The 72089-nt window shown below is 39.0% G+C and overlaps 3 protein-coding genes across 4 annotated transcripts; 2 read left to right on the top strand and 1 right to left on the bottom strand.

Moving 5' to 3' along the window:
- Positions 1-26819: 26819 nt before the first annotated feature.
- pou1f1 (POU class 1 homeobox 1) lies at positions 26820-43366 on the top strand. 2 transcript variants are annotated; one of them, XM_005935728.3, is made up of 8 exons: positions 26820-26897; positions 31534-31647; positions 34325-34486; positions 35340-35438; positions 39908-40168; positions 40314-40478; positions 41049-41109; positions 41208-43366. In XM_005935728.3, exons 3-8 carry the CDS (start codon positions 34369-34371, stop codon positions 41446-41448), a joined length of 945 nt encoding a protein of 314 aa, XP_005935790.1. In that variant the 5' UTR covers positions 26820-26897; positions 31534-31647; positions 34325-34368; the 3' UTR covers positions 41449-43366. The 2 variants fall into 2 exon arrangements, with proteins under 2 accessions (XP_005935790.1, XP_005935788.1); XM_005935726.3 differs by lacking the exons at positions 26820-26897; positions 31534-31647 and adding an exon at positions 31704-32555.
- A 315-nt stretch (positions 43367-43681) lies between these two features.
- On the bottom strand, positions 43682-52885 carry chmp2ba (charged multivesicular body protein 2Ba). Its single transcript, XM_005935730.3, has 6 exons — positions 52679-52885; positions 49856-49947; positions 47695-47889; positions 46731-46833; positions 46370-46476; positions 43682-45373 (listed from the first exon to the last, which is right to left on the bottom strand). Exons 1-6 carry the CDS (start codon positions 52710-52712, stop codon positions 45260-45262), a joined length of 645 nt encoding a protein of 214 aa, XP_005935792.1. The 5' UTR covers positions 52713-52885; the 3' UTR covers positions 43682-45259.
- A 12808-nt stretch (positions 52886-65693) lies between these two features.
- Positions 65694-68796, top strand: vgll3 (vestigial-like family member 3). Its single transcript, XM_005935731.2, has 4 exons — positions 65694-66148; positions 67026-67377; positions 67525-68064; positions 68186-68796. Exons 1-4 carry the CDS (start codon positions 66044-66046, stop codon positions 68224-68226), a joined length of 1038 nt encoding a protein of 345 aa, XP_005935793.1. The 5' UTR covers positions 65694-66043; the 3' UTR covers positions 68227-68796.
- The last annotated feature ends 3293 nt before the right edge of the window (positions 68797-72089 follow it).

The raw sequence follows: 72089 nt of genomic DNA, 5'->3' as shown, positions 1-72089 counted from the left end.
GCTGGTGGATTATATAAGCTTTTACAAGTATGCCTTAATGCTACCAACCTAACATACACCTACCATTATGATCAATGAAACAGGACATCTCAAACTATTATATTCTAAATCTGAAGAGGAATATGTCAGAGGCTAGTCTTAACAATCAGTTTGACTCAAATGCCATCTTATTTTAATGAAATTAGTGGAAAATATTCCAGCTACTCCATATATGGAACGCGAGCTGGTAAATAAATAACATCAGCTGGCACTGAATTAATAAACTACGTACTCGGGCAAACCTGGCAGACATCTGGGATCCATCAAAGAGGGTCTGCAGGTCGGAGTGGTTGGCTGAGGAGGAAAACTTTAGTCCTTCAGCATGTCACCAGTAACAAGGTAGCATCTGCTACATCTTTCAGCTTTCTGAGACATTTTAATGTCATTATTTCTTGCATCATGTTCACACAAAATGCACTGCCAACACTAACGTGGTCGAGATATTTCAGTCTGGACTAAAGTAGTCGACCAACTGTCACTGCCATCCGTCATCCCTAGAGGCATGCTGCTTTAGCTGAAAACATTTTTTTAAATACATAAGACTGGGCTCCAAACATAAATAGTGGAAATTCTCCAAGCTAAGCCAGTTTCTCATTGCCAGTTGTGAGAAAGGTTGTTCTGAACATTTTATCCCACAATAGTACCAAAGCTCACTCTGGATGTATGGAACTGTGTGTGCAGCCTCTGGGTCACACTGGTCTTTGAATGCAACTTAACCACTACAAACAAAAGTTTTTCACAATGTGAAATTTTTCACATTGTGTAATATGGACAAATACCAAATCCCCAAATAGTAAACAAAATCTGTCTTTTACTGGCATGTCTAAGTGTCCTGTGATGCTCCAAAAGCTGTTTCACGTCTTGGCCATGAATCCTTGTATTTCAGGAGAGCTTTTGGAGTATAAAAAGTAAAATCCAAGTTTATTGTGTGTCAGCGCAAAAATTCTGGTAGTCGCAGTCTAAAAATTGACATGGGTATCAGACATCTGAAAGCACTTATCAGTCAAACCCTGTAAAGGTCTGTGCCAGTCTACACATTACCGCAGATTGAAGAGGGTTTGGCCTCCGCCCAGTGTTCCCTTGGTCCAGCTGAACAGCGTAAGCGATGGAAAGTGCCATCTGAGGGCGAGCTCACAAACAGGATAATGGAGGATCCTGGCACACGCTAAAAAGATCATACACATGTAAACACGTGCGCACAAGCCCACTTGAACACAAGCAAAAATATGTGTCTGGTTCAACTAATATAGCCAAGGGAAGATGTGTCACTCTCAGAAAAGCAGTCACTCTCACATCTTAGCGACAACTGAGGCGGCGCTAAAAAAGACAAGCAGATACAGATAATACCAGTCCTATCTGATAAACAGCAATGACAATGCACGCTGCTATTAAACACACTCGCATAGGCTAACTCACTGAATGGGAAAATGAGGGCATCTTTGCTGATACGTTATAATGGGCAGAGGAACACACAGTACTGATATGAAACAATAGATCCTGAGAGAGATGGTTGGGGGTTTTTTCTGCTCTGCAGGAGAAATAATTATTGTATAAGCCCAAGTCAAAACCTGGCACTCTTTGTTTCTAAATCTGGTCATTGGCTCAAGTGACTTCTACCTCTCAAGCTTGATGTCCTTGAGGTCTTAGCCAAACTGTCCATCTTGTCATTGAATTAATAGAAGTGAGGTTTCTTTTATTATTATTTTTTTAATTTTGTTTTTACAGTGCCTACATAATTTAGAGCCTGTTTGGCTTTTAGTTCACAGTATGCTTGTCTATGCAACCTCTATGCAATGTTATCTTGAATTAATGCTCTTAAAGAAAGAGGGTCACAGCATTGTGGCATGATTGTTTGCATTTAAAATAGCACATCGCACTAAGTGTACAGCAGTGATTTCTTTTAAAACAATGTGTTATTTCAAGGTGGAATAATATAAAAGAACAAAAAAGTGTGGTGAACTTGCAGTTTCTGGATTGTTTTTCCAGTCTGTGTCTCGCAGCCAAAACTGGTCAGTAAGTTCCCTGACTGGGATTTGTTGTGCCAACAAGCATCAGTTCTGTTTGTGGCAGCTTGGGCAGATTAATTCCCAAACTTGCCAGCAACTCTGTGTTCTCTTATTTTCCTCCAGAAATTCACTTTCCCAGCCTAATCTCTGTTCATTCATAGAGTCTTACAACAGCAGAGCTCTAGTGGAAATTGAAATATTTTGGATGTTCACGGTGTTGTTAGTGTTCTCTTTTTCAGAGCTTTTCAGATTTATTGGTGGGTTTAGATGAATTGCTCTCTAGGCTTGGTTTCAACAGCAGCATTTAGGTCTTATTCATGAAAAAAAAAGCTTTAAAAATCAGCTGTATGCTGCCTGCTCATAGACAAAAATCAGACAAAGATAGCAGCCAGCTGTGGTGACCGTAAGGGTGCAATTAATAGCCAGATATTTTTCTCAGAGTTGGTGGAGATCAACATATAATAAGAACCACGCTGGACTAAGCCAGTCATGTCCTTAGATGCTGAATGATTGCCCTAAAGGTTTTAAAAAAAAAGTGATTGCAGGTGTAAAAGAGATTTGGGGATATTTAAAAAAGACATATTATTAGTTATTATCAATCTCTGGTTCTCTTCTACACAATGTCTTTGTGCATCCTTCCTCTGCTCATCCTTAACTTGTTGCTGCAGATGGCTGCCCCTCTCTGAGCCTGGTTCTGCTGGAGGTTTGCTCCTGTTAAAAGGGAGTTTTTCCTTCCCACAGTCGCCAATGCACTTGCTCACAGGGAGTCATATAATTGCTGGGAATTTCTGTTTTCTCTGTATTATTGTAGGGTCTTTACCTTACAATATAAAGCGCCTTGAGGCAATCTGATTGAATTGAATTGAACTGATTTTTAGATTCTATATTAAAAGAAAACCCCTCAGTATAACATAACAATGTGTAGTTTTAAATCTATCTGTCACCTACCTGTTGTAAATGTACTGCTTGTCCCCGAGAGGTTGCCAGGCTATTCTATCAAACTAACATATGAGGGTGAGCTAATGCTTTAAGGTTCACCTGAATAAAGAAGGAAAAACAACATTTTGTTTGCTTTTTCACAGTCGTGCCACTCATTAAATGCTCAGTTTACAGATGGGATCAAATGCCATTGTCCCACCATGGTTTTAATTCTCTAAATAGGCCTCTGCTTATCTTGTACCCTTGCCTACCTTCTGCCTGCACAGATCTGTAAACAAATATTGGGTCATGCAAGAAGAAAAAAAAACTGCACCAAAATAATTTTCTCTGTCCAGTTTCATTTAGCTCATATGCTATGAAATAATGGAGGCACAGATAATGCCTGGTGAAGAGCAGACAGGATTCTGGCAGGTAATTTGTTTGCTTTGTTCATCTGACACTGGCTTCCTTTTGTCTGATGCAGGGTAAATAATCATTTTCAACTGTAGCAGAAACCTGTATGAAAAATGCAAAGACTACTGTATATGGCACGTTTTTCACGTCACTGACCCCGTGTAAGATTTAACCTACTCGAAACGCTTTGCCACCCATTCAAGTGTTCTCTTTCGGTTTCTACCATGTGGACACTGAATAGCATGGCTCTAATTCTCCTGATCAGGCCAAATCAGGAGTAGCAGCTGCAGTAGGCTTTTATCACAGGCATAATTATTGAGGGATTGCTGCTAGGTTTGTGAAATAATTGGTTTTTGAAGAACACAACAACCTAAGGCCAAGGGAGAGAGTGACTCAAGTTTGGAATGTGAAAATGTGAAAACCTTTTTGAAACCTGGTGAGCTGCCAATGTGTTTTTTACCATCAACCACTTTTTTTTTGTCTCAGCAACATTGAATGAATGTTAGGTGAGTGTCAGTAATGGTAATGCCTCAGTTACTGTTATGAGACAGAGAAGTAACAAAGGTAGGATTCAGGTATGATTTGCAGAATATTGAAACTGGAGAAATTTTACCAATCCAATTTTGCAGTTTTGTGTTACTTTTAAATTCGTATAAGGAAACTGACAACACAAAGACTAAGATGTTGCATGAGACAGACATGTAAATACACTAACAGATATGGTACTATTAGCATTATTTCTTAATGCAAATGTTTATGTGACCACTAAGGGCAAACATGACCAGACAGAATAGCTGCGGCTTCTCATGGTTTTCAAATCTATCGCCCAATTTATGTTCCGCAGAAACAAGATTGAGACGCTTTACTGAGTCCTGTAACACTTATTCAAGGATGTGCATTGTACAGCTGCTGAGTGCGTGGTCAAGGCTTCCTGTATTATTCATTACAAACCCACTGCAGTTCAGAAAATTGCAGGAATATTGTAACTCATTTTGTTCGAGCACAAGTAAGTCTGATTGAGGCTTCAGTATACATGTAGGTGTATGCGTTTGGGCTGTTCATCCCTTAAACTAATGCTATTGTATAACATGTCCTGTTGTCAAAAAAAAAAAAAAAACACAAAACCCTAACTTTAATTACCAACAGATGCAAACATGTCAGACTGAAATGTAATACTTGTTTTACGGTTAATTGAGAATGAAAAATTTAAAATAAGTCCCCATTATTCTTCTCAGCGACATAAAAAAAGAACTCCAGCAAGTATTCACAGTTTTAGTTTCTTACTTTGCTGCCTAGAGCTGTACTTTTGAGAGCAAATAATACCTTTGTAACAATGAGCCATTAATCAATGATGTTCTTGAACCTGTCCCAATTCGATGTGACAGACCTGAAAGCAACCCATCCACTCATCCATCCATCAATTCATCCATGAGGAACATATAGATATATATATGTGAGGGAGCTCCTATGAGATGCCCAGAAGGCATCCTAGTCACATGCCTTGTCAGTGAAAATTTTCCATGGTGCCAGATTCAGCCACCATTTACCGCCATCTAACACTAGCATTAGAGAAAGCCGAACCCTTAATCCTTAAACTTTGACCAAGCAAAGTACTGAGAACCTTAATACTTCTAAAAGACTCCATTCTTATAGCAAAGCACTGTCAGCTCTGTGAACGACTTATATGGTATCCCAACTTTTCAGAAATAGGCAGTCATGCTAGCTTAACCAGTATTATAATCTCCTTGCAAGCATATGTTCATTGCTAAGACAGAAGAAGAGTAATTCTGCAAGTCAGATTGAATAGTTTTGAATAAAATTTAATTTAGACCTATCAAACAGATAAATCACTTTACTGGTTTTCAGAGGTGGGAAGTAACGAAGTACAAATACTTCAGAAAAACTGTGTACTATAGTCAGGGGTTAAGGTGATGTGAAACAAGTGAAACATGCTGCTAAACAAACTGAGGTAGACTTACTGTGTTATTTAAAGGTTGCATGACCATAGTTTGCTGTACTGTGACAGATATAAAGTAAATCACAGTGTGTGGCTGTGGTTTCATGGTCAGAGTTTGGTTACAGAGCCTCATAGCAGAGATTCATGTGCATTTTAACCGATGATGCTTAGCTCCATTGACTGAACTCGGCTTTATGCCATCTAGAAAAAAGACAGCTAAACAGAGTACTGTCAGTGTGGAGGATGGAAATCAGCCAGGACAACTCGTGAAACATCTGCTGACATCTGCTTGAATTCGGTTGTGTAAATCCACAGAGAGTAGCACGTCAGCTGATCACAGCCTGTACACGAAGAAAATCTACTGAAGCACTCAGTGGTGACTGAGTCACACTGAGCCATTACAGCTGATTTTAGGGGTCCCCTACCTGCTGAATTGAAGACCTGCTATTATGTTAATATAGCACAAGGTTCACTTTTACTTTTTCACCTTGAGTACATTTCAGAGCCTGTACTTTTTTACTTTTACTTGAGTAAAGAAGTTGATTTAGAACTTCAACTTTTCCACAATAGTATTTGTACTTCTACTTACGTATAGAATGCCTGTACTTTTGTCAACTCTGCTGGTGTTGAAATGCTTAAATAAAAATCAAAGCAAGTACTGTCAGAATAAGATGTTGCTTCCAGTGTACTGATTAAAAAAAAACTCACAAAAATCCATCCAAGTTGAAATATTTCAATTTGAACGCCAAATGTCAAAAATGCAGTTGCACATGATGAAAAGTCAAGGCATCTCCAAATACTCTAGAGCAGGGGTGTCAAACTCAAATACACAGTGGGCCAAAATTCAAAATGGAACAAAGTCGCGGGCTAACATTAATATTTATTGAAAAAAAAAAATCTTCCTCCAGATATAAGAATGAATCTCTTCTTATGGACTCAAACAAGTTTAGCTGAAAAACTCAATATGGAACAAGCAAAGCTTAATACTAAACAATATATATATTAGCTGTATAATACCAGTAGGCCAGCTCTGATAGTAATTTGGTATGGCTTTGCGGGCCAAATGTAATTAGGCTGCGGGCCAAATTTGGCCCGCGGGCCAGAGTTTGACACCTATGCTCTAGAGCATTAGTGTACGGGCATCTGTAGTTCGAAGGTTCCATTTTTCATTATCTTTAAAGGGAAAGTGTCTACTGGAGTTTTGAGTGAGCAGCTGCACATGAAAGAGGTGTCTTGCCAGAAAAATGAGTCTGTAGATCCTGTTAAATCAGCCAAGGGTGTGAAAGAGTACCTGAAGATGTGATAAAAAAAAAAATGTCCCACATTCTCCCACAAAACATGTCACCAAGTGACAGCATGAACAAGTGAAATTATCCATTGTGGATAAATTAGTCATTAAGACGATAATGATGGCATACAGAAGAGAAAAACATATTCTTCCAGATTTAGGTCCAATTAAAGTTGTTCGCCGAGGTCTCTGTCTGACACTAGTTCGGTGGTGAGGATCTTAAATATTCTTTGTTATTTCTACTGTAATTCACTTAACTGATCTCTCACTCTGTGTGAATTGTAGCAATTTTCCTTGTATTTGATTTATTCTTTCCTCATCCATGATTAATTCATCAAGCACTCGGGTTGTTGTGCATGCAGGGTTGTGTGGATCTGTCAGAATTTATGGCCACGTTGGACAGTGTCTGTCCTTCCTCAGTGGACTATGACTGTGAGCCAAAAACATACTGCCAGATTAACCTCCTCAAAAGAAACAGAAAAGACAGCCTCTTTATGGAAGAGCAGACAAATGCTTTTGTAGAGGAGCTTACAGTGGAAAAGCAACAAATACACACAGGTGAAACGCTAGGATAAAAGAAAACTTGCTGCCTTGGATATTGACATAACACTCTTTTATTGTTGGAGGGTTAGGTAACCAGAAGGGGCAGGTGATGAAAACAATGATCATCCTATACTATAAGATGTCTGGGGATATAGCGAGCCCTGATTATCAGCACACAGAGTGTGTATTTTGTCATTTCCACCAGTACAGGATTATGTCTGCTTGGGTGACTTTCTGCTCCAGTCTCATTCCAAAAGAACCTGTATTAATTTCCACAGTGCCTATTACCCAGAGAAAGGGAATGACACAACCTAGCAATTACAGAAAAAAATCTTCAAAGCCCAGAGGAGTAACTTTCTGAAACTGAACATTTCTTTTAAATTTAATTTATCCATGGCAATCCAGCCCTGGATCATTACTGTTTTTCATCACAAGTGGTTACAGCCTTTCCCTGTGCATTTTTAGTTTTTACAGTGCAACGTTCTGCCCAAAATATTGCCCTATTACCTCAGTACTGATAGTAGTAGTTGTTACAAGGCACTGCTTTTCGCAGAAAGCTAGATGTTGAGAAAGAGCTGAGAAAAAGTGTGTGTGTTTTTGTTTGCTTGTTTGTATGTGAGTCTGTGGGCCAGAGGGAGTTATTAGAGTCAGGCCATCCTTTTTACAATCAGATGCTATCAGCTCTCCAACAACAAAAGCAGACTCACATGTACACTTTCCCACCTTCAGTTGGTCTAAATGTCAACTAAGGGCGCAGACGTAGAATGGTATTTCATGATGTCAGGAAGAGGCTGGAAGGAAATGAGGTGCACATACAAATGTCCATTGCTGGATTAGTCAAGCTACTTTTCCATGCACGGTACGGAAAAATAAACCCCCACCAAACGGTTTATTGCATTATGGCTATGAAAATTGCATTATCTTTAAGTATCTTTAATGTTCAATAATAGGGCAAACTGAAAATATTTGTCTCTCGCTCCCTGTTTTGTCTCAGAGCAGCAACAAGAAACAAAAAGCAGAATGCATTTCATTTCTACACAGAAAACACTCTAATTGGCCGAACATGCTGTGTGTTGTAACATAACAGTGAGCATGAGCTAGAGCTGTGGTAACTCGTTGTTAGTTGCACTGGTCTGCTGTGCTCATTAGAAAGCCCACAGTGAAGAATATGCCAGACAGCCTAAACCATATACCAAGAGTTTCCTCACGGCTGAACATGTCCAGATTCAGTCACCCAAAACCGGCTTCTTTAATCTAAACCTGGCAACGAAAGCAACTTCATGAACTGCAACTAAAAGTATTTGATTTTTAACCCCTTAGCAGTCCTATTAGTCCCCTAAACCATCCAATGTCCCGTGGGCGGTACGTCCGACTGCTAACAGTTTAATTGGTAACATTTAAATAAAGCAAACTTCAATGCATGAACTGACAAACTGCCTGTAGCAGATTCCTGCTTGTAGTTAAAAAGTCTAAATTCCTGTTGTGCACTGCCTGCTCAGCACCATGCAATGGGCAGGCGGTCTCCAGGGGACAATCTTGTGAACATAGCGGAACATTTAACAGCTTAATAGCTAGAGTGAACACAGACAGGTGCTTTAAGGAGCAGAATAAATTCATCGTATCTCCTTTTGTTTGAATTTACTTAAAAAGAAGTTTGTGATGGACACAAAGTCTTTGTAAGTGAGTCCTGACTTCCAGTGGATGACAACATCTCTTGGAAGTCACTGTCGTCTTCACAGAATCAAACGAGGCTTAGCCATCTTATTTAACTTTAAAAGTAGCCCTTTCCTCACTGATGCTTAATTGATTGATCTCAATATTAAACCTTGTGTCTTGATCATTTAATAAATATGTTCATCCACAGAAATATTTGAAACATTTCAGTCTGGTTTACAATCATTGAAGGTATACAACAATCTCCTCCGTGTTGATTCATGGTCTGGTGGCGTTTTAGTCATGCCCCATGTTAGCACAAAGTTTGATAGTGTTGACAATATTTTGTGACTCTGCTTTGTTGGTTGGCAGAGACCAATTTCACACTGGTTTCCTTCCTGTCAGAGAAAGAAGCATCTCTGTCAGAATACAAAACTGTTCTCCATCCCCTGCTTTCATTAAAGGTGGCATCCCTCACGCTTTAATTTTAGCCCCTCTTATTTCCTTTATACATTTTTCCTCTTTGATTCTTTCAGAAACAATGTTCACTGTTGCAGAAGATGCTTGACTTAATCTACTCAATTCACCTAAAGTCTGGACTTACAGTGCTTAACAAATTCATTAGACAACCCGTCATAAAAACAAGAAAACAGAAATATTTAGAAATCTGACAAATATAGTTTTAATGCAAATATAAGATTTTCTGTTGGAAATGCCAGTTTCTAAATGTAAAATGTGCTTTATTTTGTCTGTTTTCTGTAAAACTTCATGAATAACCACAATAATTCGTTTTTAGCATTAAATATTTGATCAAAGGGTTTGCACATGCTGGTGTATTAACCTTTACAGAAATATAAAAATGGATTTTGGTAATATCCAGTACTGTTAATTTAGTGCAGCTGTGGCATAAACCTGAGATTAGGTGCTAGTCAGATGTAGATGTTAAGTACTGTATTTCAACAAAATGAAAACAAAACTTAACCAAATTACTCCGCCTCCATTCTGTCATTAAGCTAAAAAACTGGTCCTCGGTCCCCTGTCCACATATCCACAAATACAGTCATTAAAAATCTTGGAGTTTGCCTGACATTCAATGAGAAAAAGCTATGTTTTTAAAGAGCAGCTTTTCATCAACCTGTAAAAAGGAGACAAATTATAGATATTTTCATCTAATAAGTACTCAGAGACAGTTACCCATATGTTTATCACCTCTCAGCTGGACTCCCACAGTTTCCTCACTGAAAGGTTACTCGATTCTACACTTTCTACAGCCTGGTTCACAATGTAGCCATCAGATTTTTAATCACTCCATGCTTTAGAGCCTGCTGATCTGAGTCAAGGTGTTATTTGCTATAGAAACAGCATGTTCCCAGCAAGTTTTATAATCATGGCACATTCACTAAAGAATCATTACACTATTATGACAAAAACAGATGTGGCATTATTAAGCATCATTTCTGCTGCATCAAACCTGGTGCAGTTTAGAACTTAGCCAACACCGAAGTGATTTAATTTTTTTTAGACCTTTTGAAAGGTCTTAAAGTGTACAAAAAAGAGCACCACTCAGTCTTACTTAGTCATAATTCAAAGGCAGAACTGACTTAAAAATGTTCCCATGCCTTAGCTGCCAGGTCACGTAAGTCATCCTGTTACCTGGGTTAATAAGTCTCTGTTTACTATTGTAACACTTACATGATTTTTTTTTTTAAGGGGGTGATCTGGTCATAATCACCTCTGAACTCTGGAGCAAACAAGCCTAATGAAACTGCTGAAATTTGTCAAAATAAACAAACAAATATAAAATTACAAAATTAAAACTTAAGAATGGATGCTTAAAAAAAGAAATATAAAGCATGGGAAAAAATACTTACCCCTTGCAGTAGAACAACAGACAACTCTTGTGCATCCTTTTTACATCCCACACAGTCTATACTCTGAATTACCTTCACCCAGGTCACCACTAGGATTCCCCTCTGCATACAAGAAAAACAACTGACTGAAACAAACTGTACTAGCAGGTGTAAAAATGTAAATGCAGTATATCTCAAATGCCTGCTTCATTCACAGCCCAGTACACTGGAATCATTGAGGAATAACAGCTAGAGGGAATGTCAGCGTCAATCACCTTCAGCTGCCTCCTTCCTCCACCCATTAGCCTCAAGGTGAAATAGCCTTTAAGGTGAGACACCTCACCAAACTCATCTCAGTCTTCCACTCTTGCCTTCAAGCCAGAGACTCCAGACTCCATATTATCTGAGTCTCCCCTTGTCCTTGGTCATGTCATCCTTCATCCCTCATAGTTGTGTGTCCTCTTGCCAAATGTTTTCCAGACTTCTATTAGTAAAATAATCAATTCTCTGCAGTGAGAAGTCCCACCATAAATACAACCTGGTGTTAACACTAAATCCAATTAAACACTGAATGTGGCTCAAATCCAACAACAAAACAAAAATCTGCCATTACTTTTGCTTTAATTTCTTATTTTTTCACAACTGTTGGAGAAGTGTTCAGCAGAGAGCGTCACCGGCACTCTCGCTAGCACTCTGACCTGATGTGGCGTTCTGATCCAATACTCAGTGAACTGATTACTATTTCTAACTGCACCAAGGGAAGATGCAGTAGATGACATCTGGACAAAAGAAGCACTAAGCAAGCAGTTGTGAACCCTGTGGAAGCTTGTTGCCATGGATTTGTAGCCTCACGCACCATCAGTTTACTCTGTGAGTTTTAGGATTGCAACTTCTAAAGCACCCAGTAAAACTCTGGATTCAAAGAAAAGACACACAGGTTGGAAAACTTGCAAATACACCTAATGGTAAAAAAAAATCCTAAAGTCAGACATTGTGAAACACAAGGGGGAAGTTATCCTATTTACTGTGTATACACAACTGTGCTTTTCACAACTCAAGTTACCACCTGCCATCTGTTGCAGACTCTGTGAAAGTGTCAAATAAACAGAGTCTCCCAGTAGATGAGTGAAGACTCTATTTTAATACTTGGGTAGTTTCCCAACCTTTCCAGGCTCATGACCTATTTTGTGTTCCCCAAATTCTCTTTGCCACAGCAATGAGAGTTTCCAAGCTGTCATGTGAACTAAAAGTATGACCAAAATAGATCAAGAGCAGATTGCATGGATACATTTCATCTGATTTATTCATTTTATAATAAACATAAATCAGTTCTATATTAAATGTCTGTGATAGAACAGATACCATGTGGGCCCTGACTCTGAGTAAGAATATATAAATATATGCATCGCATATGACAAACACAAATCCCAATGCAATAAATACATTTGATGGTCCATATGTTATAAGAGCATGTGTTAAAGACAGACCAGATGCCAGTTATTGCATTTTATATATAAATAATATTTGACTCAAGTGAAAAATTGGCTGTATAATATTTACAATACAACCCCAATAGGAACAAAATATCAGACATTATCCCACTTAAATCACTCATCACACTTTATTAGCAACATTAACTTGATACGGCAAAAGCAGGTAATCATTTTAAAAACATGATTCATTTTTTTTCCCATAGCTGTTGTGGGAGGTTTCTGTTTAGGTGGACCAAAAAAAAACCCTTGCTCTAACACTGGTTAAATAAGGCACCACAATAGGACAGTCACCAGGCAGATGGTTATGTAATTAGCTTTACAAGTGTGTGTGATGTTCATTTTCTAAAAAAAAACGAAAGCCCTCACTGTCACATTAAAGGGGTCTTTTTAAAAGGTTCATAAAGCAAGTATTAAAAAGAAATACTGTTAGTGTTACAACAAGAAGATTAAGCTTATGTCTGAGATGCTGTCACGTAGTTTGAAAAGATTAGGTTTTTTTCCAAGTTAAAATAAAGTTGAGACATATTAGATTGAACTCTGTGGGGCAGAATATGTGCTTTGTTACCCCTGTGTGATTGAGATATATTGCCTTTCTTACATAGACAGATTCATGCTGATGGTGGAAGCTTTCAGTCATGTGAAATAATGAGAAACGGTTGCACGAAACGATCCCACAAGGAGCTGCATTTGAAATTTGTCAGTCATGGTGGAGGAGAGTATAGACGTACTGGAGCGTTCCCATGCTCATTTTCACATTGTGTTTTCTGACAAAGCAGCAAACACCACAGTAACTGTGTGTTTGTGCATGTGTGAGTGACTGTGCATCATCCAGCTGAGCTGGGAATGGAGGCGATTTGCCTAACAGTGTACCTGCACTGTTGGAGCTCAGCCCCAATTGACTTTATTTCTAACACTGACTGTGATCATTTTCTGTGTGTGCCACTTGCAGGAGGTTGAACAACCAGGAAAAGAGATTTTGCTTCTTTCTTTTTTTTCAGTTTCATCCCAATTACTTAATTTGTGGAATTAAAAGTTCCCTGCTGAGTTTTTTGACCACTAGTAGCACAAATGAGCAATACTTTTCTAATTTTGTTTGAATTAAAGATATAAACGGAAACTCCTGCTGCTATTTCACTGCTTTTTTCAAATTGACAGTTGTCTGATGTGACAACAGTGTCAAAGAAGAAGACTTCAAGCTAAAAAGCACAGGAAAAGAAGAACAAACTTTATAAATACTTGTGGGTAAATGATCTAGAACCAGTAATTGGCCCTAAGTATGCTCTTCTATTGCTATAGCACATCTGCTTCAGTGTTTGATGTGTTGTCCCACAAGTCCCACAAACCCAGTGATAACTCTGGAAATTTGAACAGAAAAGGACAAAGGAAATGCATTGTGCATCGGTCTGAGTCTGTTCACAAAGCGCAAGGTATGAAATCAAGCTGGATGAAACAATGCGTATAAAATTCTCAGGGAGGAGTGTTTGGTATTGCCACAGGAAAAGGAAAGAAGAACATCTTTCAGTATATTTCTGTTTTTAACTGAAGGCATTTTGCTCCACCACCAGATAAAGGAAAGTGTTGATTCATCTCAATCCCTGTCAGTCCACCCCCATGCGTCCTTTTTACTTCTTTTTCACCATTGTACCAGGAACACCCCAGGAAATATAACAGTTGTCATGCACATTACTGCAGAGGCTGCTGTGGTGTGAGTCCTAAAGTACTTGATGATTCTCAAGCTTGGCTTTATTTAAATGTTTTCTTCGAGCTGTTAAATTTACTTTCTTGAGGCAGTTATAATGGCTTTTTTTTTTGTGTGTTTTTTTCTGTTTGTTTTACAAAGCTACTTCCAGCATGTTACCTACAGTACCATGCATTACAATATTTCAGTAAGTATATTAAAGTTACAGGTAATACATTAAATGATTCCCATTACCTCAACATGAATGCAAGTTGTCCTTTCACACATGTATGCTTCCAATCCAGAAACATTTAGTTTTACTAGGGTTCTCTTTTGGTTTAGTTGATGGTGTCTCCTGGGTCGAGCATACTCTCTGACTACAGATCACCTTGACAATTACCTCCTCTATCCTTACATGCCTGCAACTGGGCATCATACAGACTTGGTACAAGAAACTTGGGAGCAGCTGGTGGAGACCAAGGACACTGATAATAAGGTGAAAATTAGACTTACATTCACCACACCACCACTATATTACCAGAAGTATTCAGTCCACTCCAAATCACTGCATTCAGGTGTTCCAATTACTTCCATGGCTACAGGTGTATATAATCAAGCACCCTAGGCATGAAGACTGCTTCAAACATTCGCAAAAGAATGTGTTGTTCTCAGGAGCTCTGTGAATTCCAGCGCGGTACCTGTGCAACAACTCCAGCTGTGAAATGTCCTCTCCGCTAAATATCCATCAGTCCATCCATCGATTCTTTCACGGGGGCAGCAGCCTAAGCAGAGGAGCCCAGACCTCCCTCTTCTCAGCCAACTCCTCTACCTTTTCTGGGATACTAACAAAGGCATTATTTCACAGTTATTGGGATTATAACAAAATGGAAGTGATTGGCTCCCATTTTTGTGGAACAATTTGATGATGGCCCCTTCCAGGGCGCACCAGTTCCCAAAGCAAGGTCCATAGTGACAAGGATGAGTAAATTTGGGGTAGAAGCACTAGACTGGCCTGCACAGAGTCCTAATGTCAACCTGATAAAACACCTTCGGGATGAATTAGTGTGAAGACTGCAAGCCAGGCTTTCTTGCCCAAGATCAGTCTTATCTCAGAAATGTGCTTTTGGAAGAATGATCAAAAATTCCCATGAGCACACTCCTAAACTGTGTGGAAAGCCTTCCCCCATATCAAACCCTGTGGATTAAGAATGGGATGTCACTCAAGTTTAAATGTTCAAAAGTTCAAAAAGTTGTAAATGAGACATTGAGTCTCAATGGGACTGGTTGTATAAATAAAGGTTAAATAAAAATAACATGTGGGTTTGAAGACAGACGAGCAAATACTTTTGGCAATAGCGTGTCTAGAAACCAAATTACAATTAGCATTAAGTGGATAACATCATATATCTGCAGCTATGGTAATATGCAGGCATTTCCTTTATTTATTTATTTATTTGCAAATGGATTCATTACAATTAAATATCTTGGGGGAATTGTTTATATAGGAATTGATTTAACAAGGCCCGAATTTATATGCACCGAGGCACTTAGAGGGTGTGACATGCAAAATATTGATGAAAATGTTGTGCATTCATCTTTGTCAGAAGCTATCTCTTTGGCGCATTTTTGATCAGCTCTCTGACGAGGGATGTCTATCATCTGTTCAACACAGTGTTTGCTGTTATTTTCTTTCTCTAGTTTCTTCCAGTTTTTATTAAAAATACAATTGTCACAAAAGAACAGTTCAGCTTGGAAGTTGCCACGTATAGAATAATTAGAAGCATACATGCTTATATGTTCATGTAATGATGCAGGGCATTTGCTGGAAGGACACAGGCAGAAAGTAATCTTGTTAAATACTTTACATTGCTATATTTTCCTTCCGATTGGTTTATAAAAGGTTTTAGTATCGATCAGTTCAGGTCTGTTCCAATCATGATGTTTACACTGTGTGAAGCATTTTTATCTTTTGGTGCTTTTTAACTGATTACACTGCGAATGCAAACATTTGTTCTGCTCACTCTGTGGGAAAAATATCTGTTATCGATTGTGTAAGTAAAAGAAAGTAAATGCATGCTATAAAAACATTAATTGCCAGACATTTTGGTCTATTTGACCTTGACTTGTAATAGAGAAACTCTCCGATGTACAGCAGCTTAGAGAGAGAAACACAGAGAAGGAGAGAGAGAGAGAGATTATTTAGGGGGAAAATGCCTTTTTTATAATTGCATATTACCGTGAAAGATAGAAATGCAGCTGAATGAAAGGGAAGCTTTGCAGCTGGCACAGAAACACAATTAAGTTATATTATTGTAAACATGGAGAGGGAACAATCCAGATTTATTAAATACAGCTGTTTGGTCTGCACCGAGTCTGAATGTGCCATGTTCACCACCTCCATTAGGCTGCAACTGCAGTGGCAACTGCTTAGTCGCATTAGTCGCAGTCACCAGACATTCAGAGTTCTCTCAGGCTTGTTAGATTGTGGGTCTCTGACAGGCAGCTGACAAATAATGATGAACCAAGTGAAGTGGGACTTAGGCAGTTGCTGAAGCACACACGCGCGCACAAAAAACATTGAGCCTCTGAAGCAGGTGGCCTTGAAAAGATTCTTGAATGCTGTCAAATGATCGAGGGAAACTTCGTTCTGCCCAGGCTCTATACATTGAGGAAAATAAGAGACTTACTGACCTCAAATGCAGAAAAAAAGTTGTACACCAAAAGGAATACTTTGAGGATGTCCTGAAATCCAGTGACAGTCTGTCTGTAGATGAAGCAGTGTATGGGAACGAAAGGGGCGACTGGATAAAAACTCCAGAGTTCTTTTATTTGTCATTCTGTGTTTCAGTGGGTGCTTCATTACAGTTCTTTTTCCTGCCACTAAAATATTCCGAAGTATAAGAAAGTTCCTTTTTCTTTCATCCAAAATATATCAACATCAGTTGCAGTCTTCCTGTGACATTTCTTCTTCCACTTTCATCAGTGCATTGTTCTCATTATCTGCTCCTAGATTTGTTTTCTGGCTCACTTCCTCTCGGCGTTACATTTCCAATTTTCCTTCCAACTTCAAAATATGTCTTCCGCTCCTCTCCTATTCCTCTCACAGTCCTCTTTTACACTTCAAAGTCTCCTGTGCTCTTAACTATTCTCATTTTGTAAATCAAGTGCTCTAACAATTTCCTTCGTTGTCATAGCTGCAGATTTGCGAGAAACAATGATGCCTCGACAGGGACCCGTGTCACTTCACATGAATGGACAGGCTAATCAAAGAGACATTTTCTTTGACTTGCGCTCAACGTGTTTATATGCTTAGGATGCAAAATCATTTTATGCAAATTACAGTAAGACCATTCTTTTGTTAGCGGGCAATTCTAATTCTGCTGACACCAATCTCAGAAGAACTGCTGGTGTGAAAACTGTTGCAAGAAAAATGTGAAGATTTTGAAATTATACACAATATATGGTGTTTAAACACAGGCGCAGGTTCGTAATGGAAACGATTTAACAAAAACTTGTAGTTGCAAGAATATCATCAGGATATGTGATTCTATTGATCAAATGCAGAGAGAACAAAACTGCAGGGCCTTTCTTGGTTTTCTCTTAAGAGTTTTATTTTAATGCAAATTGTTTTCCTTGTTGCACTTCCTTAGATGTTTGGCGATCTTACTCCCTCTCTGTTCTTTTTCCTCAAAGATTCTCTTCTAATTTATTCCATTATCTTCCTGAGCTGAATCACCCATATAATTTAAGTACTCAGTAGAAGCAGATACAGATACTTTTACACAAAACTGTTTTTTTTAATCTTTTAATATTTTTTCTAACATGTAAAAATTATGTTCGTGAGTGGAAAACAATCAAAATTACATTTATAGATTGGACAGCCCTATTTTGACAACTTGTAGGCTCTTTCACCACAAAGATGCAGCTTGCTAAGAGAGCAAAGTTGCATGTGGAGGATCATTGATGAGAGCTGCATTTCTGGCTACAACTGAACAGTTCTCAGCAGTTTCCAGTGGAAAAGCCCATATTTTGCAAGCCTGAAGGAAGCAGATGGGGTTCTGCGCTGTGAAATGGTCCCCCAGGGTGAGACTGTCAACGTGGAGCTCTGCTGTAACATTGTGAGGTGTCTGAGGGAGAACATTGAAAGGATACAATCAGAACTGTGGCGCGCTCCAGCTCAGAGAGCATTGAAAATGCAGGAGGTTTGTGGCCAGACAAACAATATTCCCTTACTTCCTCATTCACAAAATATGTCTCCCTGCAATTTCATCCACTTCCTGAAAGTTAAAGAAAAGTAGAGCGATTGCTGCTGAGAGATTGATAGCTGGAGGAGATATTGCTAAAGCACAACTGACATAAGAGGACTTTCACTGAGATCTAAACGCAGCAGCCATTCTGAACACAGTCCAGGGACCAAAGAGACGGTCAACATTTAAATCAGGCCAGTTGTTTTCAGAGCTTTTGATCATATATATCATTACATCCACCCATCCATATATCATCTTGATCTCTTATCAAACCAGATTCTCAATGGAATGGAGGCAACTCATAGCTGACATTGGATGAGGAGAAGGATAAGCCATGCAAGAGTCAATTACAGCGTTAACAGAGAGAGATATACAACCATTTACATCCATAATCACACCTACACTCAATTTAGGACCTCAAATCATCACTACAACCACTAAGGCAAAGGCACTCTAGAAAAGCCAGCCAGCCACGTAAAGTATGCAAACAACACAGAGAGAGGTCAACACTCAAAGGCAGATTTGACCTAAAACCTTCTTATGAGGGATTTATGGTACCACATTTGTGTCTGTTTGCTCAGGTATTTGCCTACGCAGCGCAAAGGATTATGGGTATGCAACCTACACAGATGGGCTCGCACACAGTCCTTTAAAAGACCAACTGAACTGTGAACTGTCTAATGCTGGCTGGTTGAAAACTGTTGACGAAAAAACATTAAAAAAAAACCCATCAAAGAGCAAAAAAAGTGCACAAAAAGTACAGACAGTGGCCGCAGTGCACAGCTTTGAATGGTTTAACATTAGATTTCACTTCAGCTCTTTGTAATTAATTAGAGCACTAGCTGGTTGCTTGTGACACTGCCCCCTGGTGACAGTAAACGGCTACATGTACATGTGAGTCTGCAAAGGTGTGGCAGTCTCTGTGTGGGACCAACACACAGCCATTTTTAAGCCTTTACTGTGAAGTGGCAGAACTAACAGAACTCGCCTCTGTCAGTGCGCCCCAGGGCAGCTGTAGCTACAATGTAGCTTGCCATCGCCAGTGTGTGAATGTGTGTGTGAATGGGTGAATGACTGAATGTAGTGTGAAGCGCTTTGGGGTCCTTAGGGACTAGAAAAGCGCTATACAAATGCAGGCCATTTTACTTTTGTTCTCTGGAAAAAAAGAAAAATGCTGAAATTTCCCACAAAAATGGCTCAAATAGTGGATTAGTGGTTCCCATTTTGGGGCGGATTTAGCCGATATGCAGTAACTTACATTCTCACATGAAAAAACAAGAAAATATGACTTCTGCATATGTAAAGTGAAACAGTAATTCAGTCGGCAGTCTTATCAAGCTACCAGGACCATTAGGATTTCTGCATTTCTTAAAGAGAAGAATTACTTTTGGCAACATTTTGCAATGTCAACAATTCCATCTATTTATTTAATTTATTTCCACAATGTTTTCCAGCTCTTTGATGGAATAGTTTAATACAATTTACCTACTTATTGATTACATCAATAGATAGCTAAAAAAAAAAAAGGGTTATCTGTGGAATATTAACTCATAACCCATCCAAATACTAAGAAGCAATATTAATCTAATTTTAAAACAAATGTTTTATTATGTTTGTTTGTTTGTTTTTAAAAATTGCCTGTTGCTTACAGTTCTTGTTTCCAGAGGACCTGCTGAATTATGCTAGACTGTTCTCTGTCCCCACGCCAGCAGAGTGCAGCTCACACCACACACTGATCTTTGCAGTCCTGGGTCAGGTCTTGACTGCACTGTAACATGATACACTTCCTAAGCCCATTGCTTCAATATTCAACAGGCCTTGGTCAAAGGTGTGGGAGCATTAAAAGCACTGTGAACTGATAGTAAAGGGTCATAACCGTGTTTGAGTTTCTCATTCATCTTGCCCCTTTTTGCAATTTTTATCATTCACACTCTTACAGCTTTCTCCTAGATCGATAAGCTCTTTCTTCATGAGATGGTTTGATTGACAAGCGTTCTGCTACTGCGCTATCTGCTGTTGCCATGGTGACGCCAGCATAGTCCATCGAATCTGTGGTTTTGGTTGCTTCCTTATTTCTCAAGGCCAGCAAGTCGTATTTCACCCTCTTAAAGCATTTCATTTGTAAATCAGGAGATGTTATGAAACTTCATGGGCGCGTGCACAGAGGTGATAGCACAACAGCAGCTGCAACCCCATAGCAACTGGTCAAACTCACATTTTAAACATGGTTTAGCCACGAATACCACGCAGTGTTTCACACACAGTGCAGGTGACTGCTATTCATAAACAAAGCTAAAGATTGCCCTGACCAGAAAATCTATAAAAGTGTTATTGCTCAAAGGCTTAAAACAGCTTATGGTTATGTTTCCCTGACTACTGACCTTTCACTGGAAAACCTTTTAAAGAAGGGGTCTAGATGAATGAGTGTTGAGAGTGTGACCATGGCATGTGGCACTGCTTGCTTCTCTCCTCCTACACACATTTTCTCATTGGTTTCTTTTAAACATGATCACGACCTCTAAATTGGTGGTTTCAGTTTTCTAACATCTCACATTTGAGCACTTATTGCAGGTCAGAACATAACTGTATTCATAATAGTGGCATAATATCAACTTAAAAAAATGATGCTATGTATTCGAAAATGGATTCCCACTTCCAGCCTCCAAAGAGCAAACAACTGCAAAACAAGCATTTAACATAGTCAAACTGCATTTAATTAATAGTATATCTAGAATAAATAATAATATAAAGAAGAATAAAATAAATAATGTTTATTTTATATAAAAAAATATTTTTATATAGTCCTGTGCAAAAAAATATTTAGCCTCATCTCATGTATTTATATTTTGTCTCCAAGAAAGTTATTATATTTTTTAAGTGATCTTGAGAAATAGTTCTTCAGGGTTTGGATGATTTTTTTAAAGTTTTTCTTTGGCTACTTTTTCTTTACCAAGAACATAAATTGTACTTTTTAAGGGCTTTAATGCTAGCAGCCTTGTCACAGAAACACATAATTCGTTCCAGTTGATTTAGCTGAATCAATGAAAAAAAAAGGCCAAAGATAACACAGGTTAAAAGCTTAAAATATTATTTTTGCACTGTAAGAAGTTTCCCAAGAGCCATTAACCAAAAACCTAACATATCTCAGAAACAGGACCTGAAAGATGCATCTCCCCACACAGTTGATCAATTTAAGCATCAGAAATGGTCTCAGTGGAAGGCAAACAGGGAGAAGAGCAAGAGGTATGCCAAATTACATAAAAAATGGACTGAAAATCATTGGCCACAGGTCTCATGGAGTGATAAATACAAATGTAAAATTTATGGTTCAGATCAACACCGAGACATGTACAGAAATATCAGGAGAAAGGTACTACAGCGAGTGTTTGAAACCGTCTGCAAAACACGGTGACGGCTCTGTCATGGTTTTGGGCTGCATTCCAACCAGGGTGTGGAGATCTTGTCAAAACTGATGGAAGTATGAATGTAGAAAATCTACAATGCAGTACCATCTGGAATGTGTCTGACAGGCTTCATTTTTCAGCATGACAGTGATCCTAGACACACTGTCAATACAGTGAACGCATACCTGAATAGAAAAACACACAATAGAACAGTATCAATCATGGATTGGCCACTCCACAGCCTGGACCACGTTATAAAGCATTATTATTGAAGCAAGGTGGGATCATCTCGAAAGAGAAAGCAATGAAAGGCAGCCAACATCCAAAGAAGAGCTTTGAAATTCTTCCAGGAAGCCTGGAGAACTATTCCTGAAGACTACTGAAAGAAGAAAGCTTCCCCTAGAGAGTTCAGGTTGTGTTGGTCTTACTAACAATTGACTTTCAAGCTCATTGGAATTGTTTCTTCTTTATATACTGTTCCATGTATGTTTGTAAATGTTTCAATAAATTGCTGCATTTATTTCCTATTTTGTATTAACAAAAAAAGACAAAACCATCAATAACATTCTTGTGAAAACAACTTCATTGAAAACGTTTTTTTAAAACAATAAACAAACTGCCCCTTTCGCCGTCAGTACAAAGCAATTCAACTGTGAAAACAACCAAAAAACTTCTTATGTTTGTAAAATACCACAACTGGAAAATACAATGGGATTTGTTTGAAAATAAATATGCAAATTATTTCCATATTTCTTTTGTGCCTGCAAAAACAAAGAAAAAGAAAAAAATCCTGAACAATTCTGTATTTACTGGTATGCAGTGCACAAATGTGCGTAGGAGGAGCCGTGTTTGCTGTTAGCTGCTGTGACAAAAAGAAAAAAAAGCAGTTAGTAGGTTCTAAATTCATCATTTTATATATTTCTTTCACATGCTGGTTAAAACATACTACAGCAGATGGGTGTAGTCTGTGCTGCATTCATTCTCTGAACTCACACTGATGCAAGAGCTCAGAGTGATTCTCTGTCTGTCTTCTTTACAAATCACAACCAAATACTGGACGTCTGGAAATATTCTTCCCAGCAGATGATGCTTGACCAAATCTATCAGTGCCTGTGCAGTAACATTGCAGTCGTATTCTAAAGTTCTCGGGTTATCCAACACTTTGCAGTCAACAGCTTTAGTGCATTCCAGCCATTCAAATCAGTTACTTTGAAACACAGTTTTGCAGAGGCGGCCTTCAAGCTGACAGCAGCAATGAAAAGTAACTGAACTGGAATATGTAAGCCTGTGACTAATATGAAAATATCTTCAAAGGCAAAGATGCAGTTTATTGTCCAGGCCCTTCTGTGGAGCACCCAGATTATCTGTGTACAATCACACAATCTGACCAATGATCTCGAGTTCACGTTGCCACTCTTTGAAGCTTTTTAGGTACGGTCTAGATCATCAGCGCAAATTAGCCTTTATTTGTTCCTTCTCTCTGATCTTGGTGGCTCGTCCTTTCCTCTCCGTGTCAGCCCTCAGAGACCTGCTCTTTTCATCACTACGACCGTTTGATCTGCGCTGCTGAGATCTGGTCTTTACAATACAGAAAGAGAGGGGGGGGAGGATGAGAAAGAGCATAGTCTTTTTTTACTATGCTGCCCATTTATCTACAGATATTTGTGTTGTCATGGGCACAATTATCACACCTTTCAATTTACTTGTTGTGCTGCTTTAATCATATCAGCTCTTTGAATTGTGGTGAGAGTACAAACAAAGCATAATACTTTGTTATTCATTCCTGTTCCCTTTGTCACTACAGGCAAGAGCAGGCCTGGATAGCAAACCCAGAAATGTCCTACTACTCTGTCTTGTCTGGTGCTTATCAGCGTACCAGTGACAGACCCAGTGCTTGTCAGTGTCGTCCTTTCGTATTTGATCTGCTCCCTTGGCACCATCAAAGACAGCCAGGAGCATAAATGGCCTATAGGCCCACTGGCTTAATTAATGTTGGTTTCCCTTAAATCCTCTGCTGGTTCTTTTATTGATGCTGTCAGTTAAAAGAAAAAAAAAAACTTTATTTTTAGAAAGGTCAGCTTTTCAGGTTTTAACAAATTTTCTTGGGTTGTTCTGCTTAGTGAGGATTAACTTCTGAATTGGAGAATCTGAAGGGATTTAAAAAGATTAAAAAGGTTTCTGTAAGGGCCTAGACATTATTAAGGTGTTTTAGAGACCTTAATAATATCATTTAATTTATAAATGAACTGGAAAAGAATTAGGTTCAAAATGCCAGCTCCCCTTGATGTACTAAAATCATCCCCACTTGGTAGGAAGATGATTGAATAAAGATTTATAAATGTTTTGACCACTCCTGAGTCGGGGTTTCTCTGTGCTATCACGGGGATCAAAGAATCGGGTTTATTACCATCTTGGTAATGCCTCTAGGTACTTATTTAAGGAGTGTCTATCCTAATGAATAAGGACTCTTGTTAAATTCCAGAGGGAGACACAAATCCAGCATCAGGGGTCACAAGCTAGTGTACTCTCAGTGTTGATCCCAAGACAAATGTGTAAAAATCTGTGCCAAATCAAATATGCAGATCTAGTCACTGGGGGAGAAATATACGTGCAAATAAATGCATCTGCCTATTTAAAAGCATAAGGAGAGAGCCATAGCTTTCCTTTTAGCAGTCACTGGGACAAAAATAACACCCACCTAATCACCAGTGAAATACTCATAAAATGCAACTTAAAAACATTTGTATTATTACCACAAAATATGGTTCAAAGTACTTTTTACCTACAAGCTGTACTTCTTCTTAGCATGTGTAAAGGTACAGCTTCATTAACAATCTATCTAATCTCAATCTAAAGTACTGACACAGTCATTTCTAGCATATCCCACTAGAGGACACGCCCATGCTAATTTACACTATGGACACAGTAACCAATACTCTTTTATGAAATTATTATGGTTAGCATTTGACATGCAGTCGCCATGATCTGCTTTTTCCCATTGCCTTCCCTCACAAATTGCTTGTGGTACATTTATTTTGAAGCACTTCTTATAAGTGCATTAATAGTTTTCCATGAATACAAAGTTTGTAGTGGGATAATTTAGTGTTTAGTTTTCAAAAAAAGTTAGAAAATAAGTTGACGGCTCAGCTGGTGTATAAAGAAAAGGAGCCTTCCCATTTTCTGCCTGCGGTCTATTCACTCCAAAGCCAAAAATGTTCAAACAGCTCATAATAATTGAGATGTTGGGGGGGGGGGGGGGGGTTTTTTTTTTAAAGGTGCTGAAAATGCAGGGTAGCACTTTTAGCACTGCTGAACTGTCTTTTCCACACATGCACTTGTTTCTTTGTAGCTCAGCAGAATGACAGCAGGTAAGACAGGTAATCAGCTCTTACAGCTGTGTCAGACTGTGTTGTGGGAGTCTAACAGGGATGGATAGACATGGCTGGGGAAACTGTTAAGCCTTGTTTTATGCTTAACTTTAATGCTCCTACCTGTACCTATTGCATTGTCTTTTATTGCATGTGAACAGCTGCCAGGTAAGTTACAAGCCTGAGTGAATCCACATAAATAAATAACCCAATATGACGCTAACCAGCTTATCTGCCAGACTGTCAGGAGCCTGTCATCAGCTGAAATGAATTCAGCTTCAGCCTGGCAACAATGAATGCCTTGATCCCATGTAACGATTTCCCCCCCAACACCAGCTTTAATTTATCTGTGTAATGCAGATGAGGTTGCACTCAAGAGGGGAAGAGTGTCTCTGCTAAATTTGCAGCTGGGGCTGTGAACATATTGAACAGAACATGGCGTAAAGGACTCTGGGGCTAGACCTGCATGTGGGGTGGGGTCAGAGCATCTCTCTCAGTGTTGTGATTGCCCCTGTGCTTGTTGTGGCCTCCTGGTGGTCAGGTAAAGCAAAATCACAAGGAAGCAGACGGTGATATGCAATTTTAAGTCTTGCTGCAGATGCTTCATCTGATGGGTTGTAAGTAGACCTTAGGTTTAAGTAGACGATATGTCTCAAAAAAAAAGATATACATAAAGTCAAATAAACTTCAATGTCTGCAAGATTTAATTTGGCCTACAAGCAGTGATCCATACACGAAGAAGACAGACAGGTAACAGTACAGCAGATGTGGCAACCCTTAGAGTCCATAGATCGTCGTATTGAAGTTATCCTCTCAGTTTGTCAATCTATAGAAATTAGTGTCAAAGTGGTACAACTTATGGCAGTGGAGACATTTATTCCACCTCATAGATTTACTAATAACAGTAACTGAGAATGACATGCAGAAAAAATGGGTTTCTCTCCCTAGCAGCTTTCATTTGTGGACACCTATGGGGCACAGCCTTTTTCAGCAAATGAAGAAATAAATGGAAACTCATAAAGCCTGTAGACTTACGGGGCAGAAGAGTAAACTGCCCTGCCTCGGTGCCTGTTGCCTAGCTACTGCCTATCCATCCTGTGTAAAAAAGAATTTCTAGTTTGTTTCTTTTTCTCATTTTTCCTTCCACGTGCAGAGCCTTGGCTTGAATAAGGCTGATTGCGCTGCAAGCAAGTGTACACGTACGCCTCAGGTACTGCACATCTCCTTATGTTATTTTTCCTTCCTCCTCTTTTGTTCCCCTCTTAATGCTCCCATTTACTACAGATCTATAAGAAGGTTTTTAGATCACGGCCTCAAGACAAGATAACACGAGGCATCAGAGACAGGCTAAGTTTTAAAGTACTGCTGATGCAGAGCACATAAAGGCAAATGTTGACCTTTATGTGATGAGACAGTTTTTATTTTTCACGCTGTAAAACAAGGCGAGCACACTGCAGCCTGATACAACAGATTTCATAGGCATTAAAATGACGCCTCACCACTAGATGAGTGTTACTTTCACATATTTCTTGAATGTAAAGCAGTGTCAACCCCACATACAGCTGTCAGTTTTATTATTATTCTACAATCTGCTCTGTCAAACTCTGCTTCTGTTCTCTCTTCTTTATTCCTGTCTGTGGTTTTCAACAGAGTTATCTCTCTGTTAGTTTTACTTATCCCTCTGCGGCATTCAGTTGATTTGTCCTTCAAACTGTGAGCACTGCAAAGAGCAGAGGAGAAGAATGACAAGAACAGAGCCACAAAGAGCAGTGTGCAGCAGCAGCAGCACTGTTAGTCGTGTTTACTATGTAAAGACTGAGGGCGAAACTCGTCCGGTGCCACAATTGTATATGGATTGTAAAATAAAAGTCTCTTTAAACATTCAGCATGCTGTGCAATAAATATATTTAGCAAGTCCAATAATGTTTGTGTATTTTTCAGAAGGAATACAGGGACAGTGTGTGCTCACAGCAGAGGCTCAGCAGCTGAAATGTGGCTTTTGGGTTCAAGGGATGTGGACAGCTGGAGTTTCACAGGAGGTTTGTGCCATAATCTTGCTTCTTTCTTTACAGTATTGCAGTGCCTACCGAGTCTTTGCAGAGCATTATTGTTACCAAATGCCAGTAAGCACTCGTATGGTGCTGTTTTCAAGGACAATTTTTAAACTTTTGATTAATTCTGTTACAGCATATGGAGCCTTTCATTTACTGAGGAGATAACGCTTGAAGAACTTAATGTGACTTAAAGGTTAACTGCCAATTTAAAATGCTTGCCATTTTGCTTATTTTAATCAGGCTAAAGTTTAGGTTAATGAGGATGCGGTACGGCTGAAAGCTCTTCATACTTCTTCCTGGATTGCATTAACAAATAAACTCATTTGCAGAAGGCTTTAAAAACGTCCTCTGCTCTACTCAATTTTCTTTTTAACAGAGCTGTCATTTCACTTTGTATTCATCCACCTGGTTTTAAATAGGAAACAAAATCAGACACATGCAGTGAAAAACAGTCTGAAGATGATGAGAGAAACCACAGTGAAGTGATCCTTTTTTTTACTAAAGCAGAAAGCTGTAAAAAGAAGTTGGGAGTACTGTCGTTGAACTAGCACATTTTTGAAGCTGACATTTACTTAATGAAGAGAGATAGTAATCTGGGAGAGACTAGGAGAGCAGATTCAGGACCCGCTCTAGTTTCCTCAAATACACAGTTAACCTTTGCTGTTTGAATAGAGGGTTTTTTGAATATGTTGATGAAATTAGCCTTCCTGAATGCGTTTGACCGGTGTTTGTGCAGCGGTTTGTGAGTCAGGCCCAGCTCTGGGCAGATGGTGGTCGGAGTGGTGCATAAGGTTTGCTTGATATTCATCAGCGGACCTGACCTCCGCCATGATGTATTCAAGCAACCGACAAACCTCACTCAGGGTTCATCCCTGCATAATTAATGTATACAGAAATTAAAAAACAAGGAGAAAGTTGTTGTTTTTTTCTATCCAAGCTCCTCACCTCACCCTCCTCATCTCTCTCATGGTTGACTGGAGAACGATGGGCATGTTCTGACAAAATGCAGTTTAATATTTATGTGGTTCTGGAAAATGAGAACACTGGTGTTGATGATTGTTTGAACAATGAGGGGCAGGGTTGGTGTGCAAAGTTCAGAATGTATTATTTTAAAAAAATGTATGCACCGACACTCAACCGTCACATTTCTTGTGAACTATAAACCTTAGAAAGTTAGACCATAGCACAGAATTGCAGTAATAATTAAAAATGAATAATTGAATTGTTAAATTGCAGTTAATTACATTTTGAGATTATTGAAATGGGGGTTTTACAATGATAATGTGGTTAGAATTGTCACCTTACACCAAGAAGGGTTCCATAGGTTATTTCCATAGTCCAGAGGCATGGATGTTAGGTTAAGTGGCAATTCTAAATTAGCCACAGTGAATGTCTTTCTGTGTTGACGAGAAACGCTGGCAACCTGTCCCAGTTGGGGCGTAACGTTGTGCTGAACATTGGGGGAGTCAAGATCTCTGTCTAAATAAATAAATCTGGGTAAATTTCCAGATAATTAAACATGCAACTATTTTGCTGGTAATACCTGAAATGAGTAAAGAAAATTAACAGCCTATTTATGCAAGATAATTCATAATTTTATTGGGGGGCTTATATTGGTTGGGTCTGATTATTGGGTGGGTCATAACCCCCCCTGGAAATTACGCCCCTGGGCCCTGACCTGATTAGGTTCAAACAATCAAACGACCCTCTTTTAGCAAGCACTTGGTGACAGCGGGAAGGAAAAACTCCCTGTTAACAGGAAAAAACCTCCAGCAGAATCAGGTTCAAGGACGGGCAGCCATCCACCACAGTAGGGGGTGAGGAAAGGAAAGAAAGTGGAAGTGTAAGAAAATGGATGGAGAATTAAAATATTATACATTTGAAAACCAAATGTATTTTTTTATATTAGTGTTGCTGAGTGACTTTCTCAGCAATGTCCTCTGTGTTCACTTTTCAGAGGAAGGACATTATAAGTAGTACTGTATGTACTGCACTTCATTTTCTATTCTTCTGCACATGATGTATTTTTGGTCACCACGAGTACTTGCCTCGTAGCATATTATTCTCATGTCTTGCTAACATTATTCAGTGTAATTTACTACACGGAGATGCACAGACTCAAACACAAAAAGCTGCTAATGAGCAGGCAATTAAGTTTTATACAAAATGCGATGCTGTACTTTGTTTATGTGGTGAGAAGGGTCGTGTCATTTTGCCGAAGCTTGCACATGCACATCCGCACACGCACAAAGGCAAGTTTATTACACGTCAGAATAAACCACCCGAAATGTGCCAGCTCATTTGCAGCACGCTCTGTTGTTCCCGTGCACACAGACACTGGCGAACACACCTGGTACACGGCGTGTATATGGATGTGATACCTGTGAGAATGTGTCACCTTGCACTGTTCCCACTGCATCCACGGGTGGATCAGTGGTCTTTGCTGTGTGCGTGTGTGTGTGTCTGTGTGTATGTGTGCATGTCTGAGTGTGTTTGCATGTGTGTGGTGGAAGATTAATTGTATTTAAACGTGTTATTGCTTACATTTTTTGCCATCTGTTAAGAGGTTAGGGTGATAGTCTGCCTGTGAACATTTAAAATTAAATTTTTGTGGGGTGTGCGTGTGTGTGTGTGTGTAGTGTGTGTGTGTGGTGTGTGTGTGTGTCGTGTGTGTGTGTGTCGTGTGTTGTGATGTGTGTGTGTGTGTGTGTGCGTGTGTGCGTGTGTGTGTGTGCTGTAGGGGGACGAGGAGGGGGATCTTGAACAGGTGCTTTAAGAGTACCCATTTGACTCAGGGTCTTTTCACTAATTAAGTTTAGGTTCTTTATGTGCATATGTATGTGTGCTTGCGTGTCTGTGGCTGTGTGTATGTGTGGGAAAGCTTTCCTTTTTTCGCTCCCTCATCCTTTGATTTTTTTGTATTTGTCTAAAACCACATTCAGACTGCCCAGGTTTGATCAAAGCCCTTTGAAGCTGGCATTTACCTTTATTTTAAAACATGCAAATCCATTCAATTATGGCATTTACGATATTTCCAATATGCCAAGAGTCGGGGTATATTTGTAATTTTCAACAATGCGTTCTTTCACGTGCTTATCAAATGTCAATTGCCATTTACAGTCACAATGTACCATATGCATATCAAAGGCAAACACCTTGCCTACACCATGTCTGATCAATAACTTAAATCTAGAAATCAAAGGTATTATTTTAAACATATAAACCTTCACTGTCTCATCTTATGATGACTGCATTTACCATCTACCCACACAGATGCTGAGCAGGTTAGGCACAGCTCACAAGTCAAACATAAAATAACTTCTATTTCTACATTTCCATTCATTATTATTGAGCATTATTTACTATTTAGCAGTTACTAAGACTTATTGGACTGATTTTTATCAGGGCGGTCTGAATTGTTGGAGACTTGTTTTTCACACTAACACAGCGATTGCTTTAAAACAGAGGTGGTTGAGTCTCTCTGTGTGAAAATAGTCCTGCTTTCACCAGCTGGGAAGATGGTCTTCTGCCTGAGTGGGAGTTGTTGGCAGGAATGAAAGACTATGAAAAGTATTTTGAGAATAATATTGTTGCTGGTGAGACTTTCTGTTGTCACACACCATTACATTCAGTTGTCTTAGTAATTTTGTAGACTTGTTTTCAGTTTCAAATCTGAAACTTGTAGAATGAGATTTGTCAAAGTCCATTTTCATTTGCATAGCTATTTGTCACAAAGACTTTCATTTTTCCAGTGCTCAGTCTTGTTGCGTTTTGCTTAATCAGTCTTTGAAAGATTGCATATTGAAGGGAGGATGGCTAAAGTAACTTCATGCTATCAGAGTTTGGGCTTAGACTATGATTATATTGCCTTTGAGATAATTACTTTTAAGACCTATTTAGTACTCTTACAAGAAAATGGAGCAAAGCGAAGTCACCAAACCATCAGAAGGCAGAAACAATTTTCATTCCTTTTTTCTCTATTGTAATGACACTGTGAATAAACAAGCTCACAAACTTAGGTTTAAAATCCACGTCAAGCTAAGACATTGTCCGATGTGCTCAGTGCATCCAGTCCAAATTTACACTGTGCTTAGGCAAGCTGAATCCTGCCTGCCACCCACAAGCTATTTTCCACCTGCTGCCCACCTATATCAACAATAGTGAAGCAGAGCTGAGGATAAACACAAGTACAGACACAACAAAGTGCACATGGTGGCCACACTCTTCAGATTAACTTCTGTCCATCCCATTGAGTCCTATTGTCTTTACCTGGAGCACTCTGCATCCAACACAATATAGACACCATCCTGACACAATAGCAGCCCTTTCTTTCACTAATGCTGAGATGATGGTACATGAGAGTTTTTGTTTCTGAGAGATCAGCAGTAAATAGGGTGGAAGCAGCATTGCTGACCTCCGTGATAACCTGGTTCAACCTTAAAAAAAACAAATCAATTTACAGCTGAAAGATGCTGCAGCACAGTTCAACGTTCTAGGCTGTATTTCTTGGTGCTCCATGTGAATCTTTTGTATCTATTATTTTTTTTCTCTTTTTTATTTTAATGAGCATTTTATGTTTTCACTTTATTTTCTCATTGCTTCCTCACAATCCCGTAATCAGGAAGAGACACAGGGAGAGAGCAAGCGAGGAAGAGGAGAGGAGAGGAGAGGATCGGGTTTCTCAGCCGCTCTGTACCCTAATCCTGGATTTGAAAACAGGATGAGAAGAACACAGGTAAGTACAAACACAAGCAATTACAGCACTGACATGGAATTGGAAGGTGGGGGTGAGGAGCTCGATGGGAAATAGGGAATCTCATAGGTTGAGAGTGGGCGGTTAGTTGTAGGTTGGATATAAATACCTGCAGTAGACAAGGACAGAAAAATGCCGAGGGTATGACAGACGCCGGCTTACCTGCAACTATAACAGCGAGAAAAGACGAGAAGCCTTAATGAGGGAAATCTGTGTAGCTGAGAAACACATTTCAGAAAATGTACCAGTAATTTATCTTGAGCTTGAAGCTCCTGAATATTCATCTTCAAGAGTCTTGGCTGAGGGTAGAGTTGTGACTAAAACTGTGAAGTGTTCTGGATGAAGTGCTGACATCCACTTCTCTAAGAAAAAAAAGGAAACCTATCACAGTTTTCTACCTGAATATTCCCAAGGGACTCAGGGAAGAAGTATGCTTGAATGAGCCCGAGTGAAAGAGAAAAAAACAAGGAGGCGATACATGAGGTGAAAGAAGACTAGAACGCAGCTAGAAAAAGACAAAGCAGAACTACAGAACGCCAAAGAAGACAAGACGAAAGGCAGAAGGCAAGACAAGGTATCCATAACAAGTCACGCGAGAGGAAGGTAAGGAAACAAATAGAGAAGGCAAAGGGCAAGCAAAGCAACATGGGAAATAAGGCAAAATAGGCAAGAGACAGAGAAGCGAAGACAAGAAACCAATCGATGAGCTGTGTTGAACTTCAGCCGATCGCCATTAAAGAGAGGGCAGGAAAAAATGGCCTGTCAGGCATTTGGTAGTGACTCCTTCGCCTCACTGACGGGAGATTCACCCCTGCCTATCATTATGCACCATGGCTCTACCACCGACTGCCTGCCAACCACGTCCCATGCTCAAAGCATGGTCGCTGCAGGTAAAGCAAACGTATTCAGTTATCTTGTAAAACTTGTTATAATTGTTTTCGTTGTTTGTTTTGCAAAGTGGAAAATTGTATTTTTTGTGTGTGTGTGTCTCATTGATTTAAACTATCATCATCATGTCATAAAACTTAATCTGTGCTTTAGGAAGATGGGCCACCAGAGAGGCCTGTTAGAGTCTTTTAAGGGAAGATTCAGTATTGTGGCATTCTCCACTGCGATGAAACTGTACATGAACAAATCCTGGAAGGGTTCATTTGTGACAGATTATGTATGCATAGAAATGTAGAGATGACCTAACTGTGTGCAGTCGTAGCATAGATCACCCTTATCAAGGCGCAGAACACAACTGTGCCCCGATAAGGCTGCGTCCAGGCGACAGGCAAAACGGATTGAATTAAAAAATACATTTATTCAAATCTAATCCAAATTATGTAACTGTATCTAATCAGCTACATAGTTTGGCCCAGCTGTCTCTACTCAGTGGATAATTGCTTTGAGGATATGTTATCAGTATGATAAACTCCCCAAGGTATTCTTTTTTTTTCCACGATGAAGTGTTGTGGAGAAAACTTCCAGGGGTCTTAAAACCTCCTGATGGTTATAGCTAAGAATAGACAAGATTAGATCATGCAAGACATGATTCAACCATTTATATAACAGCAGAGTAAACATATTTTGAAAAAATATTTATTTATTTTTCTGCCAAGTACTTGTGAGATTTTGAGGCCGTTGCTCCAAAACACATTGACCTGCCTTGTCTTCTAGTGTGTCTATGAATGACTTGAAATATGGTCACAGAATGCTAATAAAACCCAGTCATAACAGGAGGAGGAAAACTCATAAACAAGGCTTTGATTCTTCTCAGTTGTACAGTGTTATTGTTTATGTGCGAGACCGACTTCAAGAGCGCATCCTAATAATACCACTAAGCATTCATTAAAGCTTGGAGTGAACTCCAAACTGCATAAGAAGCAGAACACATGAATAATTATTTAATTAGAAGGCAATACTATTTTTGATTTTTTTAAATACACTTCATTTAATTCGGTTTTATTTATGGAGTGCAGGTTCACAATAAAAGTCATTTCAGGGTGCTCCATATTGTAAAATAATCACTTCACAACAATACAGAGAGAAACCCAACAAATCCCTTTGAGTGAGTACTTGGCTACAGTGGGAAGGAAAAAGAAAAGAAAAAGTCCCCAACAGGAACAACAAGAACCCCCGGGCAGCACCAGACTCGAGGAGGGGAGCCATCTGCTACAACAAGTGGCAAGGACAGACAAGAAAAGCAGCTAGAGAAGACAAACTACAAGCCCCCTCACACTTAGATTCACAGCAGCACGTAAAGCAGTAGTTTTAAAGAAAAGTTAGCACTGATGTGTGTTCTTTGTTCTGCCACTCTTCCTAACAGACTCATTTAAGTTTGTGCTTTAGAAAGTTATGCAAGATTATTTTATCAGCATCTAATAGTAAGTGATTTCCGTTTAGTGTCTAATTAAAGGAAAGAAAGGAAAGAAAAGAACTCACTGAAAACTAACCAAAGCTACTGACTCCATATGTGATGTGATGAGGGTTGTCAGTACACATCTAGTCAGTGCACATCCTGCAGTAGGCAAGTCATTAAAATGCTTCCACTTGATATGAAATCAAACTTAAAGATGTTAAAGAAAGATGCTTTACTTGTCTGGGAATGCTTTAAAATTGAACTGCACACGGATCAGATCCTGACTTGAAAAATGTCTTTGTTTGTCTCTGTCAGTGTCATCTGGGCTGTCCCTGGGTCAGCCCTCCAAGCGTTCCCACATGCACCTCCCGACTTCCTCCCTGGGCAATGCTCTCAGCAACACCCCCGCAAGCTTACATTATCCAGTCACCCCCTGTCACTACACAAACCAGCAGGCCACCTATGGCATGATGGCAGGTAAGCAGAGATGATGCTAGGGAAGAAGAATTTGTGAAAACTAAAAAGGCAAACCACGAGTTGAGTTGGTCAATAAAATCTATCAATGTGTTTTGTATGTTTTAAGCACCAGCTTTATCAAATAGTGGATGGCCTGTGTTTAATATATGATATTTAATATAACCTTGACTTTTACTCTTCATCTCTCCGTTTTATACTGTGTGGGTTTGGGGTTGAAGATAAATTGTAGCATTCTCTTTAATGATATCTCATCATTTTTACAGCACTAGATTTACATTTGTTTCTGGTGGAAATGTTATTTTGCAGCATTTCCAAAGCCAACATTAAAAACAGAAAAACTGAAGCTGATGAAGACTCATGGGGGAGGGAGCAGTATTGATCTGTGCTGTTGGTTATGATGATGAGGACAAGGACAATCGATTCTAACTATGCCAGGTTTTGGAAGCACTGAAATCGAGCCTCAAATTTGCAAAATTATTCCGTTTCAGTCATGTGTGGGCATTATGTAGTCACGATCTGCAAACTGAAAGTGCTGCCATGCATTTAGAAACGACAGGTGTGGCTAACTGAAGACAAGTTCACAAAGTGTCAGGTGCGGATAAATCGGCAGAGTCGAGACTTTTAGGCAAGTTTCTGAAGGAAAAAGTCAGCTGTCGTATTGAAGGGTGACACTGAAAAGCAGGACTCATGCTGATTATAGCAAGGCTGAAATTACAATGTCACACTAACAGCGATGGCTATCATAGAGGTTTAGATGATGATGAGTATAGTGCAGGCAGTGACAATTACACTATACAGTAATGGCGATGATGGTGTCGATAATAAAGGCCTCTGTCTCTCTCTCTCTCTGCAGCACAGGAGATGCTCTCTGCCAGTATTTCTCAGACTCGTATCTTGCAGACCTGTGGTGTCCCTCACCCTAACATGGTGAGCGGTGCAAATGCATTGCAAGGTAAAGATCAGACACACACACACACGCTTGCTTGCTCCTTCCCTCTACTTGCCTGTAGTTAAACACAGTAAATTGAGCAGAAAATGTGTTTATGTTCCATTTAATTTTAAATCTGCTGCCAGTTAAAATCAATTTCAACCTTGATTATCTCGCGTGGACTCTTTAGCGCACTTACTTGAGCTTTTTAGAGCACTTGTTAAGTGTAACTGTCAAAGATTACTCGCCAATTCCCTGTCCTGCTGTCAGGAGTGGGAGTTGCACACTGTCACGATTGTTGCTACAATTGTGGTGGATGGGAATCGAATTAGTCATGATTAAACTTCAGAAAAACTGCCATTTTTCATGAATGTAATTAATAACTGTAGTTAATAGCAGTTATCTTTAACAAAAAAAAACACGATTTCCCTTAATGCATACTGTTCTTATAGCCTTTATTAGTTTGTATCATTTTATCATATAAAACATGCCAAACTGATATTGTAAACCAACCAGATTTTAAAGAGTTCTGCCGTTTCTGTATTCCAGACATGAGCACAGACCTCAAGAAACATGACACCTTATCAAAGTTTCACTCTTTCAGACTTTAGGTCCTGCATGCTGATTCTTTTGAATAATATGAAATAATGAAAAAGGACACAGAAACAAAAAGAACATAAACAACCCTTCAAAGTCTTAAGCCGATAAAAAGAGAAAAGCATATCAGATTTGATCCATTTTTTTTAGTTAGACAAAGTATAACTGAATTATTCTATATCATATAACCATGTGAGAGTACAAAAAAAAAGAACTCGACCCTAAATGAACCCAGGAGTTTTGCTGAAGAAATAAAGAAGTTTCTTTTTACAGACTTCTCTGTTTGGATTTTAACCACCTGGGCAGAGACCCGGTGACATCGGCCCACTTCTGCAAACGGCCTCACAAAAATTATATGAACTATGGTGTCAAAGACTGCACTGATGTACATTAGGATTAATTAAACAGCAAGTGCCCACACTTATTACCACCAGGAGGTAATTTGTCACCTTAATGATGTCTGTTCCTCAACTGCTGAATGATCAAATGTCTGACTGACAGCTTAAAAAGTACAGCTGTAAGCTTGTCTGAGACTGGTGTCAAGCTTCTGACAGCAATGTTTGACAAGACTGACATGAGGTGACATAAATTATGTGGGATGATAAAAAAGGGAGGCTGTATCGCTTGAAAAGAGCAATGCAATGCCAGGCAGAAACAGGGAAAAAAAAAATCTCATGTGTGCGGTGAAACTGATGGTAAAAAATCCGTCTGAATCATAAAATGAGACTAGCTGAAAGCATTCGACAGCAGAAGGACACCTTTACGTTAAGAAGAGAGAGATAAAAGTTAATGTCATCAAACGGGGTCCTGAATTATGATAGCTGAGGACAGAGGAAAGGAAAAAAGCCTCTTTCATTTTTTAAAGCTGCATTAATCCATTTTTATATTAACAGTGGATCAAATAAGTGTGATGTGAAAGGTGCTGCCCTACAAACCCACGGTGATTTATCAACTCTGCAGTTCCCCTCAGTTGGTCTCTTTCGTCTCATCAACCTCGTGTTCAGCTGCAAATGGTGACATTTTTCAGCAACAGCACTCTGGTACACCCACAGTACACCCCCTGCCCAGCAGCAAATAGCACATTTAAAAACTAAAGTCCCAGAATTCCCTCACTGCGGCTGGTTTTAAATCAAAAGAGACATGAAATAAAAGCGAATAGAGCACTAAAATAGAGCTTCAGAAGGTAAGGTTGGTCACTATACGCTAGATGTGTAAACAGTTAACTGTTTTCCAAGACATAACTTTATTATATTGCGTTTGACTAAAAGGCAACTCTGGGATTCCAGCTTGTTCAGACTACAAAACATTGTTGAAGCAGCTTTTAATACAGCATCAAATCAGTGTTTGTTTGCTTTCTGTCCACATTTAGCTTAAATCTGTTGAAGCTTTTTGGATGGTGCACATGTATAGCTGCTGGGAGGTCCAAGGCCATGTACACAAAGGCTTGTGAGGTGCTTTCACAAAGTCAGTAAGCCCACATGTGCAAGGACCAGGGCTTGCTGCCCAGTCTGCCTCCCTGCCACACAGACAACGGCTGTGTTCACTGCAGCATAGCTGCATGTAAGCTGCCCAGAGAACATCAGTGCATACATCAGGGCGAGACAACGAAGATTCCTCTCCCTTTTGCCAGCTCAGTGGGAAAAACAGGATGCCTCCAGCTGAATAATCCAAAAACTGTTGTTGTTGTTCTCAAGGATATAGTATTAGCCCCAAACGCCCTCTTACCAATGCTAAACAACTGCAAGGTGCATACTGCACACGGAGCACTCACTTTTGGGATGTTGATGTTGAAGAGGCGTCTGCAGTTAGGTGGAAAAAGCTCTGAAATCTAAAGGCTACAGCTACAAATGCAGACACATACTGTGCATGCAGCCTAAAGAAGCAATTTCAACAGAGAGAGGAACTCCAACCTCTGCCTGACACCTTCGGTACAAGAGAAGATCACTGATGCATACAGTTTTGGAGAAGAATCTGCCATACTGCTCTCCAGCTGATTTATAGATCCAGCTGAACAATGCAATGGGTCGATGGTGCTGTTATTTTCGCCACCACTTAATGCACAGGGCTCGTGACAGCTGTAACTGTTGTCAGTATTTCGGTTAGTGAATTCTATCTAGTCCAAAATGGCTCAACCACTGCTGTTGTCAGGCAACATTTTAGCTGAGCTAAAATCTGAGTTTCTGTAGAAGCTTTTGTTTCAGTGTGTCACGTCAGGTTTAAAAAGAAAAGATGTTGCTATGTGCTGCTTTGGAAAGTAGCGGCAGCTCATCCTTACTGGATGAGCAGAAAAAGAGAAGAAGTGTTGCTCAAAGTTGACAAAAAGTTTAGCCAAAGGATCACAAATATGTTTATTGACTGAGATTCAATTTCACATTAATAAATCATTTTAGCCTACCTTGGGTAATATTAATGGAGTAGGTAAAAATACTGAAAATACCATGCTTACCTAGCTTCCGCAACAAAACATATTTGGCATGCAATAACACCAAAAAGACCAAAAATTTAAATCAGCACCTCTGAAACAGTTTAAACCAAAGCGAAACGGTACTCTTCACAAAGCCGAGGGATTGTTGCAAGGATGTATTAGACACTTAAGTGAATGTTCACTGTCAAGAAATATTTTACCATTTAGTTTATGTGAAAAGAAAAAGGATACTAAGGGTACAGATATTATAAACTAACTAACTGAGACTTACCAACTGACCTTTATTATATTAGATCCTATTATTGTCTAAAAATAGTTATATATAGTTTGCACTACAACTGCAGTAACACAAGAGGGGAGTGTTGCATTACTCACTTACATTACCAGCAATATGGATAGCAGTTAAGGAAAACGGTGTCCCTCATGAGCGAAGACAGTCCTGTTTTGCACATGCCTAACTCGCTTAACGTCTCCTCTTGCATGCTAAATGCGACACGCAGACTGACATATTTTTAGTGCTGTTAATTAGTGGTTGTTTTCTTTTCTCTGCAGCTGTGCAGATTTGTGACGCAAAGGACAGAATCACATTAGAAATTACAATTAGTCATCCACCCATGAGGTACCGTGGCAGTCATCTGTCATTAATCTGTCATTAGTGATTAGCAGCAAGAGCTCCACTCCAGCTTACCACTTAACACTAACAGCCACCTGTAGCAATAATGAATCATCTTGAAAATTGTAACACAAGTAAATACAAACCTCTTGTCAGATGGTTGTGAGATGTTTGCTCACAGCTGAGCAGCGAGCCTTTAAAATAGGTATATGAAGGAAAGCCGGCTTCGTGCCGCAACACCAAAGCCAAGGACGAGGGGACTGCGGAAAGACGAGTTCATTAAATTATGGCTACACTGCAATTTATTGTTTTAAGTGACAGTTAAAAGAATATCTATTCACCAAGCCCCTGAAAACACATTCGCTTATTTAAGCACTCATGTCACATAGGAGGGTTTTTTTCCCTTCTTTTTTTTTTAAATCTTACAGCTTTTATCAGTAAATGGAACTGGCTCAGGTGTCATCATGCCAACCAAGTGTGGGACTTCAAAAAGAAACCTTTACTTTTATTCCATACACCACAAATATGCACTGACATAAAACTGTTTGCGCCTGCCAGTCTGCAGATGTACTAATAAGGGCAACTTCAATGATGTTTCACTGGAGAGGTAAAGTTATACATGATCTACACGGTGCATCACACTATGAAGACTTTTTATTTATAGAAGGAAAATGTTCTGATTACATTTAAACCTTCATTTTTTCAAAGAGTTACTGTTATCCAATATTGTCTATCGTAGCAAAAAGATTGAAAAAAACTCACATTAAAATATTAATTTCCACATCCCAGCTGTTCCGTTGTTCCCTACCAACAAATTTCCCCTCTCTTTCTGCTCTCTGCCACTCTCTGTTTTGCTAGGATCTCTTACTTCTTGCTTGTACAAGTTTCCGGATCATGGCCTAAGCAGCGGCTCTTGTGCATTAAGCCACGGTTTCTCTTCACTGCCCTCGGCCCTTCTTTCAACTGATGAGGCCCCAGGGGGCCCAAGCGGAGAGATAAAAAGTGACGGCCAAAGGAAGAGTATGCGGGACCCAGAGGACGCACCTGCCATGGATTCACCGCAGATACGAGAGTTGGAGATGTTTGCAAATGACTTCAAAATACGGAGGATCAAACTCGGTATGATTAATACAAATTTATCTCACTGTTCAGCTGCAGCAATGAGACGCTTCACTGCAGATGGTTTTGTCTTTTTTTCCCACTCCTCTACTCCTCTGTGTTGCGTGTATTTTATAAAGTATTTCTGTTTCATTTTGACCCGCAGGGTACACTCAGACTAATGTAGGGGAGGCGCTTGCTGCCGTGCATGGTTCAGAGTTCAGCCAGACCACGATCTGCCGTTTTGAAAATTTGCAGCTGAGCTTTAAGAACGCCTGCAAACTCAAGGCCATTCTGGCTAAATGGCTTGATGAAGCTGAGCTGGCGGGTGGTGAGTCACACGTATCCACTCAACTCACAACCCTTTGAGAGTATTTATTTGAGGGTAACGTTTATCTATTCAGCATGGTAAAATTAATCCTTCTGATTCAGTCTCTTTTAATGTCTCTTAAAAAAAATATTTGAAAGTAATGCTTTCTTGGGTGATTACTAAGATCTAATTAGTTGTGCCTCATCTTGGACAGTGTTTGCCAACACTTTTAGTCTTACATCCTTTTCAAACGAATCGCTTGTAATGCTCATCACATGATGCATACATCAGATTGATTTTTTAGTCTCACATTTTATCTGATTACTTAGGTGTAAAGAGCTACAACTTTCCAGATTACAACAAAGAAAAAGAATTTCAAATAAACAGATGCACCGTGTGTGTCAAAGAAGTGTTTTTCTGTCATATTAGTGGCCTCCTCAACACCAGATTTATTTTATGACCAAGGTCATATAATGATATTTGATGTGGTGACACGCTAAATCAGTCTAGGGAAAGTTATGGGTTACACTAGCAATCAGCCAGAAAGATGTATCCTTATGTCCTTACAGAACCTACTGTTGTTTCTTGCAGCTTTGTACAATGACAAAATAGGAATGAATGAACGGAAGAGAAAAAGGAGAACAACTATCAGGTGTGTACTGTAAAGATCAAACGTACAAAATATGCCATTTACCAAGTGAACTCATAATCTTTTTTTTTATTCCCCCTCTCCCTTGTTTCACTCTGTAGCCTTGGAGCTAAGGAGGCCCTTGAGCGCAGCTTTGTGGAGAAAAGTAAGCCATCCTCTCAGGAAATAGCCCGGATAGCCAAAGGCCTCCATCTGGAGAAGGAAGTGGTCAGAGTTTGGTTCTGCAACCGACGCCAAAGGGAAAAACGTGTTAAAACCAGCCTTAACCTCAGCTCGTGTTTGACCAAAATCAGTCCGAACTGCATAGCACAGATGAGTAAAACGCAAAGAGCAATGACATAATTCGAGGTTCGATGAGCGTGTCTGTGAGGGAGGCTCGTTTGTGACCGTGGTTAAAAATGTGCTCTTTTCAAATCTGACATGTCCAATAGCAATTATTCCAAATGCCACAGGAGACTTTTACCCTGCTGAAAACAGATAAAGCTTCTTTTACCCAGCGTTAAGCGGCTGCTTCACTGACTTAATACTGACAAGAGAATTTATATAAGACCAAGTTTGCCATAAAAAGTTTATCTTTGTCTGTTGTCTTTGCACAGATATGTCTCTCTGTTAGATTTTCCGAATGTAATATATAAATGTCTGTTTTTATTTAAAATTGCAATTTTAAACAAGAGACATAAATGTCAAAGAGCAGCCCGGCCATTATTTCCTTGTTGTTTGAAGTTGAAACTGTGACGATAAAAGGTTTTCAATAACTGCATATGAACTGCTGGCTTGATGCTGCACCTGCCAGTCTTGACATTTAAATGTACTGAATATTGGCTGTGCCTTGTTTGCTATACAACCGCTGAAAGTGTATTAACCACACAAACCAAATCTCATTTAATACATCAGCATCAGAGTACAGACAAGTGCTCATAAAGATCAGCTCTGTACCTTTCTGAAAGAAAGCAATACCATTATTGATTTTGTCCTTTTTTTCCTACAAAAAGAAGTTTTATTGTTGATGAAATGAAGTGTTCTACATTTACATCTATATTTAACCACAGAACTCCCTGTTGTAGTTGTGTTTGTGTATTTTTGGTGCCTTTATGTCCCTTTTTTTTATTAGCTGTCAGTCTTAAGAAAAATGCTTTAGCCAAATGAATGTAGTTGCAGTCAAAACAGTAATATATTTAAAAACTTTACAACAACCTATTTATTTGAGAGCTAATTTATTATGTCAGGCTACTTTACTGTGCACAAGCTCTGTGATTTATGGGATGAAGCCAGGGACATGGGAAACTTTTTGACAGCAAATGGATATGCAGTCTTCTGTTTCCCTGATGTAAGATAGATGTTGATGTTTTTGCTTTTGTCGTTGCTGCCTTGATAAAGTGTCATACAAAGAAGAACACCAGCCAGTCACAACTCTGACCTGGTTGAGGTGACTGATGGGAAAGAAACAGAAACGCCACGCCTTTCGTAAGAAGAAAGCACCTAAAAGGATAAGGATGTTTTTATTCTTTTAAATTTGCATCAGAAGCCAATAATTATTGTCAAAAAAAACTAGAAAATGTGACATAGGACTGGCAACAGACTGATTTAAAGGGTGTTTATTATACTGAAAATATAAAAATATGGCAAATATCTGCCCCTTTCTTTATCAAATTGCTCCTTTCAGTTCCCAGGCACTCAAAGCTCAGTCAGTTCACTGCATATGTAGCAAGCAATAACCCGCACTTCACAACTACAGTACGAGTGCCGTCTCTCATTTTTACTGTAGTACTACATAATATTATGTTGTGAATGTCTCACTGGAGATTCATAAATAAACATACAAGACACTTAAATTCAGAAATGAGTGACTAATGTAAGGCTGTATAACGGGAGCGCTGCCTGGGGAAATAAATGCTGCAGGGTCACACCGACTGCTGTCACTCTGAGTGTCTACACAGCAAAGTTACAGGCACAGCATGCTTACTATAAAACTACTAAGAAGCTTCTAAAGGCAGTCGTCCAGATGCATTTAGCCTTAAAGTTTTTTTTCATATCTACTCCTTTTCCCCCCCACAGTTCATGTATTCAGAGAGCTGAATGGGTACCATGTAATTTTTATATAAGTAAATCCATAAACGTGGCTAAAATATATGCATGTGTTATGTGTCGGTGTGTTTGCGCTTCTGTTTGATACTCTATTCAACTCTTCATCAGATGGATCATCATGCATCATTTAACAGTCAAAATTTATTTGGCTCCAAAATAATAAGTTACTTTTCATTGCCTGATAATGCACTTATATTGCATTACCATGCACTTTTTTTTTTTTTTTTTTTTTTTTTTTTTTATTCTGCAGTTGGGGGGGGGTAAAAAAAAAAAAAAAAAAGAATTTCAGCACACTATTGTCTGAGTCTGTCATTTATATGGAAATGAATGGAAACTGATGTCTTTCTTTAAAGACAGTAAAAAAAGATATATACCTCTTTGTGTTGCTCGGTTTGAAGCGAAGCCTTAAAAAAAACCTTGAATACAACTTTAATGAAAAAGAAGGGGGGGAGGGATAAAGTGGAGACTGAAAATGAAAAAAGATCCGATCATACCTGAGGAAACTTTATTCCTTATAAAAGCCATACACCCTTTACACTTTACAATAAGAAGGAAACAAAATGAGTATACATACACAAAATGCATGGTAATATCCCATTGTAGAACTGCACTCAAAAAATATCTGTTAACTGATTCTGTTCTCAATCACAACAGATTGGTGTAAGGTTGAGGAACAAATTTTTTTGCAAAAATTCAAATTATGACTTGTAGATTTCAGACATACGCAAGGATGAATCTTATTCGGTTTATTTTGGCAAAGGGAGTCTAAACGAGGGGGCACAAACAGATAAAACGTTGAGCAGATATGGCTGTCACTGTCACGAAGCCTGGAACGGCTGACGCTGACAAATTACTGTAAAGGAAAAACCTGCTTCAGCTGGAGAAGAGAAGAAATCTCCTCAATCACAGTGTTATATTAGCAAACGTTTCCATCATTTCGTTCCTTTAGTGTCTGTTTTTCTGTGAGTGAGGCAGCTTAAAAACAAAAAAAACAAATGACAGCAACTGCACAGCAGCTGAAAGAGTAGAGGGACTGCAGGATCAGTACCACCTTACGATCTCTGTGTAAATCAAACATCAACCCAGAAGCCTCTGGCTTTAATTATGGATTGAAATCTCTTTGACATGCCAGTCTTTCATTAGCCCTAAATTGTGTTTTTAATCTCAACTTTATTTAATTTTATAATCTGTACAAAATCACAAAAATGCTAGCCAGTTTGCTCTCGGATCAATTTGTCTTTTCATTTCATGCACGTAAATTGAAAGCCTGACCCCAGCCCGAAGATATTAGTTACATGTTTCACATGCATATGTCTGTCTGCAGTACCTATGGTGGCAAACCTAAAAAAGCTTGGTAATGATTTAGCTAGTTAGCATGATTAAGTGTCTGTCTTATCTCGAATATCTCAGGATGAGAAAGAAATCAAACAGAGGCATTTTATCCATAAAACATTGCAAATTTGACAAAAGAATGTCTTAAAATGGAAAGTTTGCCTCAGAAAGTGGATTCAATTGGTTTTAATTTTACCAATGGCAACAAAGATAGCATATAAATAGTCTGAGTGGGAAAAAATACAAGTTCCATCTGCTTATTGACATCCCCAAAGCTGCTTTTTAATTACCATGTTTTATTCATTAAAACTTCCTGAAGAAAGACCATCCTTCTTCAATCGTATCAAAGCAGACCGAGATTATAGGACTAATTCAAGATTGACCAAAATACCAGAAGGGAAAAGCCAATTCCAAGATCTCATACACTTGTAGCCCTTATAAAGACAGATGGGTGGTAAACAACAGCGTAATCAGTTTTTCAGGTGAAACATCAACTGCTGGTCCACCTTTGAGATGTGGCCTCTCCGATGTTGTAATAAATATTATTTTCACATAAATAGATCACATGTTCTGCCATAATGATCTCTAAGGCGAATGTGACAATATGTATGTGTTAATAAACGTATGTGTATGTATGTGTATGTGTGTGCGTGTGTGTAAGTGTGTGAGTGTGTACGCTCGAACCATGACAAAACCAGTGTTTCTAACAATTTGAACATTAATACGAAGACGAAACCTAGTCGACTCCCAGAGCTCGGAGCTGTCTTTCAATCTCGTCGTCAGAGATGGTGGCTTTGGAGGAGGCAGCAGCACCGGGGACACTTTTTCCTGCAGCTGGAGCTTTCACCATCTGGAATCACACATGGGTAGAAAACCCCATTAGCAGCCACATCAACTTCAAAATACACACGTTCAATCGCAGAGCTGCTACTTGTTTCAAGACCGTCTACGATGTACAGCTGCTTGCTGACACTCAAAAACAAAGAAAAAAAAAAACTGTTCAAACTGAGTCACAATTTTGTCAATTAACTGTAAAGTTTACTTTACATAAAAAGTGCAGTTGTTTGGGTTTGTTGAAGATCAATTACTGCATCCTATAAAAGATGCTGAAACAATCTGGTACTCGACACCAAAAGGCATGATTAATTTTATGCCGGTTACTTTTTATTTGCAGAAAAAAACTGAAACTATTCACAGCCTTTGTTAGCTTCCCAGCTGACTACTTACTGTCAGTAGACACAGAATTATCCCAGTAACAATAGAAGTAACATATGGATGATTATTTTATTATGGTAGATTTTCCAAACTACCGTAGTTTGTGAATCTTGTTATTTTATGAAGCCGTTGGATTACTTTTACTTTTTAAAGAGCATCCTGTGTGTCTCTATCCCTCCCAAAAAAACCCACAAAAACAAAACAAAACAAAAACCCCACCCAAAAAACCCTGAGACAGTCTGATGAGCTTTTTTTTTAAAAAAACTGCCACTCCTGCTGGGGGCTTTTTTGGGAGATTTGTCGGTTTGTGCATTGTTTTGTGTGAGGTAATAACTCATGCAGCACCCCAGGGGGAGCCAGACACACGGCAGACGGACAGAGCTAGAAGAGCTGAGGGCTAGCCCCACCATGTGGCAGCTGGAATACATTTTAAAAGCAGAGTAAAAGCCATGTGGACCATTTATTGTTCATCTTGCTAGGGGCTGTGTGCTCCATTAAGTGCATCTACATCTGAAAATGTGCAGTTAAATCTGAGACTAAATGGTAAAATGTTAAGATTGTTTTTCTACTACTATTGTGATGTCTATAAAGTTGATGGATGTAGGAGAGATGTGGTTTTTGAATTTCTTACCTTCCCTGAGATCTCAATGCCAATCTCATCCAGAACCTGGTTGACAATGTCCTGAGATTCCTCTTCATCTCCAGATTCTTCAAAGATCTCATCCAAAGTGTCGTTGACTGAACAGATAGTGAGACAGGAAGGAAGAAGATAAGGACAGAAAAGTCAGTCAAATTGATTTCCAGTCACAAGTTTGGACTTTAGAGCAAGACGGCTGCTGCATACAAAAAACAAAAACAAACCTCAGTTTCTTCTGAAAAACATCCCACAAACATATTTTGCCTTTGCTGCATATTTTGCAGCACACATCACTTCTCACACTATTCCCATATATCTTCCCAAACTTGTTTTGCCAAGTGCATTGTGTTCTTACTCATATCCTCTGTCATGCCCATCTTCATGTTCTCCTTCTGGAAGTCCTGCATGGTTTTCAGTGTCTTCTGTGGATCCATCTTTTTATTCACTGCTTGCATTGTCTGCAAACATTTAAGGAACGTATGAGAATCTATCTTTTTAGGTGCTACTGCCAAGAAATAACACTCTTCACGATGTAGAAACCTCTAATTATGCTCAACATGATAGCATGAACTTTAGTTGCACAAACTATTCGAGATAATTTACCTTTTAAACTTTAGACATTTAGACATTTCACAAAATATTCGATCCTCAACCTCAAGTAAATTTGCTTCCTGTGAAAGATCAGCACAAACATGGCCTACTTTCAGACCTGAGTCTGACACAATACCAGATACATCAACGTCTCAACTGACAAGCTTCTCAAAATCATGCAAATCTAAAGCTCAGGAGAAAGGTGATGGAGAATGCATCACTTTCTACTGAAGACACATCAAAGCTGCAACTTTCCTGTGTGCGTCTGTGTATCTGACAGAATATAATTAACACATTCTTTGTGACATAGCCACAGCCTCGCGTAAACTTGAACACACGCCATTAATTTAAAGCCTAATTATATTTGACCTGTCTATGTTTGCTCAGTGTGACTCTGTACAGTACATCGCTCCTGGCCAATTAGTACCTCTCATACTTCATTAACAACAGTGCTACAAGGCTCGGGTTTTAAACATGAACAGACCCCACATTAATACTTTAATTGCCACACTAGAATATTAATGTGTGTACACACTGAACTTAGCTTGTGTGGAAAACAAATTTTACTTTTCCATTAGATAGCAACACCTTGTTCATACAGACTGTCTAACAGCAATGGCACATAAAGTATGTTGAAGTAGGGACTTGTTCACTTTGTATATGCTGCACTGTATCCATATTTCTAATTCAAAATGAGCTGTACTGATTGACAGGGTTTAGCATTTTACCTTGGCTGAGGTAGACATGGCACCGGCCATCTTCATTTGGGAGTTCATGAGCTTTGTCTGCGTAGACATGGAGGTGACCTTGGAGCTGACAGCGTACGTCCGGGTCTTCTGCTTCCTCAGCTGAACTAATTGCTTGGCGAGAATCTTACAAGCCTCCCTGTTACCGCTCTTTGCCATTTTCTTGATCTCTGCTTCCTGGAGAAGGAAAGAAGAATACGATATGACTCCTCACCTCTGTCTTTTTTTTTTTTGGCATTATGAGTGTGTGTATGCATGGTCAATGTGCAAATTTACCAAGCGTGAGTATAGACATAACATAAAAGAAAATTCTAAGAACTGGCAGAAAACAGGGAATCAAAAATTCTCATTAAGATATACTGTCCACATCTGGAACTAATTGATTGAGGCTGCTGAAATGCACCATTGTCTCCTGGTTATCTGCCTAATATTGTAAATAAGCATTATATTTAGAGCTGATGTGCTTGTGTTTGCCCATATAAATTGAGTAAAATTGAGCGTTCAGGGATGGCCTTTCTAAAACAACATGCTGCAGATTAGCTGAAGCCAGGAAACTACTTTGTTTTGAGAAATGTCAATTAATGCCACCGATTTCCCGACACCTTCAACACCACAGCCAGCCCGAGGTTCAGGAAAATGAAAATACGGGGAAGACGGAGCTTTTAGGCACCTATAATTTCTCTCAGAAGCTTTTATTTTTAATGTAGAACACATTGATAATACACTAAATAAAATATTTTATTGGACTTTAGGGATACTCTTCATATTAAAAATATATATTATGCATAAAACAAATACATCCACCGAGTCCCAGAGAAACCATTGTGTTTGTAAACACAAATTTGTAAACACAATCATCCAGATCAGTTGTTACTCATATACACTTTTAGCTTCAGTACACAGCCAAAAATACTCCGAGCCCCACAGGGATCCTGTGTGTGGGCACGATTCCCGAGAGACAACGGAGAAGCTCCAGGTTACGATGAGCCAGCCAATATGTCTTTTAGTTATCGTACATGTGCTGAAAGCATTCTCTTCAGGAAATTACAATCAATTATTAATGTTTGATAAAGCTAAAGGCTTTCCTCGCTCAGCTGTATGCATCTGTGCCTTTCTCTAATGCAGACACACATTCAGCAGGTCATTTGAGTTCAACCTGTATCTCCCTGCTTGTAAACAATTCAAATAATGCCATGGGGGAAAAGAGCAGACCTAGTTCAAAAAAAAAAAGGCAATAATATTGTCAGCTGCAGTGTTATCTGAAAGAAAAAAGAAAGACTAAGAATGCATTAACGGGGGAAAGAGAGACGAGTACGACGAACTGATGCTGACGGGAAGCTTATAATGTCTTATTTACTGGCCTGTCAGGGTAGGGTGGAGGAGGTGGGGCTGTGATGGATAGATAGTGCAGGAACAACTGTGAGGCTGTTGGGCTTTGCATGCTAGCAAATGGGAACCTTAATGCATTAACAAGGCCCAGTGCTGAAGATTTTCTGAACAACAGATGCACAGTGTGCTGCTAAAGGAGCCTCAATCCAGCTGTTAGTAACATTTCAGGCGGCCAAATGCTGTGCAGCACAAATATTTTAAAAATAAAAAAAGATTCTATCGTGCTAAAAAAAATGCAGATATAGGTCATTTCCATTTTTTTTGTCTTAATCTTTTATTCAGAATCTGCAACAAAGCTTTTAAAACGAGACTAATTAACGGAAGACATTAATGTAGAATAAGAATGTTCCTTCCCCAGGGAGGTAATTATGTCCTGTATGATATTTACTTAACACAACTGAGGAGAGGACACAGTCAGCTTCTTTCATCTTCTAGATTATGTGCGACGATGAATGTAGCCTAATTGTTTAACTCTGTGAGAGTGTATGAGAGATAGGCTCACTTGCCTGAGGCAGAGCCACCTCACCAAATCGCTTGTCTATTCATTTAGCCCCATTAGCCAATCAGGCACAATCATAGATTGTAGAAAGACAATCTAATATGCATCTGGGGCTGAGATTGTGTCTGTTGGGGAATCAGAGGGTCCTAAAAGGGCTTTGATGCAATATGTAGAAATCTACAAAAAAAAATGCTATGAATGCACATACTTTTGTTCCTCATAGCTTTTATATTTAATTGTCTGCATGCTTCCTACCAGTTGTTTTTCTTGTTTCTCCAGCGCTGTTCTGTCTCTGGTGATCTGCCTCTGTGTGCCGCGCAGCTCCTTATTCTGCTCCTTGATTATATCTTCAGAAAAGAATTAGAAAGGTTTAAGAGAGTGAGAATTTTGGTGATGGTACAACACCCCACAAGCCTTTGACTTACCAAAATGAAAAAAAAAAAAAATGCCTGATAAATTGGATGAAACGTATACAGTATATAGTGTTTTTCTACTCTTATTAAGCACTCATTTTATGCCTTTTCTATGCAATTAGGTGCTTTTTACTCATAACCTACACACTTTTGATGCACTCGTAGCAATTCGGGGTTCAGTATCTTGCCCTAAGGATGCAAGATATGCAAACTAGAGCAGCTGTGGCTCAAACCACTGAACTTCCAATGTAAACGTACCCTCTCTGACTGACTATCAATCTCTGTGATTTTACAACGATCTTTGTTCAACAAAAAATTTAAGACAAACATATTTTCTTTCTAAAAAAAATATATTTATATTCACCTATGCCCTCAGTATGTGTCATGTGTGGTATCTTTTTTGTCTTTCTGTTCAAAATCAACGCTGTTGGAGCATTAGAAAGGATGGTTCCCGAGCAGCTGCCAAATATTGGAAGAAATCTCAAACATCCAGCCACTGCCTCAATAGTAATCATGTTTGACCCTGCGCCCAGATGCACGTGAAATATCTCAGAGCAGTCAGTAACACACTGAGAGCATGCTGACACTGCCAACTGTGGACATGCTTGGACAGCTCATGCCAATACAGTGTCAGCTCTATACCACCCACACAAACACAAAGTGGCATCATGTGACATAATTTATGACTATGAAGTCAGGCAGTAATCTGTGTGACTGAGGGATGACCCAGTTAATCAGTGTAACAATAACCTTACTTCAAGACTTAAATATAGTTTTGAGATTTATCCATTCCATTTTTCTGTTATTAAAACACAGGAACCTTTTAGTGATTCTAAAACTAAATAAATCCTTAAGAACAGAAAAGGTGAGAATCAAGAATAAATAGAGTAATGAATAAATGAATCAAAGAATTCTCATTCAGTCTTATTCATATAGCTCAAAATTACAAACTTGCCTCAAAGGGCTTTGAACTGGTTTCTATTTTTAGAGTTCAAGCCTCAACGAGGCTTCAATGAGGAAAAACTAAAAGAAAAACAAAAAAAGAAAAACTCTGAAAAAACAGAAAAGGGTGGATCCCTCATCCAGGAAAGACAGATGTGCACTGGATTCATTTATTCATTAAATAAATGAATGAATGAATGAATGAATGAATGAATGAATTATAAAAAAAACTCAACAACAAAAAAGAAGAAAACTTCTAAATAGCTAACTCCGGTCTATATTCATGAGCTACTACATAATAGGAAATGTCCTACTTTGGGAAGAAAAAAAAAACATTGACCACTTTCAGAAAAACAAAACAAAAAAAAACTTATTCTTGCTGAAAAGTTCAACACCCACAAACTTGATCGAGATACGTCAATATGCTGGACCACTTAAGAGAACGATGCTTGTATACGTATAAGGTGACGTGCCGCCAACGTCTCAAAGAGGGAGGGATATCGTCCTACAAATATGGGTGATCAACCCACCCCCCCTTTACTAAATTTGCCAAATAACCAGAAACTACGACCCACATCCAAACCCAGGGCATCAACGAGAAACCTGTGTCCAGAGCGCAAAAGATGTCAAACAAAAAGAAAAGAAAGAAATGTACTGGATGGGGGACGGCTGAGAAGACCTGACAGCGCCTTGAAATGGAGTGGAGGCAGGAGAGCACTGTGAGTACAGTATGCAGATGATCGGTATGGGTGAAACTAGAATGACAACAATGGGAGGAGTAAACAGGGAGTGCTCTGAAAAGATTTGCCTTAACCGGTAGACTCTATTTTTAAACCCAAAAATACAAAGTTGATCATTTTTTCTTTGTAATTCTCCACAAGAATAAGTTTCAGGTCCAAAGAGCTGAGGCACGGTCTGCCTTTTCTCTTGAAATCCAGCCCTAGGAGTTAATATAATTAGTATCTGAGAGTGAATAATTGATTCATTAATTTTGATGTAAGTTTGACTGATTTTCCATTCTGACCTTCTGAGGTGGTTACCTAGCCTGGGGGGGAAATACTCACTTTTTTTTAGACTGAAAGTCTATTCAGAATTTTGACATTTTTTTTTAACTGAATATAGCCCACTTTAAATGACTTAACTTCATATAATAACAGCCTCACTTTCCATTGCACAATTTTATTGCACTCTTTGTCACAAAACTGACGTCATTTTAGTCACAGCACAATGAGGCATTAGTTTCAGTCTGTGTGTAGGATACAAACTGACAGTAAGTTAACCAAATTAAAGTTTATAGGCGTATTTACGACACACGCAAAGTAATCATACAGGGAAAAATATCATGTACACTTAATGACAACTAAGGCTTATGTTTGCCGTTTCTAAGTCATTGGAAACCATGGTGTAACGGAGTGTATACATAGACCTTTCCACAGCCTGTAACTCTAACGATTACAGGTGAAGTTCAAAGGAAAGAAACCAAGAGGATACTTGTAACAATTAACACCGCATTTTTTTCTTTAGAGGTTACATTGTAAAACAGCTACATATATACATTAAGTTTAGCAGCACGTCGAGGGCAGCAGTGTGACTCAGCTCGACTCAGAACAGGTAAAACAAGTTAAATTGGGACGTCTCATTTAACACGGGAACAACAGAACAAGCTGTACGGCCAACCGGGCTAAAAACAAGTTAGCTAGCTTTTCACCCTGAGCAAACTTACCGTCGACAGTCTTCTTCTTGAACAGGGAAGCCATGTTGCTGCTGTGTATCAAACCTAATTACAAAATATAAATCCTGTACTAATGTGTTGTGTGATGCCTGTTGTTAACGCCGCCGTTTATCCGTCAGACCGAGACGGTGGATGTTTGGCAGCCTCTGTTTCCTGGTTGATTTTCTGTTGTCGAAGTTCCTCCCTCAGCTGACATGACTCAAAGGCTCCACGTGACGTCACGGCGGGACTCTCGCGTTGCATTCACTTGTGCTCCGTAAAATAGCCTTTCGTAATCTTGAAAAAAAACTAGTAAATTAAAATTGAGTCTGGAACTCAAATATTAGAAATATGGGCGCCTCGGTGTAGTAGGAATAGTATCGCGGATGTGCACAGCAGGTCCATTACTGTCGGACTCTCACTGCCTCTGCACTGTCAGCTTTAAAAAATTCCACACTGTTTTTGTTGCATAAACGTCTCTAGTTGTAGGATTTTAAACACAGTGAATGCTGTGTTTTATCCTAGCCTTCAATCTGTCCTATTAAAACTAAAAAATGGTGAGTAAAGTTTAAATAAAATGACATTTATTTTTGTGCAATGATAAGCCTAAGCTAGCAAATCAGGGGACTGCATCCTCGAATGCAGGGGTTTTACTTTTTATCTGATTTTATTTTTTGCACTTCCTTTCATGCTTTTCAGTTATACATATAAACAAAATATAAACTACTCAAAAAACCAAAACATACAAATGTGTAAACTACTACAGGGAAACAATCCTCAGAGTTGATTTCTGTCTATAACATCAACCCCACTGCTTAAAACACTGCGTCATAAATTCTGTTCTCAATTTCATTCCTCTCCTCTTTATCCCCAGAAGACTGGTATCGCATACTCTCCTGTTTGTATTCATATATTCATATTGTCTTATATCATATTAATGTTGAGACCAACTTTATGTAGGGTGGTGGGACTCTTGAACCATAACCAACTCAATTTTGTTCATAGTGTCAGTACATAGGAGGGCAGCGATACGGAGTGGAGGAGAAGACATAAGGTGGGAGGGGGTCTCATCCCAGAAATAGCAAGGGATGCCAAATGATGGCTGGAGCAGAGGAGAGACCGTGACTTTGAGGAAAAGAAGAGGAGGATGGGTAACCCTTAGCTCTTTTCTTTTTTTTAATCTCAGCGGAGGTGTGGATGTGTATCTGTGCATGTGCACAGTTGCCTGTGTGCATCGGCATGTGGTCCTGAGGCGTTGTTCTTGTTAGGTTATTAGGGAAGATGTTTGGCGCTAATCAGCAGAGGACTACAGGGACCCCACTAAACGGCCTCATCATCAGAGGGCCCCAGTGGTGATAAATCTAGCTCCAAGCACCCAGAGGGCCGACTTTTACTGTCTCCAGCTTTGTAGGTACAAACGAGTTGAATGCACCATACCTCAATTTTAGGGATCAAATTTGCAATTTTTTTCTACTTCTGATGTTGCTGTTCTGGCAATTAATTTCAAGTTAATTGTAACTAATTACCATCACTGTAATTAGTTACAATAAACGTGAAATCAAGCTTATTGTGATAAGACTGGATTGCATAGAAATATGGCTTAATATAGCTGCAAAGCAAAGATTTTCAGTACTAATAATTTAAAATCACACTAAATTAACAAAAAAAAGTCAAAAGATATCTGTCCACAAGTAGTTCATGCTTGTGCAACATATTCTACATACAGAAGTGCATTTAATTATGATTTAAAATAGAATTAAGCATGAAAGAAGTGTGGGGAAAAAGGCCTCTCTCTTCTTTTTCATTTTCAGTGGTTTCCTGCACCACTTTCTCCCCTACATTTTCATTTATCTGTCTATCCCATTCCCTTCCTTCACTGTGTGATGTAGCCCAGGGCGAGCAGAAGTGTAATGTTAAGGCACTAACTACGGAGTGTATGGACACACACACAGCAGAGAGAGACGTTCATGTGTGAAATGAGATCTCAGCACAATCAGTGGGAGTCGCAGCCATAAAGCACATCAAGCCTTACAGCTTTAAGGTAGCAACACGGAAAAAATTGCACAAATCCCTTCATGGGGTGATTGTGAAGCTGTTGCAGTCTAGTAACAACTGTGTGTCGGGTTTTTTTATGTCTTCTCTTCACAGATAAACCCAAGAAGTCATGAAGCCAAGCGTGCCTCAACAAACCCCAAATGTTGCCGCGATTCAATCGACCTTTTTAGTCTTGCAGCCTGTGATTTAGCCACACGTTACAAAATCTTTAAACAGTTATTAATTTCAACTTTATTTTAGCTTAGAAAAATTACACAGTGACTTATTAGTAACCATAGTCATGAGCCTTATATCCTGCACAACAAGGCAGATAGTTCTGGCTCAGGAATATCTCATTTTTACAATAGAGCACTATAATCTATCAAATACACCAGCAGAACAATGATTTTTTTTTAATGCTGTATCATTTGCAATAGATTGTCACCAAATCTCCCACAGGACTCCAGAATCTATGCATCTCATTCTCCTATTTGCCAAGCATAAATCTTGAATCACTGTAGGATATAAGACGTGATTATACTCTGTATTCTTCTATAAACCCCTGACATCTAACTACAAGCTGAAATATGTTTGTATGCAAATAAAGAAAGTCAAGGGGCTATGATGGGTGAGGTGGGATTTCCACAGCTCTTCTTCACTCTGTTGGATGGATCAGTGATACCCAGATGGATGGAGAGAACGACCGACAGAGAAAGAGAGAAAAGGGCACAGACACAGGAGGAGAATGCGTGGCAAAATCAAGGGATTAGCACAGCAGGTGATCAGTGATGATGTTTGAACTGCCATTCCGAAACATTTTATCTTAAACCCCTAAAACAAAAGTGTACAAATCTGGGTCAAATCTCAATACATACAACAAATACACACATATATGTATAAATATGTGTCTTTAAGCTGCACACGAACAATTTCTCTCTAAAAAACTAATAAATAAATAACGACATCATTCATGCAACCCAAGCTTCAGATACACTATGCACAGAGGATTTTATTTTTTAAAGAACCTTCTTAGGGAAATAGGAATGCAATTGAAGCTGTATCCTTTGGTCATAGAAACACTGATTAGCATCACCACTTGAGTAGAGTGTGTAACCACCACTGGTACAAAAAAAAATCAGATTTTATCAATCAGCAACTTGAAAAATGAAGATAACAATGAGGTTTAAAAAAAAAAGAAAACTGTTCCTCTAATGTCCACTTGAGGCTATATGGTCCCATTTTAAAATACCAGACATTATAAATAAACATGTTTATCCTGTGATACATAAATGGTTTTGGCTGTCTTTTTCTCACAACTTTACAGGCAGAGATTTTTCAATAACTCACCCTGTTATAATAAGGGTTAAAGTTGCATTGGGCAAGGTAACTTTCTGTAATGTGTGTATCAACAAGGCCACAAGTTGATGACATACCCTAAGCTAATTTCATTCACTGAACTAGATATTGCGTCTTTAGCGTTGGTTGTTTGTGAAGCATTTTTATCAATTATCTTACAAAAAAATATGGCTTACTTTGTAAAATGTACCAGAAGGCTGCCCAGATGTGGGGAGTGAGTTTCTGTATGCATTTGTATGCTAACACTGGATGCACACTGATAGTCACGCTTACTAAAACTGCCTCATAACTTTCTAATTGAAATTTTATAGTTCTAGCTCAATAAAAACAAAGGTACCAACGTTAATGCTAAATTCAGGGTTTTAAGATGGGAGTTAACAAATGAACGGAGGATATCATAAATGTGTAGACCTTTTCTTGGGTTTGAGTTTGGATGTGAGTGTGCAGACAAAAGATCTTCCATAACCCTTCATAAAATAAAGTGTTGTTCATTTTCTGTAGTTTTCTACCCATTAAAATTAAAAGAAAATTTATAAACCTATTAGTAAGTTTAAAGGTGCTTCTATAGGCTTATTTCATCACCGTGAGAGCCACACTAGATGTCTAGAAGTTTCATGTTTCCAGTCTTTATGCTGTACTCAGCAAGACTGCAGGTTCGAGTTGAGCACATGTAAGAGAGGCATTGATTTTCTTATCTAACTCTGCAAGAACACAAATGAATGCTAAAGTTAAAACAGTCAAACTCTTCAAAGTAAGAGTTCCAGATGACTCACTTTAAAGACAAACTTTTAAGATAAGTATTTAATAGGATATTTTCATCCAGTTCCCAAAAAAAGTGCGGAGCCAGCAAGGGACTAAGAACATATGGAAGACAGCAGGTGACTGAGAGAGTGCGAGACGGAGTGATGATAGGAAGGAGTTGAACAGGGTGGTAACAGCAGGGGAGGCAGAGGGCAGGGGAGTTTGGAATGGTCTAATAAATCGAGTGAGTGACTCCACTCGTTTTTGCCTGTGGGACAAATCTAGTCGCGCTCACCAGCGCATCGTAGCATCAGGGAATTCTGGGTAATGAGAGATTATTTTCCCCTGTAGTGTGTGCTCATCATCATTGCCTGCCCCGACCTCCCCAGCCTCCCAGGAAGCACGCCTACACATACGCACACATAGCCCACATCATACAAGCTGGAAGAAACAACACTAAGATGCAGGTGTGGAGCTGCATGATGTACATGATTTATGATGTATAAAAATCAATGAAAGGGATACATGCATATACACACAGACAGACAGACAGACACACACACACACACACGAAGACATCTCACAGGCTGCTGGTTTTGTGAGTAAGGTCAAACAGTGAGGTGTTATTGTTTAAATCTGCTGCTGGCACCAATTTTAGATGTCACACTTAGTGAAACACACACATACACACAATTCAGTCAAACCCTCTTTTATCCACAGGTCCTTTTTGCCTGGGGATGCCAATCTGTCTGAGGGTACGCTCTACATGCATCAAACCAGAACCATCTTTTGCCCTTCCTCTCTTTTTCTCTCTGTCTTTCTCGTCTGTCTCTCCAGTCCACGGGCCTTCTTGCCTTAGGGCCAAGCTGTGACCACAAGAAGTGGGCTGGTGGTCCCAGCAGGAGCTCAGGCTCAGACACACCATTAGCATGAGGGAATTAGAGTCATTACAGCTGGAAGGGCAATGGAGGACAAGTCCTTCGCTCTGCAAAAGGAGGGAGGAAATTTGTAAAGTTAAGCAAAGGAGGTATCAGACAAAATGAGAGAGTTTATGGAACAGATAGCTGAGAAAGGTGTTGTATGTGTTGATGCAGTTTACATGTATTTGCATCTTGGGGATGGGTTTGATTTTTGTCCCCGTATCTTACAACCCTTTTGTGTGTTTCATTAAAGATTAAAAAGGAGACATATTGTGCTGATATGCGCAAAACAGGCAACGAACCGGGCATATTCTTCTGTTTTTTTCAGGGTGCCAGCACAGTAAAAGAGGTTTCTCTTCCCTTGTGTTTTTTATTTTTAGGGAGAGCATTTTGTTACTGTCAAATATAATATGAACGTTTTCTGTGTAATTCCCCATGTAATATGTTAAACTAGGAAACAAAATTTAGCTTTGAAAGGTAATTGTGCAAAAATAGTGTTATTTAAACACATTTCTTAACCTTAAGTGCTTAATTTCACACATATCTACTGTATAGTCCAAATATTATACATAAAAAATGTTATATTACTACCCTTCTTTCCAATTTGGTTTGGATTCTCTCATTCAGCTTTGAAATCCTTGTCCATTTAGCTTGAAAGGAACATATTTCCCAGCGTGATCCTCTAAGGGAGAGCCACATCTCTCATGTGTATTGCCCTCCATCCACCTGACCCTGCTTTTGAGTCTCTGTCATCTCATTAACTTCTGCAGGGATGCCTGGGCAGTTCCCATTATCTTCATACATGCAGAATATGAGCTAAAACTTGAGGATTGGGCAATTATCTGCTTTTTAAGCAAGGTCAGCATGCTTACTGCGAACCTAAAATCCACCGGTCACTTTGTAACAGACAAACTATTTGTGGACACTCTCACTCTAGAACGCACAGTGGAGGAAGTGCTTTTCTTTGTCTAGACTTTGCAATTAAAAAGTCTCATTTCCATTTAAAAATGTGCAAAAATGGCAAGAACAATGGAAATAGATAATGAAGAAGCACAAGTGTGGGCTTTTAGAAGAAAAAACAGTTCTAACAGTTTCTTTTTCTTTGGATTAACATGTAAATTACATTTCCATTAACTCACAAATGAATGGCTGCTCCTCATTAGCAGGGCGCTACAGTGCAAATGATTCCACTGTGTTGCTTTGTGTCTCACTTAAACTGAATTATGCATCTATGTTCACAATCTCACGTTAAATGAGAGGAAAAATATGTGTCCAAGTACAGTAAGTAGTTACTTTTTAAGTCTGAAAATGGCTAATAATGAACAGGAATCCACTCATATACATGTGCTTGGAGAAGCACTAATGGATCTTTAATTAGACTTAGTCTCCACTCCTCCCCCACCTCTTACACGCACTCTATGAAGAGTGGTTTACAGCATTTTACAGCATTACTACAGCAACATAGAGTGCAATATCCACCTTGAGTATACAGGCACATACACATACCATATAGCATGTTTTTAACTAAAGAATTCCAACATCTACCACCAAACTAAATATCCTGTTAAAATCACATCAAATGTGTAAAAGAAGAAGTGCGTGATGGAAGAAATTTAACAGATGCAATTTAGGTTTCTTGGCCTTAGATGGACAATTGAGCTTCTCTTGATGCTTTTTGTGGAAAAGGAAAGAGAGGTGCAATAAAGCCTATTGCTCATCTTCATCTAAAGTGAAGTGAGCAGTTATTAGCTATTATAATAACACAACATGGCTGAATATGAACTGTGTGGTTGGCATGCCTGCTCTATTTTATTTATTCATTTATTTTAACTGTCTGTCCAACTAAGGTCACAACTCGGATGGAGCCAGCCCATTTGAATGACGGGCGTGTTACACCTTCAACCGGTCACCAGTTAGAGATGGAGCAGGAGTTTATCCATCTCCATCATAATAGTCAGCGGGTAATGCTTGCAATTGTACAAGTAGTTCTTTTAGTAATTAAATTAGATATATGACAATGAGATGCTATATGGTGATGTGATCTATTTAATTTAGTCATATTTACACAGGTTTACCACTAAGAATAAAAAATTAAAGTATAATATTACAAAACTTTAACACTGTAAAAAAATATGAACCTCAGGTCAAGTGCGTCTTGAGGATATTTGTTCTAAAAGAGAATTTACACTCTAAAGAACCAGCATTTATTTGCAGCCTGCAGGTTATTTGCATTTATTACAGTCAATGTTATCACCTCATCAGCTTCATCATCATCATCGCTCTATAAGGTCATCTATATGTCCAGCTTAGGCAGGTGTGTGTTTCCATAGAATCTCTGGGGGAAAAGAAGGATGGCAACCTCACTTCAAAACTCATGATGTTGCAGTCTGCTTAATGTGACATATCATCAGCAGCACTCAGCATTATGTCACACCTGCTTCATAAGGCTCACGGGGTGAAGCTAACAAAAAAGCCAAACCATTTGGTAAAATCCTGCAAAAGTAGACTGGTGCAAAATCTTGTTCTAAAATCACTTATAAAAATGCTTTTCATATTGTGGGGGCCTTAATAATTATGTGTCAGACTCTAATGTAGGACATTACACTTGTGACTTCTTTTTTCTTTTGGTTTCTTGGGATGTACCCCCTCAAACCCTGTTCATGTTTCTCTGACGGTGAAGTTTTAATAGGGATGTGGAATGTCTTTAGATCTAAAGCACTGGAGGTTCCGCTCATTTTTTCTTTTTTCTTTTTTTTTTTGAGTAAAAAGCAAACAGTTATCCAATTTCACTTTAATTTCTATCCCTTCCCCTCTCCTCCCTCAATTTCCCCCTCTAAAACAGCCACTAATAATCATCTCTGTGCCTCATTAAGGAGCAGAGCAGCGGAGGCACGGGCTTCTCCAGATGTTTGGCAGAAAGCCCCTGAGGTCCACTGCCTGTGTCAGAGAGCTTGTGTGTATGTGTCTGTTGTAATATGCTCTGAACTGTGCAGCATGTGTGCATGAATGTGTATGGAATACCATCATAAAGTTTGAATACTTGCACTGTCTCCCGGCATCCGCGTGTTCCACTGCCCCACTTCCAAAGCCAGTCTGTGAGTTTTCCTATACAACACTAGCTGGAGATATGGATAAACTCTGCCATCTCTGCACAATTGTATAATCAGTCTTTGGCTGCTAGTGTTGTCACACTGAGTAATGTGTCAAACTGTCCCAGTTACCGATCACTATCTTTGTTGTATTGAATAAGACTGAGCGATATTGTTTTATCCACTGCATAACTGATTAGATAATTGTCGTTTCGGTGGTTCTAATTAAATGTTATTAATTCAGGGGACGGAAATTAGTATATACACATTTGGCAATTAAGTTATTAGAACTTAATTAAGATATTCATTTTAAAAAAAAGCTCAAAATATACTCCCCACGATAATTTGGCTTTCCACCCTTTGCCAATGTCTGTGAAGGTTCTCAGTCATCCAGGTCATCGTAGTCAAAGGAGCTGTGGGTCACCCGAAACCCTGGCTGATTGGGACCCACATCCATTTTCACACCTTGGTTCAGGTGATTAGAGGATCATCAGGGGGTCCTTTTGTCCCTCTTTGGGGGAATACTCCCACTGGGTTTAAATCTGGGACTCTCCGCCATTTGACCTTAGAACTGAAGAAGCTTCTCGGATGAGAGGTGAAACGTCTTCAAGCAACTTAAAGAAGTCCAGACGCTTTCCTTTGCAAGCTCCTTTGACTACCCTTTGGCAATGTTAATAAAAAGTGGAGTTGTTCTGAAATAATATAAAATCCTGAAAATGTTCCTGTATATTGTATTGTTTTTCTCAACAGCTCTGCCCCACTTTAGCACCTTCTGCTTATGAGGGAATAAGTCACACTCTCATTGTGACATCAAAGTGAATGAAAAATGAGTGAAAATAATGACACTTACTCTCTTGCCACAGTCCCCGAAGTGCCATCATATCTGGTAACAACATGCAGTGAGGCAGGATGAGAAAAATTAATAATAAATCTTCCTGTTGTGTTTCTCAGACATTCATTTTTCATGCGCTCATGTTTGTGGGTGGGAGAGTTGCACACTGATTAAAGGTGTGCATAAAGTGAGAAAGATGAATGGTACATGCATTTGTTATATGCACTTTCAAAGGGATATTTGGGCTAAACACGTGCTTTCTTTACATGAAACATATATATTCTGTGTAAAAAGGTTAAGTATGAAGAAGCCTATGATATCCTTGAGTTAGCCAAAATGGATCAGGCAATTGATTATATAATGTTGTGAAACAGTATTTGCACCCTTCCTGATTTATAAGTTTGTTGCATATTTGTCAGACTTACATGTTTTAGATCATCAAAAACTTTTAATATTAAACAACAAAGCTGAGATCAGTTTGACAAGCCACACCCAGCTTTGATGACTACCAGACCTGATGAATCAAGACGTAACTTAAATGAAAACTTTCTGACAAAGTAGGCTAAAAGATCTCAAGAAGAGAGAAGCAACACATCATGCCACAATTTGAAGGAACGAAAAAGAGAAAAACAAAATCATTGACATTTGCCGGTCTGGGAAGGGTTGCAAAGTCATTTCTAAGGTTTTGAACCACAGTAAGAGCCATTCTCCACGAAAGGAGAAAACTTGAAATTGCAATGAACTATCTCAGAAGTGGCCGAAGTACTTACGACAAGAGGGGATCAGCAGTTCATCCAGAAGGTCACAAAAGAACCCAGAATAACATCTAAAGAACGTCATTCCCTACTTGCCTCAGTTAAGGTCAGCGTTCAAGATTCAAAAATAAGAAATAAACTGGGCTTAAATTACATCTATGACAGAGTTACAAGACAAAAATCCCTGCTGACCAAAAGGAACACAAAGGCTCATCTCAACATTTTGATGATTTTTGGGAAAATATTCTGTAAACTGACGAGACAATAGTTGAACCTTTCGGAAAATCTGAGTTCCATTCATGCTTGAAAATCCTCAAGTGTGTAAATTAAAACAATTCTGCAAAGAAGAGTGGGCTAAAATTCCTCAGTGAAATAAAAAAAAAACACATTGCCAGTTATTGCAAAAGCGTCATTGCAGTCCTTGCTGGCAAGTGTGGCACAACCAGTTATTAGGTTTAGGGACAACAGCTTTTTCACACAGGGCCAGGTAGAGTTGTCCAGCTTTTTTCCCCAAATAAATGAAATCATAATTTAAAAACTGCATTTTACATTTACTTGTGTTGTCTTGGTCTAACACTGAAATTTTTTTGATGATGTGAAACATTTAAGTCCAACAAATATGCAAAAATAAAAAACAATCAAGAAGGGGGGGGATGCTTTTTCAAAGCACTGTAAGTGATATACTCACTGGCCACTTCATGAATTACACCTTGTCAGTACTGAGCTGGAACCCCCCTTTTACCTTCAGAACTGACTGTTCTGTGAGCTCATTGTTATGTTCAAGAAACCACTCTGAGATGATCTGAGCTGACGTGATGTTATCATGTGTTATCCTGCTGGAAGCAGCCATAAGAACATGCATAAACTGTTGGCATAAAGGGATGGACATGGTCAGCAGCAATGCATTTAAATGATGTTCAGTTGGTATTAAAAGGCACAACGTGTGCCCAGAAAATATATCCCAGACCATTACACCACCATCAGCCTGAGCCTTTGATATAAAGGAGGATGGAGCCATACTTTCATGTTGTTTGCACCAATTTCTTGCCCTACCACCTGCAATAAAATCAAGACTCATAAGACCAGAAAGCAATTTTACATTTGAGCAGGCATACCTAATGAAATGGCATGTGATAGTACCCCTTTTCACATTTTGACGCGTGCAGAAGGGAAGTAGGAAAAGTTCTTTGTGAATAACATTCACTGGTTTCAATACCCTGGTGTTGTGCCTGTTGGCTTGTTTTACTGGGAAAATGAACAGGACACCTACTGTAAATCCATACTATACATGCATACATACACTGTGGGTGTATATATGCATGTGCCAAGCTTTCAAACAACATCCACAGTGCTCCAAAGCTCTTCAGCATTCAGGTCAGAAGTACTGGATTCATGTATGTTATAAATATTTTTTCATTAGACATGTCTGCAAAGAAATATGCTGGCAGTAACAAAGCTCTCAGACCTCATCGTCATATTTTAAATTTACTGAACCACAGGGAAGAACAGGCATGCTGCATATAAGCCAGATACTTGAAGGAGAGGAGGAGCTAGGTGTCATTAGCCCAAATACAGCCTGTTTTTTTAAGCAGCAGCATTTTTGCAGAAAAAAACTGCAGAATAAGGGAGTGCTTTAGTTACAATATAGTGTTAACTCAGCAGGAATTAGAAAAGGCTAATTAGTGTAATAAGATATAAGCTCTCGGGTTTTTAGACCAATTGTTTTAGTGTCATTCCCACCCTTTCTACTTTTTAAAATTACATATAACCATTATTTCTGACACAGCATAACTGATTTTCTATCTTTTTTTAATAGAAACTAGTAGATTTCGAGGGACTGTCTGTTTTTTTTGTTTCTCATCTCCTTTGCTGTGGACTGTGGGGCAGTTGCTTTCTTTAAAATCACAACACCTGGCTTACCACCTGGTTAGCATTCTATGCATTCAGTGAGATCGGAAGCAATTTTATGTAAGTGTTCATTTGGAACTGGGACAAAACACACTTTTTTGTTTCAGTTCACAATGAATGTACTTACACGTTCTTGTGTTTCCTGTTGTTGTTAATGAACTGCATTAAATATATGTAAACATTTTCAAATTTCAAAGTTTGCTTTTGGACTGAATCAATCAGACAAAACAGATATGGAATACTATGATACCATAAGAAAAGATGCAAGAGTGACACAGCCTCATTGTAAATAAAAATCAATGTAACGATGGGTTAGGAGCAGTCACGTGTTCACTGGAAAAAAAGTGATGAAAATTATTATTATTTTTTTTAATGTTTTGAACAACTATTGAAGCAAGTTTCATCATGTATATATGGGATTTCTGGAGCTTTTTTTTCTTGCCTCAATACCATTAATATATAATCACATGTTTGGCTTCATAACCGTGATGGCAAAATGTCTTTAGCTGGCTGCTTCACTATGGGACAAACTGATAACCATGTGATGTTATTATCCTTGTCAATAGATGGCAGCAAACAGCTCAGATCTCCCAATCAAAGCGCTGAGGGGGAAATAATGATTAGCAGGCACTGTTTGTAATGAAGAACGAGGCCCTACTGAGTTTTAGTTGCCACGATTTTTAAAAAAAATATTTTGCTGCTGTTTTGAGATTCTGAGGTCTTCATCTCGATGCTAAAAAAAACCGTCCATTACTTATCCTTCACATTATTTTAGTCATTGTAACGCACCAGCCGTTGAGAGGCACCTGTTGCTCACAGACGACCTACAGACGAGGCTGTTTGACCACAAAAAAGGGTCTCGTACATTTTTTTAAATTAAAGTCCCTCCTCTCATGGCAAATTTCAAAGCAGCCTTTCCTATAATGACTAACCTGACAGTGTTAATTTTATATTAGGAGTTTTAAATGAGCCTGCTGCAGTATTTTTAGACTAATCTGACTGTGATTCAGTTACTACAATTATTAATGGTTAACAATGTTTGACACTGTGGAGAATTTTTTGATAGACCCGTACTTAGAAAATAAATACATTTGTAATCAGACCAATGAAAACGGCTGAAAATAAGAAATGACACGTAATAAATTAAACTTCTTTGTCGATAATGGTGATTTAAGTTTAGGATTTGTAGTCTCTCTCTAATCTAATCTTTGTTCAGATATTAATAGTGGCATGCCACACAAGCGCTCAGTGTTAAACTTTACTGTAGGGAAACCTCGACAAACCCTCAGACTTTCGGCAATAATACTACATTACTAAACTCTGCGCCATAGAGGCCCTTCCCCGGTGGGCGTGCGTAACGGCCCCAGCCCTCTCTAAATATATAACTCCCCTCCAAAACAGAAAGAGGGGAAAAACAAGAGAAGATGATGCTTGTCCAATCAAGAACTATCTGAAAACTTGTCAGGGGATAGGTTTTTTTTCCGGATATTGTGTGCGTCTCATACCGTTTTGAACTATTTTGTGGCCCCGGGTGGTGCTGGTGGAGCGCGCAACGGGAGGCGCATTGTTTCTATGCAAACTGGGCGACATGGCTATTGTATGCGTTTGGGCATATATGGAGACACTGATGGCTCAGAAGACACAGCCCGTCTGAAGTTTCAAGGAGAGTACCCCTCGGCTGTGTTTCGCCAGTTTCTCTCCTTCGGCTTCCCTCTTCTCCTTATCCGTTTCGCTCCGTCGCGATGAGTTGCCTGGATGTGATGTACCACCAAAGCTATGGAGCGCACTACCTCCCAGCAGCGGCGTACAAGGCAACTTACTATAACCACCATCACCAACAACAACAGGTGAGACATTCATCGCAAAACTTTTGAAGGCACTAAGAGGGGCAGACACCGAGATCTCAGCTCGAGGCTTTGCTTTTTGCTTGAAAATAAGCTTATTTTTCCCATTTGAGGGCTCGTGTGCCCTACAGGGGGACGCGTGACTTTTCTATTTTCACAAGATAATCGAAATTCGTATTCAATTTACAAGCATACTACAAGCAAAAGATTTATAAAACTAAATGTATAATAATTAAGTACCTGGCAGAAGACAAAAAAATAATTAAACTGAGTTTGGAATTAAAATATTATAGCAGAAAAAAGTTGTTAAATATCATCAACGGAGGAAAGTTTTAAGATGATTTATAAAATGTCCTTGTTGAACAATCGATTTCAATTTGTTTCTGTTCCAAAGTCTTTATCCTTCAATTGCTTTAATAACTTTTACCTTAAATTTCCTTTTTGTGTGATTAAATTCCAGTCTGGAGATTGGTATTCAACACAGGTCAGGCGTAATGACACGGAACTATTAATCCTGCGGTCAAACGGTGATGTAATGACAGTCAGTCAGTCACTGAGGAATGTGGATCAGGCACACTGAGCTTTACAAATAGTTTGAATGCAAAATGGAGGCGAAAAGAATCTTAGTTTCACACGATTCCTAATCAGCTTCCACATCAAATAATTAGTGGTACAGTGTGACTCCATGTCATTTATTTATGACATTTAGAACTCTGTGTAACTGTTAGCACCACCAACATGTGAGAAATTATTGTCTTCTGTATTATATCTATTCAAAACCAACACAAATATGGTCATTATTTTAAAATTTAAATTCTAATAAACTTGAGCTACTGTTCTTTTAAACTTTCATTTAATCTCTATTTGTATCTCATTCCAGAGAAAGCTGAGTGTTTACAGTAAGATGCAGGAGTGCATGGACCAACACCAAGGAGGAGGAAGAGGGATACTGCCCAGAGAAGAGGTCCTACAGCAGGGTCCTGCAGCAGCAGGTGCTGAATCAGGCAGCAGATCTTCATCTGATTCCGAGTTAAAGGATGGTACTCAGCCAGCAGAGACGGAGTACTTGAGTTCCCGGTGTGTATTGTTTACCTACTTCCAAGGAAACATTGGTGATGTGGTAGATGAGCACTTCTCTCGTGCTCTCAGTCAGTCCAGCACCTTCAGTGGCGATACCAAGCCCATTAGAGTGACTCAGCCTTTGGCTTCAACCACCGCTGGCCTATGGAAAGGTGAGTAGGCAACACTTGCCTATGTAGTTGATGCACTGACTTGGTTTAACTATCCAAATAGTTACAAAACCCCTAAAAATTAAATCTAAAAATCGTGAAAAATAGCTTGTGTCAGTCTTTTAAGTCTTTGTGATGTGATTGTTTCAGATGGTGGCTCTCTCACTGAAGGTCAGGGAAGCTCAGCTTGGAACAACACTTATCCATCCCAGAGCAGCTCCTGTATCCCCACTGTTTCTGTTTCAGTCCACCCAGGCTTTTCCTCCAGCCCTGTTTCATTCAACCAACAGGATGGAGCTCTGTGGGCCGGCCACATGCTTTCCCAGGCCAGCCTCTCACCTGCAGCTACCCTTCCTGATAGCTGGACCTACAGCCTGAACCACCAGAGCACAAGCGGTTACCCAAATGTTCATGACGTCTACCATTCCCACCCCCACATCCACACTCGGCACCATCACCCCATGCTTCATACATACCCAGCTCACAGCACGGCATTGGATCCCAGATTCAATTCACTCGTGCTGCCTGGTGTTAGGAGCCAAAGTCAGACATCCACCAACACAGGGGGTTCCCCACACGGCAAGGGGGTGAAGGCAGGGATCGAACCCAGCAGCAACAACAATGTCACGGCTACCTCTGCCACTTGGACTCCTTCTGGTCTCCATGGATCTTTAGAGGCATATGACACAGGTAGATATAACGGCTCAGTAACTCTGACAAGCCTTGGTCAAAGTTCACATGTTTTTTTTTACTGCGCCATTAAATCTTAAACTCACAATAACATTTTAACCCTGTTTGTTTCTCTTTGCAGCTCTTGATCAAACCAAAGCAAAGACATCAGTTTGGTTCTAACTGATGGACTGGCAAAAAGCTCAACTTATGCCAAAAAGGACTTACTATGTGGCTTATCAATATATGGCTGCAACACCAGCACTGTAATTCAAAATGTAGCTATAGAATGCTAACTGTAGCTTAATCTACGAGTCCTGCACTGTCCACACAATTACTGATATGAACTCAGGATTGGACTTAAATGACAGTGATCAGTATGCTTTGGCTGCACGTCAAGGCCCTCGAAGAACAATAAAAAAAAAAAGACTACTAGCTTTAAGAATGGAAGGTCTCTTCTCTGTCAGCACAAAACACCAATTTACTTTTCATGTAATGCGTGACTAAGTGGTTCTGTTTCAAGAGCTTGATTTTGACCCCCATTTTGTTTTGTACAGTAAAATGTTTGATGATGACTATAAATTGCTTATGTGTCTGTGTTCATTTAAGCCATGCTATATTGTCATTTGCTGGATGACCTCTGCTAAAACTGTTGTTTGGAAGCTGCCTTTCAATTTTGCCTTTCGGGGAATTTGTAGTGTATATATTGATACTGTATGTTTAAGGAATAAATTCAACATCTGAAAAGCAAAACCTTTGCAGGTGCTTTGTTTTCTCTGACAGAAACTTGCAGATATGTAGAAATCAAGACCACGATGCACTAATCCAAAGCAAAGTTTAGAAAAGGATCAGTTTATTTTAGGCGGCACTCTGTTGCTGTTCCCATTATGTGTTAGTTTGTTGTTTGTTGTTTCCAAATGTAGGAAATGTCTTTAATAAAGAAAAGCATCCATGTTGATTTGATGCTGGCATTTTCTCTATTTTTAAAAGGACTGGTACATATACAGCATTTTTCAAATCAAAGCATAGTCCACTACAAGTCTCATTCACTCAATCACACAAACATTCATGCAGCTTTTACAGATGTCTGACCGTTTTCTAACATTTACAAACACATACAGATAGATGCATCGAGGACAACCCTTGGTCACTACTTCAGTATGCAGACTGGAGGAGCCTAGCCTATTCCCCAACCTTCCAATTGATAGACAAGCCACTCTACCACCTGAGCCACAGAAGCCTTGTATTTTAACAGTACATCTCATGTACAAGACCTTCTTTCACATATGTCATAAAGGTAGAATAACTTCTGAAATCTACACATTTTAAAAGAGAAATGACTTCAATAACTACTGAATTAATAAAACAGAAGTTTATCATGTTAATATACTGAATCAGAATCTTTAAAGATAAGACTTACTTGAGTAGAAGCTGCACATATATACTATAAAATTCAAACACAACCACATAAGAAAGGAAAAAACTTGAGCGCTTCAGCTGTGAGCATATATGTTATGTTATTCAGCCAACAGGATCTGTGCTGCAGTACCAAGGGAAGTGGTTTACATTCCACAGACCGTTATTGTTTGATACCATGAAATGTCTGTTGTCTGTTTCCACACAAACGCACATTTAAAAACAGACACCGCCAGACTGACAAATACACACCGAGGAATGCATTTCCGTCTGGACAGGAAGTTTGTCGGACGGGGGCAGGCACACACACAGAAATTCTGACCTTACGTACCACAGTTAAGTTTGATATGTTTATATCAGATTCATCAATCACTTGAATGGAAGTCTTGGTTGATTTCAGCTCGTAGAATGAACTGACTGACCAAATGCAGACATGTTTATAATATGACTAAAATCTAATTTTTACAATCAAGAACTGATTACACAAATAGTGTGTATATGTTTATGTGTGTGAGTGTACTTGTATTACACATGATGTGACAGAACAAATATATTCACATGTGTCACATTGTAGGGTCATATCCTATATTCCCCTAATGCATATGCTTCATTTTTAAAGTAAAGGCTTGGTTTAAAGGTTGAGCTCATAGGAAATAATCGCAAGTCAATGTAATGTCCTCTGAACTAAAGAAACAACTGCCAAGTGTGTGTGTGTGTGATTGTGTGTGTGTGTGTGTGTGTGTGTGTGTGTATGTGTGTGTGTGTGTGTGAGTGTGCGTGTGCGTGTGTGTGTGATCAGCAGTACCAGCCCACTAACATTCCTGCTCCGCTCCCACGTATCTCACTCTCCATCTCGACTAAACAGCAGGACTTTAAATCTGGAGCACAGCAGCTGCGTTTCCATCCAAACTATCAACAAATTATGACGCATAGAAAAGAAAAGCCCAACGGAGAAACACTTATTTAATCAGAACTGAATGTTTGTTTCACTATCATTTCATTCACTTGTCTGTTTACGTTAGCTGGTCTATGGTTTATTGAAAGATGTAACACATGAGTTCCTGCAACCTGAAAAAAATGTAAATGAGGCAAAATAAATTGTTACTTTGTATTATTTTTATCTTTGTGTTGTGTTGTTTTTCTTTTTGTTTTTTACAGACAGGCCTTTAGAAAGCTAACATTTTTACTTTATATACTTTATTTTTAAGTAGTTTATATTTTATTTATATAGCACCAGTTCTCAACAATAGTTGCCTCCAGGCACTACGCTGTAGGTAAAGATCTTGCAGCATTAGAGAGAAAATCCCAACCATCACAGCAAGCACTTGGCAAGAGCAGGGAACAAGAACTCCCTTTTTTTAAGGAAGAGATGAAAGAGAAGGGAGGAGCAGGTATCTGCCATGGTTTGGGGATGAGGGGAAAGAGAAGTACAAAAAAAGGAAAGCCCAAGAAGACAAAACACAATGTATCAAAAAGAGAAGACAAAATTTTATAGTGTGCAGTGGTAAAGCAGATGATGAGTGAAAAGAGTGGAGAAGAAACACTCAGAGCATCATGGAAAATTCTCTAGCTGCCTAATCCTATGGTAGCGTAATTAAAGAGTGGTTCAGGGTCACGTGACTCAATCCTAATTATAAAAATTATTTAAAAAAAAGAACAATTTAGGCTTAATCTTAAAACTAGAGAGGGTTATTGAGCTTATTCCCATTCAACTTTTAAAAACTCTAGGAACCACAAGGAGCCTGCAGTCTAAGCAACGTTAAGCCAATTGCCGCCAATGTGGCTCAACTGACAAGTCTTAAGGGAGCTTTCAGAACAGCCTGATCATCAAGAATTGCAATTGTCCAGCCTAGCAGTAACAAATAATTGTAAGAAAATGACTTCAAAAGATCTCTTACAATGCAAAATGTAAAAAGAAATGTAATTATATATTACTTTTTATGCAAGAAATTACATTTATTACACATGCATGCAATTAACACTAGCTACTTAAATAACATGATCACATTTATCTATGTTTTTAGCTCTTCTTTTGTTTTGCACAACACAGCTTTGTCACCAAGCACTGCACCACTTTGGAGCAATCATCGACTGGAGTTCTGGTTGTGTCTCCCATGCTTGCTGAAGATATTGATGTTTGGGTTCATTTTAAGGTGGAAAATGAAAGGCCACAATTTGCAAGTAAGCTCTTCATTTGCATTAGCATACAGCCTCCACATCAGCATGTAGTGTAGTTACATGCAAACAGGCATCCCGCTGGCAGCCTTGGAGAATCACTGCAGGCACTTCCACTGCAGGAAGGAGAAAAAATACAGATACACAGAAATGGAAGTTAAATGAAAGTGAATTAATTTATCTGTTATAAAATTACCATGGGGTTAAACAGTTTCAGGAAATGTAGCATTAGATTGTTATTAAAAGTTTAAAGCTTGTGCTTTGTGCTGATGTTACAATAAATATATCCCAAACAGTAAATGATTACATTACCACTTTTTCTTTGCTGCTTAACATAGCTGATTAGATTAAATATGTAAGTTAATAAAGCAATTTTTATTTCATGTGGATTTCCTGTTCTAAAATTTTCTTTCCAAAATGAATCAATTTTATCCTTGAATCTTATTTGCACTCAA

Source organism: Haplochromis burtoni, unplaced genomic scaffold (assembly GCF_018398535.1).
Source record: "Haplochromis burtoni strain Fernald_Lab_line unplaced genomic scaffold, NCSU_Asbu1 Contig_202, whole genome shotgun sequence".
Classification (NCBI taxonomy): domain Eukaryota; kingdom Metazoa; phylum Chordata; class Actinopteri; order Cichliformes; family Cichlidae; genus Haplochromis; species Haplochromis burtoni.
Note: the sequence above shows the minus strand (reverse complement) of the source record. Positions and strands in the feature narration are given on the sequence as shown.

What these genes read in the sequence shown, in the direction of transcription:
- vgll3 (XM_005935731.2), top strand. Translation starts at nt 66,044, where the DNA reads ATGAGTTGCCTGGATGTGATGTACCACCAAAGCTATGGAGCGCACTAC. An exon ending in ACCATCACCAACAACAACAG is followed by an intron (nt 66,149 to 67,025) that starts GTGAGACATTCA and finishes ATCTCATTCCAG; the next exon opens with AGAAAGCTGAGTGTTTACAG. An exon ending in TTTAGAGGCATATGACACAG is followed by an intron (nt 68,065 to 68,185) that starts GTAGATATAACG and finishes TTCTCTTTGCAG; the next exon opens with CTCTTGATCAAACCAAAGCA.
- pou1f1 (XM_005935726.3), top strand. Translation starts at nt 32,420, where the DNA reads ATGGCCTGTCAGGCATTTGGTAGTGACTCCTTCGCCTCACTGACGGGA. An exon ending in CGGTGCAAATGCATTGCAAG is followed by an intron (nt 35,439 to 39,907) that starts GTAAAGATCAGA and finishes CTGTTTTGCTAG; the next exon opens with GATCTCTTACTTCTTGCTTG. An exon ending in AATACGGAGGATCAAACTCG is followed by an intron (nt 40,169 to 40,313) that starts GTATGATTAATA and finishes TTTGACCCGCAG; the next exon opens with GGTACACTCAGACTAATGTA.
- chmp2ba (XM_005935730.3), bottom strand. Translation starts at nt 52,712, where the DNA reads ATGGCTTCCCTGTTCAAGAAGAAGACTGTCGACG. An exon ending in AGAAACAAGAAAAACAACTG is followed by an intron (nt 47,890 to 49,855) that starts GTAGGAAGCATG and finishes TTCCTTCTCCAG; the next exon opens with GAAGCAGAGATCAAGAAAAT. An exon ending in GGGCATGACAGAGGATATGA is followed by an intron (nt 46,477 to 46,730) that starts GTAAGAACACAA and finishes CTATCTGTTCAG; the next exon opens with TCAACGACACTTTGGATGAG.